Below are 68,884 nucleotides of genomic sequence, written 5' to 3'. Positions count from 1 at the left end.
CTCCTCTCCCTGAGCCCCATCCTCCAGCTCTCGGGTTACAAGCTCTTGCAGCTTTTTCCATGGACACTGGAGATCCAAACTCAGGTCCTCAAGCTTGTACAGCCAACACTCATACCCACTGAGCTTCCCAGCTCTGAGTGCCTATTCTGTATGCCAGGTACCTGCGCTAGATTAGGGCTAGTGTGGGGAATGGGAGACACTCCAGCTCTGCTCTCCTGGAATTTAGAGTCTAGAGGAGAGACAGATAAACAGAAAACAAGTCAGCTAGTCATGGATTTCACAGAGTTCTCAGAATGTTACGAAGAGGTATGATTAAGAGAAACAGAAAGCAGAGAAAATCATCCATTGAACAGTCCTTTTAATTCACAGACCCCACCCGGGCTGTCAGTGTGCAGGGCTCACCCAGACTCCTTCTTCTCCCTCAAGTACCTCTCTCCCTGGTGACCAGTGCTTCTTCCTCCCGACTGGTGACTGGACCCTGCTCCCACTTCACCTCCTGGCCCCACGTCCTTCCCATCACCCCCATAGGGACTCATCTGCCCATTTATCAAAGGGACCATGCTCTCTAATCAGGTTAGTTTTGAGATACTGCTTCACACTCAACGCCTGCAACAGCAGGGAGACCTAATAAAGAAGTGGTGCCCTGCTGAACTTGGACCCCTCCCAACCCTACCTGCTGTTTCTTCCCCTCCTCTCCCACTTACCTATCTGTTCATCGTCAATCATTTTAAAGACTTATTTTTGTTTCATGTGTATGAGTGTTGTACTTGCATGTACGTGCACCACATGCATGCCTGGTGCCCAAAGGAGGCCAGATCCTCTGGAACTGGAGTTACAGATGGTTGTGATCCATGTAGGTGCTGGGAACTGAACCCAGGTCCTCTGCAAGAACAAGTGCTCTTAACCAATAATAAGCCACCTCTCTAGCCCCCTATCTACCTGTCTACCTTTTCTGAGATGGGCTCTCTCTCTCTCTCTCTCTTCTCTCTCTCTCTTCTCTCTCTCTCTCTCTTTAAAAGTATTTATTTATTATGTATACTGTGTTCTACCTGCGTGTATGACTTTATGCCAGAAGAGGGCACCAGATCTCATTATAAATGGTTGTGAGCCACCATGTGGTGTGGTTGCTGGGAGACAGGATCTTGTTATATAGCTCAAGCTGGGATGGAACTCTCTATATGTGCAGGCTAGCCTCAAACTTGAAATTCTCCAGGCAGATCTCTGTGTGTTCGAGACCAGCCTGGGCTACAGAGTGAGTTCCAGGAAAGGCGCAAAGCTACACACAGAGAAACCCTGTCTCAAACTTGAAATTCTCCTGCCTCATCTTTCTAGTGCTGGGGTTACAGGTCTTGGTCTCTGTTCTGTTGCTGTGAAGAGACACCGTGACCAAGGCAACTCTTACAAAAGAAAACATTTAACTGGAGGCTTGCAGAGGTTCAGTCCATTATCATCAAGGTAGGAAGCAGATAGATATGGCATGGGAGCAGTAGCTGAGGGCTTTGAAGCTTTACACTCTAATACACACACAGAGAGAGGTGAGGGGCTGGGGTCCTGGTATGGGCTTTTGTGTCCCAGTGACACACCTCCTTCAACAAGGCCACACCTCCAGTCTTTCCCAAATAGTTCACCAACTATTTGTGACCAAGCACTCGAACATTTGAGCCCACTGCGGGGCATTCTCATTGACAGCACCACAAGGCATGTGCCACTACCGGGGGTTAACCCCAAGACAGTTCTACAAAGCCTTTGAGAGTGGATCGGCCAGGGTCACTACAGAGAAGATGGAAATTGTAAGGTTGTCCTTTTATTATGGTTAGAGCCCCCAGCCAGCTTGGATTGTGTGGATTTCGTGTTGTTTTAAATCTCCTGCCTCTAAATTATCTTTCAATCATTCATCCCTCAACAAACATTTATTGAGTATTATGACAGACATTTGGGACCCAGCAGGAAACGAAGAGGCTAGATCTCTGCTGTCTTAGGGATCGTGTGTCAGGAGGTGCTACAAACAATAAACCGTGAGCAGAAGCCCAGGGGCTCAGCTCAGTGGCAGACACCTGTAAGCAATCCTAGCTCGCCAGAGGCAGAGACAGGAAAATCAAAAGTTTAAGAACAGCCTGGCCTGCGATTGACACCTGTCTCCAAGAAAACTAAAACAAAGAGATAGGGAGGGGGGAAAAGCCAGAGTGGACCAGAGTGCTGCAGAGGACACAGTAGGGGAGGCTCGGGGAGTTGTGTGACTCTTCCTGCGGAGGTGAGAACAAACGCCTCTTCACCCCAGATATGGCTCCAAAGACAAGTGATTCCACTCAAGTTCAACTTACTGAACCAGTGAGTTTACTAGGGACCATAAGAAGTTATTGGCAGGGCTGGAGAGATGGCTCAGGGGTAAGGAGCACTGGCTGTTCTTCCAGAGGACCTGGGTTCAGTTCCCAGCACCCACATGGCAGCTCACAACTGTCTGTAACTCCAGTTCCAGGGGATCTGACACCTTCACACCATTGTACATAAAATAAAGTTAAATAAGTTATAAAAAAAAAAGAAGTTATTGGCAAAACCAGTAATGTACAGTGTTAGTGGCACATACCTTAATCCCAGCACTCAAGAGGCAGAGGCAGGACCTCTGGAAAAGCAAAACAGTACTCTTAAACTGCTGATCCATCTCACCAATGCCCCTCAAACTTTTGATCCTCCTGCCTCAACTTTGCAAGGAGTTGGGGTAACAGACCACCATTCCCCACTGTATACATGTTTTCATTGTCAGCCAAAAGCTTGAAGGTGACACAGTCCCAGTGTTTGAGGAAGAAGAGGAGGTGACTCTTTTCGTCAAAAAAAAAAAAAAAAAAAAAAAAAAGGCTAGCCCTCTTGAGGCCACAGCTCCAGGACTCAGTCAAGTGCCTCCTTCCCAGGCACGTCTCTCTATGCCTGGACACTTGCAGCTTACACCGAACACAGGACAGGGCACACAGTAGGAGTTCATTAAATTCCTGTGAACTAGACATCCCCTTGCTGGTGTAGAAGCGGCCTTGAGCCCCTGGGATGTCTGAGTAGGGAGGGACATGGAACAGAAAGGTGAAATTGGAGAACCCTCTAGGTCAGAGCATCGGAATCAGGCAATTCTGGCTGTGGCCTCCAGAGGGCAGTGTCAGCCCACACTCGACTCATTCACCCAGAGGAGACTGATCCTGCTCACTGTCTGCTACAGAGACGTCTTGAGTAGCTGAGACCTTGTTCCATTTTTCCCAGTGTGTCCTCTCCGACCCCTGATGGGCCGAAGAGGCAGTGGAGAGGTATAAACCCTCCCTCACACCATGAACTTGGGGACACAGCTCCCCTAATTCCCAGCCTTGGGTAGCCCACACCTAGCTCAGTCCCCTCTCCCTGCCTTCTTCCTGGTCTGTCCCTGAAGAAAGTCCCCAGTAGGGTTGCCAAGGGTCGATGCCATAGCCGCCCGGATCAAGGCCCCAGGATTCCTTTCCCAATGTCCAAGGACTGGGCTTGGAGGAGACCTCCTCCTGGCTATCACCTGCTCGCTTTCCTGCATCCTGTCACCCAGGCAGAGCCAGGCAACAACAACCACTGTAGTCCCTGTTCCAACCCAGCACCAGCACAAAACCTCCTCATACGCTCCGTACCGGATGGGATTCCCAAGGACCAGGCCTTTTCCATCCTCTCAGCGCCTCTCCCCTTTCCTTTACCCCTCCTCTCAGAATGCAGCCAAACTCTTGGGGCTCATAGGCCCTCGGTTCCCCCAGCAGGAGCTCAGGCGGTGCTTGCTGGAGCACCAACTCGAGCAGCTGGCTGTATCTCGCGCCCCCTGCCGGCTACATTCCGGAAGGCGGAGATACCCGGTCCAGGAGAGCAAGCTCTAGGGAGCCGAGGGGTGTGGGGTGCTGGGCTGCAGGACCAGGCTTCCGGACACCTCGCTGGCTTGCGCACTGGGACCTCCGCCGCCGAGCCGGATGGGGGAAGAGGGTGTGTGTGTGTGGGGGGTGCTCTCCCTACTCCCGCTCTGAGCTGATTCTAGGAAGCTCTCGATCCCCACCTCCACTCCTTGTTCATGTCCTGATGCTCACTATCCGTGGGGCAAGATAATCCAGTTTCCTCATTTCACCAGCGAGGATGGCAGCGTCTGTTTTGTTCATTTTTATATGCTTTGGACCATAATGAGCTGTCCAATAAATATTTATTGAATGAATACAAGGCTAGACACTGGGTGTGGGTGCGTATTGTGCATGTTGTGCCAGAGGGCCTCAGAACTCTGGTTACAGAAAGCTGTGAGCTGCTCTGTAGGTGCTGGGAATCGAACCTGGGTCTTCTGGAAAGCCACCCATTGCTTTTTGGGGTGGTGTGGTCAAGCCACTTTATTCTGAAGCTTGAGGAAGGCCTGAAGAGGTCCAAGGCATCTGATGTTCTCCACAGGGCAGATCTTCATAGCCCTCCCCGTTCCCTAAAAGCAGCCAGTGCTCTGAGCTTCTGAGCCAGCTCCCCAGTCCCTTCCTTTCTATTTTGAGGTAACTAAGCTGTCCAGGCAGGTCTTGAACTCGCTATACTCCTGCCTCCGTTCCCTAAGTAGCTGAGATTACAGGAATGTTGGTAGGTAGTTCTGCCTTTGGGGACGGGGTCCCAGGATAGGCATGTACCTCTCGGCTCTGGGGATGTGTGGCAGGCTGCCTTGGGCTTCTCCTTCCTGGTTTGAGCTGGCAGTGTAGACTACCCAGCCCACATTCAGACCCACTGGACCAGAGCATCAGTGGAGGCCTGGACCCAGTCCCATTTGGGGAGGACCCAGGAAGCTGCTTGGGAGAGAGTCTGGCTCTGGGATTCAAAGGCCAGCTCTGGGGCGCTCACGAGCTGTCAATCTCAAGAGCATTTCCTAACCTCTCCGAGTACCGTCGCCCTGCCTTCCACATGCTGGGCAGAACTGTGGCCACTGGCTGATGTGTGGTAGAGCCCTTAGCATTCATCGGGACTCCACAAATAACTATTGTCAGTACTGTGAGCAAATCAAGTTCCAGGCAGGCTCCCTGGACTTCGGTAGCCTCAAAAGGAGGAAGAATTTCCAGCCTTGCTCATGGGACAGCATGGTGCAAACCTTAAGACCCAGCTGAAGAAAGGAGAGGTGAGGTGGTGCCTTTTATCCCAGCACAAAGGGAGACAGAAACAGGTGGATCTCTGTGAGTTCAAGGACAGCCTGCTGAGTTCCAGGACAGCCAAGGCTATGTAGGGAGAGACCCTGTAGACGACAAACGGGAGAGGGGTGGTAGAAAAAAGGAGAAAGGGAAAGAAAAGGGATGGAGATGGAGGGGGAGTAAGAAGAGGGAAGGTGTGTGTGGCGGCACGTTTATGATCACAGCATTTAAGAGATCGTAGGAAGTTTGAGGCTAGCCTCGGCTACATAGTAACTTCTGAGCTAACCTAGACTATATTAGACCCTACCTCAAAACACAAGAGAGAGGGCAAGCAGGAGGAAAAGAGAAGACTCGAGGCTGCTCCAGATGATCACAGAGCACAGGCTGAAAAGAGCCTGAGGTAGGGATGAGGCCTTCTTACTGGTTCGCCAAGCGTGGTTCCAGGACAGAGTCACCCTCAGGGGGTCGCTGTGCCTTCTAGTAACCACACAAGCAGTAGCTCCCACTACCAAGGTCTCCGGGATCACAATGCACCACCAGCTTTGGCTATTACACCATTGACATCTGGTGGCTGCTGCTGTCCCAGCTGGACATCGCACACCACTGTCCCTTCCGACTGTCCCCACTCTTCCGGCTCTGAGTCTTTGCCACTTGGGTCACAGTATGTCAATGTTCTCCCTAGAGCCCTGCTTGGATATGGACGGCATCATTACTCTCCTGGCTTGGAATGACCCCAGGTCCCAAAGCATAATACTGCTAACAACAAAAAGGACAATGGGTATCAAGATTCTCAGAGCCTTGAAGAAAGCCTGGCAAAGAGCAGACCTCCAGGGGACCCTTGAAAGGATGAGAGACTGAGGGACGAGCGTTCCAGTCTAGGGACTCTGTTAAGGATCGTGCTGTACTCTTTGTAGGTGGCCATCTTCCAGTTGGACCCAAATAGAACCAAAGGGAGAGGAAGGAACTTGTCCTTCCTAGCCTTATTGTTAGAGCAGGGACATTTGAGCTCATCTCCTCCTGACCCCAGATGGCACTTCCAAGCCAGGCTCTCCCAGTTAGTTTCCGGGCCTTCTAGAACCTGGACAGAAAGACACCACTTGGGGTCACAGTCTCTGGCACATCCTGGGGCTTCTCAGCCTCCATCATCAATTTCATGGGCCAACGGTCCGTGGTAAAAAAAAAATCTTATATATTAATATGTATGTATGACTGGTATGTGCATCTGTGTGTATCTCTCTTCCCATCCCCTGCCCCTCTTGCTGAGAGACCAGAGTCTCTCGCGTAACCCAGGCTGGCCTTGAACTTGTCCTATATCCAAGAATGACCTCAAACTCCTGGTCCTCCAGCCTCCAACTTTTGTTCCAGTGCCGGGATTACAGGTGGATAAACCAGTCTGTACATATATCTTAAACTCCTGATCCTCCTGCCTCAGCTTCCTAAGTGTTGTGATTACAGAGGTCTGACACCACACCTAGATATATGAGTTTTTGTGAACATGAGATTCAACTACGTTTCTCAAATGGTCCCCGTGTCTTGTGTATGGCATAGCTTTGTATTCCATATGTATAGATGTTTCTAGGGTAACTAACTCCTAACTAAAGGATTTAGGGTTCCAGATAATTATTTCCTAGATTTTTGATTGTCCTTTAAGTGAAGCTATATACCTTAAAAAAAAAAAAAAAAAAAAACCTTCGTGTGACGTGTGTGCACACATGTGTGTGTACATGCCATGGCACACGTATGGAGGTCAGAGGACAGCTGGACAGCTTGCAGGAGGAGTCAGTTCTTTTTTTTTTTTTTTTTTTTTGGTTTTTCGAGACAGGGTTTCTCTGTGTAGCTTTGTGTCTTTCCTGGAACTCGCTTTGGAGACCAGGCTGACCTCGAACTCACAGAGATCCACCTGCCTCTGCCTCCCGAGTGCTGGGATTAAAGGTGTGCGCCACCACCGCCCGGCCTTTTTTTTTTTTTAAACCAAGTGGGTCCAGGGCTCAAACTCAGATTGTTGGCTCGGCAGCAAGAGCTTCTACCCACTGAATCACTTCGCCAGCCTGAGTCACACACTTTCTGGGATGAGGTCTTGTAGGTGTGATTTAGATTTTTTTTTTTCAGTGTAAGACTCCCTTAACTTAAAAAAAAAAAAAGTTGTAGCTTATTTTTATCACGTGTGTCTGTCTATGATATGAGCACACGTGGGCACGTGGGGTTGCTTGCAAACTCCAGAAGAGTGTGTCGGATCTCGGGGCGATGGAGTCCCATGAGAGCCAAGCTCCAGTTTGCGACAAGTGGCAGGTGCTCTTCACCACTGGGCCATCCCTCCAGCGCCATGGCTTTTAATAATTTCACTTGGGAAAGTGCTCGCTATAGTGGCCCAAGTTGTAAAAAGCAGGGCACAGTGGTACACGCCTACTGTTCCCGTGCCAGGAAGCCGAGACAGGAGAACCCCTGGGACTTACAGGCCAGCCAGTCTAGCCAAATTGATAGCTCCAGGTTCAGCGAGACACTAATCTCAAAACGTAAGAACAGAATGAGTGTGCTGGGGAGACGGCTCAGCAGGGAAAGGCACCTGTCACCAAGCCCGGCCACCTGAGTCCCATCCCATCACACACATAAAATAATGATAAATGTAAAATTTAAGAGAAAAGAAGAAGAAGAGGAGGAGGAGGAGGAGAAGGAGAAGAAGAAGAAGAAGAAGAAGAAGAAGAAGAAGAAGAAGAAGAAGAAGAAGAAGAAGAAGAAGAAGAAGAAAGCTAGGTGTGGGTGGTGCATGCCTTTAATCCCAGCACTCGGCAGAGGCAGATGGGTCTCTGTGAGTTCGAGGTCAGCCTGGGCTACAGAGTGAGTTCCAGGACAGCCAGAGCTACATAGTGAGACCCTGTCTTGAAAAACGAAAAACACAACCCCTGTCTTGAAAAACAAAAACAAACAAAAAAGGAGAGACCGCCTCATTGTAGAAATCTGTCTGGATTCTGCCCATCCCCTCACCATTTCTGAGAGCACCAGGCTTGTCATTTAGCTGACTCTCGTCCCCCCTCTTGGAGCAGCACGTGCCGATTTGTTAGCTGTGTCTCTGCTCTTGCGGCTTACTTGGTATAAAAACGTTGGCTGTGGTGGGTGACAGGCTGACCTTTCCTCCACACTCACAGCACAAGGGTTCCTGTTCCTTGGCCACAGCTGTTCCAACATATCTGCCATATGACTCAAGCCTAAGTGTCGCCTTCTGGCTTGGGGACACCCACTCAGCCGGTTCTACTGCCGCTTCCCGGGCCAAGCCACCAGCAAAGGAAGCGGCCCTTTTTGTGGTGAACCATGGTGGTGATCTACCCAATGTTTTCCACATCCCATGTCACTGCCATAGCCTTGATGTTCACCAGGGGCTGCCAGGTAGAGCTGGGATAGTCCCCACTTCCCAACTTCCTTGGCAGAAAGGCTGGTCACGTGGTGTCGTCCCAATAAACAGCAGTTATGCCCCTGGAGTAAATGTGTCCTCTGAATCAAGGAAGTAAAACCTGTGGAAATCAAGCCTGGCCTCCCCCACCCCATCTGTCTGTTCTTAAGTGTACGACTATCTTGTCTACACACATACTCATACACCATGTGCATTGCATGCCTGCTGCTCACGGAGGCCAGTTCCCTTGAACCGCAGTTACAGTTGTGAGCTGCCATGGAGTGCTGAGAACTGAATTTCTCAGGTCTGATGAAGAGCAGCCAGTGCTCGGAGCCATCTCTCCAGCCCCCTTGACCCTTCTTCTTGCTGGAATCCTTGTGTCTTCTTTCATCCTGGACCCTTGGCAGATGGGCCAGGCATGGTTCCTCCTGAGCGTGGGGACTCCCGAGCCTGGCATAAGCTCACATTCTACACCGAGCTACAACACAGTTCTATTTTATAGATAAGGAAATCTAAGGTTCCAAGAATTGGCTTCCTTGGGGTTGTGAGAAAGCTTACATGGACATTTCTCCTTCATGAAAATGGGCCATGGATGCTACAAAGATTATTGTGCCCTTTTTGACCAGGCTGCTGGGAAGCTCAGAGCTCCAACTCAATCACGGCTAGAATTAACCTCCAATCTTTCTTCGAAGGTGTTGCTGCCTCTTCCTCTCCCTTGTCCTCGCTACCTGTTATGGGGCTGGAGACTGATTCTTCCTTGATAGACACCTCACATCCTCTTTGGGGGTGGGTAGTCCTCTTGGTGTCTTTCTTAGCATCTCTAGATCATTCTGCTCTGTGCTGGGCAGCTAGAGAAAACATGAGCATCCTCTCTGGTTTCTACCTGAGCTCAGCCAACAGGGAGCATCAGTCACTGGGTGTGAGATTCCAGCTCACCTGTCTGGGAGCATCAGCCACAGATGCAGGATCCTACTGCATCCACCAGGCCTAGCTAACATCATCTCACCCCACCTCAGGCTCAGGTCTTGTCCTCTCTCTTGCTGTTTCCCACACCAGAGGGACAATCTGAGAAAAGCACAGGAGACACAAAAGTATGAAGAGCGTGCTGGTGTTACCAAGGATTGAGAATAGTAAGGAATCATGGGGAGAGGTAGGTGGGAGCTGGGGTGGGCCCAGGACTGGCCATCAAGAGTCTGGATTAGCAAGCCTTAGGCTGCAGAGAGCTGGGTATAGGAGACATCTGTCCCAACCACATTATACAGGGCCGCAGAGGCTGAGGCCAGCAAGGAGCTTGCCTGCGGAGCAAAACAGCCTGGTGTCAATTAAGCAGAAGCTCCTCGGTCCCCTATCCTGTGTCCTGGACTCCTGAAGTGCGATGTGAATACGGAATCAAATCATTAAATCGACCCCGGCTCTTCCAACACTCCCTTCTCCCATTTGCCTCGCCCAGCCCTGAGGACATACAAGGCTCGGCCAAGGACTATGCCAGGCTGCTAGGAGAGGCCCCTCACGCCTGCCGTACACCCCTTCCTTCCCCTACACCAAAATGCTTGAACAGCCTCCATTGGATCTGTGTGTTATTTTATTTTCTTTGCTTTGGTCTATACAAAAACAAAAAGAAAAGAAAAACCAATAACCAAAAACATAAAGCAATCATAATAAAACTCTCTGATGGAACTCCCCTTTCTGTCCCGCCCCCCAAAACCCATGTGCAGGAGGTGGTGGTGGGAGTCAGCCAGGAAGGGGAGGAGAAAGCCCCTCACCACACACCAGAGGGGTGAACTAGAGCACTTCTGCGGGGGGCCAGTGTGGGGCAAGGTGAGAAGGGGGTTCACCAAGAGCTCCCCTGGAGAGGGGCAAAGCAGACAGCATCCTGGAGAGAAGGGCAGGTCCTGGAGGGGGCACTTAGGGTCCCCACTCTCTCTCCCTGGAAGGTCCCTGACCTTTTCAAAACAAGCTTTGGGTGTCAGGGTTTGGGGCTTTGAACCTGTGTCTTGGATATCCCAGGAAGTCAGGGCAGTTGGATGCTGAAGTTCAGTGAGAAAATTGGCCCCGGGTTGGGGAGTTGTGGGGGGTGGGTGGTGGGGTGGGAAGGAAGCCCTTGGGGGGCCCAGGCAACTGGAGCAGAGCGGAGAGGGTTGCTGTGTAGGGGACACAGGCTGAGTCTAAAGCTTTCGTGGCCATAGCCATAGTGGGGATGGGGAGAAAGTGCTGGGCCTGGATCCACAGCCCAGGACAGAAAAGCAGGAGCAGACACCATCCCAAGAAACCCTACGGAGGAACTCTCTGGAGCATGGGTTCAGCAGGAAGTCCAGGCTGGCTCCCGGGGCTCGGGTACTTCTCTCTCATCCCACAGTCCGCTCGAGAGCTTCCCAGGTGAGAATCAGCTCCTGTGGGGCACGGAGACACAGGGATCAGGTGCCTGGCAGGCCCATGTCCCCTAGAAGCTGAGGGTGCTCTTACGACACCTGCCTACCACCCCCGGAAAACCGGCCTTTTTCCTTATTTCCTTAGAAGCAGCTGGAGGAGCTGGGTGCCAAGCGAGGGACAAGGACAAAGGAGTGAGGGGCCAGAGCTGCAGCTCCTTAGGGGGCTGAGGCAGGAAGATCCTAAGTTCAAGGCATGCCTGGGCTCCAGGCCGAGTTAAAGGCTAGCCTGGACTGTTTAACGAGACTATTTTAATACAATGGAAGGCAAAACCAGGGCTAGGAATGCAGTCCAGTGGTAAAGCATCTGCCTAGCACACAAAAAACTCTAGGTTCAATCCCCAATTAGAAAAAAAAAAAAAAAGGCATGGTGATGTCACTTAGGCTGGGAAAAGCCACATATCTGAGGCCAGCCTGGGCTACATAGTGAATTTTGGGCTAGCCTGAAACAGAATAAAATGTTGCCAATAATCATCATCATCATCATCATCATCATCATCATCAAGGCAGGCAGGCCAGAGCACAACAGATCAAAAAGCACAGGACTCCCAAACTCTTCTCCGCCCTACATGAGCCAGGATTTACAGCCCGGAATGGAAAGGGCCCCACCAGACCACTCAGAGCTATAGGCAGAGGGCAAGGCTGCAAGACAGGAAGGGGTCATACTGAGACGGAGCCAGCTAGGCCAGCATGTGGTCCGCAGTGGGGTAGGGAGGCCTCAGGCCGTCGCTATAGGTGTCCATAGGGTAGTCCCCATCCATGTCCATATGCATATCCAGGGGGTCCAGAGGCACATCGCTGGAGTACATGGGACGGTAGGTGGCGTCCATGTCTGGGGACGAAAAGGAAAGGCTTGTCCAAGGACCGGCAGGCCACACATGGTAGTAGAGTCGCTGGGGCCTAACTCCCTCCCCACCCCCACCTCACCCCCGTTGCAGGGATCTAGACTGGAACACACTGGCTACCGTGATCTTCCACTCTCACCCACAGGCTCTGGGGCGGGGCTCCACACACTTACCATCCGCGTAGGGTTCGTTGATTGGGATCATACTCTGGGCCTGCGGAAGGACAGAAAGACATGGGAGCTGTGGCAAAGTATCCTCTGGGCTGCCTTTCCACCAAAGGACAGAGAGGTGCTCCCAGCAGACCCCTCAAAGGAGGAGGAAAAAGCACCGGTGTCCCCCGGCACCACCCTGGGTAGAGGTCTCACCACTAACGCCTTGGGCTCCCACAGGCCAGAGCAGCTGTGAGAAGAGGAGGGAAGAGATGCGGGGACAGGGCGCAGCTGGCTACACAGCAGCAAATTAAAGCCAGGCAAGCCTGGACGTGGGTGTATATCGACGGCAGAGTACTTGTCTATCTAATAAGGCATATCCAAGGCCCTGGTGTTCCATTCCTCACACACACACACACACACACACAAGCACAGACACACACACACACACACACACACACACACACACAGCCCATTTTCAAATCCTTTATGTGGGTCAAAGAGATAGCTGGAAATAGTGGGTGGCTCAGCACTTGGGAGGCTGAGGCAGGAGGATTGCTGCAAATTCCAAGCTAGCCTGGAGTACAGAGCGAGACTGTCCCATGCCTGTAATTCCAGCATTCATTGGTCAAGGCAAGAGGATCATCATACATCCAAGGTGTGCCTGGGCTCCAGCAAGACTATCTCAAAACCCCATCCAGGACTAGAGTTACAGCTTAGTGGTAGAGTCCCTCCCTGCAGGGCATGCACAAGACCCTGGTATGCCCCCAGTACTGAAAAAAAGCCAAGCAAACAAACAAAACCATACACACAAACTAAACACAAAAATACAAAAACCAGACATGGTTCAATCTACTATCGCTGCGTCATAAAGGACCTCATTGCAAAATAAAACAAAAATCTAGCCAGGCAGGCCACCCATGTCCTTAAGTCACAGCACTTGAGAGGTGCAGACAGGTAAAATCAAGGGGCTGGAGAGATGGCTCAGAGGTTAAGAGCACTGGCTGCTCTTCCAGAGGTCCTGAGTTCAATTCTCAGCAACCACATAGTGGCTCACAACCATTTATAATGAAATCTGATGCCCTCTTCTGTCATGTAGGCATACATGCAAATAGATACAAATAAACACCTTTAGTCCCAGCACTAGGGAGGCAGAGGCAGGTGGATCTCTCTGAGTTTGCAGCCAGCCTGGTCTACAGAGCTAGTTCTAGATAGCCAGGGATACACAAAGAAACCCTGTCTGGAAAAACAAATAAACTGAATTCAAAATCAGCCTTGACAGATCTTTGTAAGGCCAGCCTGGTCTACAGAGCGAGTTCCAGGACAGGCGCCAATGCTACACAGAGAAACCCTGTCTTGAAAAAACCAAAACCAAATAAAAAATACAAAAACAAAAAAATCAGCCTTGAGATGAATATTGAGTTGGAGTCTATCCTGGGCTACATATGACTCTATAGAAATAAAAAACACTTGAAAACTAAACTAAAAACTAAAATCTCTGAGGTCAGCTAAGCCTCCTCAGAGAGCCATGAGCTGCCCCCACGCAGGATATAGCTTGCACAATCAGCTGTTCGAGCCCAGTCAGTTACTCACAGCCTCCCAGGCAGCTGGGTCATGCTTGAAGAGGGAGTTGGTGAGCTCCACAGACACCCGTTTACGGTAATCTGGGTTCTTGTCCTCCGAGATGCGGAACAGGACAGCGGCAGCATAGGTGGCTGAGCGGAGAGAGAAGTTAGGTCCAGGTCAGGGCCCTGCCCCTACCGTGGCTGGAGGAACAGAGCCCCGCCTCCTCCCTTTGGCGCCAGGCGCAGGCGCAGCCCCTCACCGGTGCCCTCGTTGCGGCAATGGAGGAGCTCCATGAGAGGGGCAGAGGCGCCCTCGGCATCGATGGCATCGGCAGCCTCCTTGTCCTGGGCCAGCTCACACAGCACTCCGGCAGCCACACGCTGGATGTTCTCCACGGAGGAATACAGGAGCTAGGAGAGGAGAGAGGTGGAGGTGAGAACGGAGATAAGCTATCCTGCGAACCCACAGCTCCGCCCACCTGCTCCCGGTCCAGCCATCCTAGAAGATGGAAAACCTGGGAGAGCATAAAGGGGAAAAAAAACAACAGACCAGCGCTGTTCCCCAGCCAGACAGCCTCTGCCGACAGACACATCAGCACATTACCAGTGTATTTTTATTACAGTCTATTATTACACCCTACAGAAGGTTTTGTGTGTGTATCTGTGTGTATCGTGGTGATTGTGTTTTGGGGGCACATGTGCATGTGGGTGTATGTACTTGTATGAATGTCAGAGGTTGAAGTCACATGTCCCCTACAGTTGATTCTCCAACTTTCAGACAGGGGATCGGAACTCAGGTCCTCATGATTGCACAGCAAACCCCTCACTGACTGAGCCATTTCCCCAGCCCCACTAATAATTTTGATTCCCCGACACCCCCCCTTTTTTTTTTTTTTTGCCTTCTCCTGTGTATTATTTCAAAACCTGCCCTACAAACCTATGAGTTCATATGGATGAGAGAGAGAAAAAACGTTAACAACTGAAACAATCCGTTACCTCTGAAGGTAGGGTGGGATAAGTCCTTCACTCTAAAAACTAATAAATATTTTCAAAGACAAAAAACCCAACTCTTCCTGGGCTGGGGATGTAGCTCAGGGGACAGTGTTTGTCTCTAAGCTTGCATGTAGGCCTGGGTCCAACCCCTAATACCACACAACGCAACAAACACATCCCTAAACAAACACACCCCACTGCATAAGGTTGTACGACTATTCTGTTTATTTAGCTTTGCATCTAAAAGATAAGGTCTGGCTATTAGCCCAGGCTGCCCTAGAACTGTCAGTACCCCCATCTCAGCCTCCCCAGAGCAACACCACACCCTAACATTCTTCTTCTTTTTTTTTTTGGTTTAGATGAAGATTCATGTAACCCAGGTTAGCCTCAGGCTCACTCTGTGTCCGAGGCTGGCCTTGCACTGCGGATCCCCCTGCCTCTGCTCCTGAGTGCTGGCATGACAGGCATGTGCCACCACACCCAGTGGTTTCCTTTGAGGCCACCTCCTCGCCATGAGACAAAGAGTTTGTTTTTAACAGCTGGGTCTGCAATTGTTACTTATCTCTCTGTATAAACCTCTGTCCACTTAAGTCATGTTAAATGATTTCCTCAAGACCGAGTCAGATTTGAATTCCAGGTCACAGGATATGAATATTTCCGAGACTCTCTTCCCCCTGCAACAGCGGTTCCCAGGGTGCCCATCCCCCCCTCCCAAGCAGGGCACAAGATGCTCAGTTCATCCAGCCCTCAAGGATCTTTCTCGTTGGCCAGTGTGACAGTGGAAAATGGACTCTCACTGGGGGCTAAATTCCATTTCTGCAAATTCCTGGGCTGAACCCTGTGTGCTCAGGAGTCCCCTGGGAGTTACTTGTTGACTCTGCCCACACACCACCACCACTGGGACCGCGCTAATGAGCTCCTGTTCTGCCGAGACACTTGCTCCTGTCTCCCAAGTCTGTGCTTTTCAGGTTGTTTTGAACGTGCAGGTGCTATTAATGCCTGTGTGGCTACCTCTCACCTCCCTTGCTTCTGAGCTTGGAAAGGCACTCATCCCCTCTTCGGCACAGTCCTAGACAAGCCTGGTCCAGACATCCCCAAACCCTCAGCAGTGTCCGGGGACACACCTCCCGCCCGTCTGTACCAGACTCACCTGGACAAACAGGGGAATGGTGTTGAGCCGGAAGATCTCCATGCGGTTCATGGGATCCCGGGCGAGGATGTGCAGGGCTCCAGTGCAGCCCTCCACGATCTCCTCCATCCTCACACCATCCTGCACGAGAAGAGCCATGAAGCATGAGGATGGGGACAAGGGGACCCTGGACAAAGCCACACCCTCCCCCACCATGACCCTGACACAGTTCACCCGTCCCTGGAGTTGGCCTGGATGTCAACTCACCTCTTCTTTCATACATATAAACTCTGAGGACACTCCCCTGACCCCCAACTCCCTCAAGGAGGCTATCTCAGTTGCCACTAAGTTCATTTACCGTGTAGGGCTGCTGGGTGCCTGCGGCCACATGTCGCTGGGCATCCTGGTGGGCCTTGACCAACAGCTGAACAAGGCGGGGAATGACGGCAGCCTCCTGCAGTGGGGCATGGTTGGCCGGGCACAGGGCCAGATTCCGGATCAGGCCGATGGTTGCCTGGCAAGAAAGGAGGCCGTGAGCAAGGGTCTTCCAAGAACATCTGGAGGATCCCAACTCCCCAGCTGCAGGTATTTTGTCCCTCCTGTCATCCCTTAGGAATCCCAGTCCCAGCACAGGACAACCCCGGTCTAAGAAGAGTCCTGGCTACTCACTAGCTGGAATTTTGAGAAGCCCCGCTGGGGGCGCGGAGAGGCGAGTGTAGGCACAAGACAGAAAGAATCTAGCTCTAAGGTTGGGGCTTTAGCTCAGGTGGTAGAGTATTTGCCCAGGATGCACAAAGCCCTGGGTTTGAGTCCCAGCACTACACAGACCAGGTGTGGTGGCACATGGCTCTAATCCCAGCCCTGAGAGAGGCTGAGGCAGGAGGATCGAGGTGATCTTCAGCTACAATTTAAGCCTTGAGACTTGACTTTTTAAAAATTTTTATTTTTATTTATTTTTTTTCAGAGCTGAGGACCGAACCCAGGGCCTTGCCCTTGCTAGGCAAGTGCTCTACCACTGAGCTAATCAAATCCCCAAACCCATGAGAGTTGACTTTTTAAAATAATTGGATCTAGCTTGCTGAGGTGGAACATGCCTAGAGTATTCCCAGCAGTCAGGAGCCTGAGGCAGGAGAATTGCAAGTCTAAGGCTAGCCTGGGCTACAACTAAGAGACCTTGTCTCAAAAGCCATCCAGACCCAAGCATGGTGGCAAACACCTTTAATCCAGCACATGGGAGGTAGAGGCAGAAGGAGCTACGTGAGTCTGAGTCCAGCCTGGGCTACATAGTGAGTTCCAGGACAGCGAAGGCTACATAGAGAAACCCTGTCTCAAAAAACCAAAATAAATAAATAAAATTAATAACCCTAATATTTTTTTTTTACATTTTTTAATACATATGTGTGACCACAGGTCAACCTTGAGTGTTGTTCCCTTGTTTTTTTACAGATGGTTGTGAGCTACCCTGTGGTTGGTGGGAATTGAACTCAGAACCTCTGAAAGAGCAGCTAGTACTCTTAACCACTGAGCCATCTCGAAGTCCTCAAAAAATTTTAAAAACAAAGAATAAAATAATAAAATAAAATATTTAATAATTAGTTTACATGCATCTTCATGTTGCCACCTGGTAGGACTCTATGCTTTTCCAAGATAGAATGAGATAGTGAAAATGTGACCAAGATTGAATATCTAGTCTTGGTTCTGGATCAGATACTATTATTTGCCCTTAGCTTCTGCAATAATATATATGGCAAATAAATAACTTGATGGGTGTGGTGGCATGTGCCTATGTCTTTAATCCCAGCACTGAGGAGGCAGACACAGGTAGATCTCTGAGAGTTCAAGACAAGCCTGGTCCACATATTGAGTTCCAGGACAGCCAGAGTTATGTAGATAGATGATGTCTCAAAAAAAAAAAAAAAAAAAAAAAAAAAAGTAACATAACTACAGTTGGTTTTATTTATAAATTGTACTGTTAATAACTGGCTTGATATGAAGAACTAATAAAAAATATGTGCAATTGTGGAAAAAAAAGAACAGAAAAGAATAAAATAAACAGAACAACAAAAAATAAATATTAATTAATAAAAAAAAACCCAGAAAAGCAAAAAGACATTATTATCCTGGAGCAGAGAGAACGTTGAAGTAGAGACGGCTGGGAGTGTATTTCCCGGTGTCTGAACTAGGGGATCCAGGTCCCCTGTGCTGCTCCTCCTGCGCCCATCCTTCCTATCTCCCTGCAGCCCTGCACAGGGGGAACCTCCTCTCCAACCCCCCAGCAGCGGCTGTGGCGTTAGTGGGTACCTTGACCAGTGGCCACTGGTTGGGCTGGTTAAGCAGCTTCACAATGGCCGGGATGCCATAGTTGAGGCGCACAGAGTTCTGGGCCATCTCAGCCTCGGGGTGGCGGCTGGTAAGGTGCCGCAGGGCGCAGACAGCAGGCTCTGTGATGTCATCCTTGTCGCCGGCTCTCAGGATGGCGTGGATGAGTGCCTCCACACCGCTGTTCTGTGTCACCAGCGTCTTGTTTTTGCTGTTGTTGCAGGTCAGGTTGGAGAGGGTGCCGGTGGCGCAGGTGAGGACGTTGACGTCATCCACACTCAGCTGGTTGACCAGGATCTTCAGCACGCTCTCCAGGCCCTCCTGAGACAGGAAGAGCATGAAGGGTAAGGGACACACCCTCTCTACACAGCCTCCCCAGGAGGTCCGAGGCCGGAGCCGAGAGGCTGGAGGAGGGCTTGGTCTTGCTTTTACGTGGCCGGGGACCTTTACCCTTCCATGCCCTGGGGAAAGCTGTTAGCAGCTCCTGGAGCTCTAGAGACCAGGAGGCCGAGGAAGGCTGGAGGGCTTCCCACAGATCCACAGCCGGCAGACCTGCCTCTAAGCCCATGGTCTTTCCTGTATCCCATAGGTTTCATCCCTGCTGGCTACAGGCCTTTGGTCAACAGGAAGTCAACAAGGAGGTCATAGGCTTCAGTGGTCAGCTGATCCCCTGTCACACACTTCCTACCTTGCTGGGCCTTCTCTGTCACACCAGAGGTCTCCAAGCTAAATCCACTACCAAGAAAAATCCCTAACTCAGAAACCTCTCTTCTTCCAAGGGGCGCTGTGTGGATCACAAGACTACAGGCCTTGGAGATACACAATCGTGGGTCAGAACCCAGCTCTGCCATCTACTAGCTCTGAACATAGGTCTACTCTTCCCTGAGCCTCAGTTTCTCCCACAACCAATAGGGTTGCAGGATCCTCCTCTAGGCGGCTGAGAGGGTTAAAATCAGCTCATGTCTACGGAAGCCCTGAGGAATGGAGGGTTCTTTCCGGGCAGTGGTGATGGGTAAACACAGGGACAAATGTCTGCTTAGAAGGAGGTGCCAGGGACTTGCCCCAAAGCAACAATGTTCTGTGGTTTGTATGTCACTTAGTGTATGGGTGTTTGGCCCGCCTGCATATCTGTGCACCACGTGTGCGCCTGGCACCTTCAGAGGCTAGAAGAGGACGTCAGATGTCTTGGAACTAGAGGTACCGGCCAATGCTCCTAACCACCGAGCCATCTCTCCAGCCCCTGTCGCTGGGATTTACAGAACGGTACTGCTCCTGTCCCTAATTGTCCCATCACCATCACCTGAACCCCAACTTAAAGATGCCAGCCCCCTTCTTCTTCCCTTCCCAAACCCTAACTAGGATGGAATCCCCCCACTAAAGGCGTGATGGTCTTTTGGGCCTTTCCAGCCTCAGCCATGAGGGAGGAGGACTCATAGGTCCCCAAGGTCATATGCCCAGGTGGGAGGCTGACAACATGGTTTAAGAGACTTACCTGCTTGGTGGCCACATCCGAGAGGTTGCGCAGAGTCCACAGGCAGTTCTGCACCAGGCGGGGGCTGTTGCTCGTCAGGTGCTTGCCCAGAGCCTGCATCCCACCTGGGAACGGGGCAGAGATCCTGTCAGTCTTAGGGGAGCCAGAACTGATGGGCAAGGCCCAGACCCTGATCCTCCTGACCCCACACATGTCACTCTTTTATAAATTTATTTTTAAAGATTAATTGTTGTTATTTGTGTGCGAGTATGTGTATGTGTGTGCTCCTGCATGTATGTGTGTGTGATGTGATGTGCAGTGCCCATGGAGGCCAGAAGAGGGCATCAGATCCCCTGAATTTGAGCTACAGGCAGTTGTGAGTCACCGGACTCTGGGAACCAAACTTAGGTCCTCTGGAAAAGTAGCAAGAGCTCTTAAGGTCTGCGTCACTTCTACAGTTCCCCCACGGCCACCTTGAGGGTCTCACACTCACCGGCCTCCACAATGGCGGGCTTGTTGCTGGGACACACGGAGAGCACCTTGAGCACACGGCTGGTGGTCCAGAGGAGCTTCTCATAGCTGTAGTTCCTCATGATCTGCACCAGCCCCTGGGGTCCCCCATTGGCCAGGATGATCAGCTGTGAGGGAGGGAAAGGCTGAGCATGAGACAACAGTGTGTGTGTGTGTGTGTGTGTGTGTGTGTGTGTGTGTGTGTTGTGGGGGTGATGGAGCTGTCGTTATTAAGCTCCAACTGAAGTCTAAATGGCCTTTTTGTCTTGTTTTGTTTTTCGAAACAGGGTTTCTCTCTGTAGTTTTGGTGCCTGTCCTAGATCTCACTCTGCAGACCAGGCTGGCCTCGAACTCACAGAGATCCATCTGACTCTGCCTTCAGAGTGCTGCGTGCGCCGCCACCACCACCTGGCTTCTTCTTCTTCTTCTTTTTTTTTTTTTTTTTTTTTTTTTTGGTTTTTCGAGACAGGGTTTCTCTGTGTAGCTTTGGTGCCTGTCCTGGATCTCACTCTGTAGACCAGGCTGGCCTCGAACTCACAGAGATCTGCCTGCCTTTGCCTCCCAAGTGCTGGGGTTAAAGGCGTGTGCCACCACCACCCGGCAACCACCCAGCTTCTAAATGGCTTTTGTGACTATCAAATCAGCCAATATCTTGAAAAAAAAAAATGTTACTATCGTATGCTGGCAAGGGTGTGGCAGAGGGAGCCTAGTCACAGCCATCACCACTGACGGTAGTGTAACATGCTGTGATCCTTTTGGAAAGAGAGGAAACCTACTGAGTAAAAGTCTAGAAGTGTTTAAAAACAAATAAAAAGAGAAAGGCTTTTAGCCCTGCGGGGTCTGGTGCTCCACACCTCTAATCCAGCAGTTAGGAGACTGGGGAAAGATCTAGGGTTCCAGTCAGCCTGGGTTAGTTAGTGAGACCTTGTCTAAAACACACAGGGAGGGCTGGGGAGATGGCTCAGCAGTTAGGGGCACTGGCTGCTTCTCCAGAGAACCTAGGTTCCATTCCCAGCACCCGCAAGGCGACTTACAACCATCTGTGATTCCAGTTCTAGGGATCCAGCACCCTCCTCTGGCCTCCACGGGTACTGCAAGCCATCTCTCCACCCTGCCTCCTTTTCAATTCTAGGGATTGAACCCAAGATCATTCAGCATGCTAGGCAGCATTCTATCACTGGGTTATAGCCCTGGCCAAATTTTTTTCTCAAACCTTAAAATACTAGTTCTGAAGAACTCAGAAATAGGATAAGAGACACATTCATCTGTATACACATTAATGTGCCTTCCAGGAAGTGGCTTTAGTGGAAGGACCCACCTTGCTCTCCTGGTTGCCATAGGCCAGGAGCTGCAGGCAGTCAGTGGTGATGGCCAGGAACTTAGGGTTGTTCTTGTTGAGCAGGGGCACCATCTTCTGCAGCCCATCCGCCAGGCGCACCGCCATCTTGGCGCCCTCCTGGTACAGCAGCAGGTTGTGCAGCGTGGTAATGGCGTAGAACAGGACAGACTCTACGGGAGAACTGAGGAGCAGGCAAGAACCCATGTGAGTCAGCGCCCGGAGCCCGGCCTGAAAGCTCGCCCCCGATCAACACCCCCATGCAAACATCCCTTTACCAAATGCCATCCTTCCTTGAGCATAGCCCCTCATAGCCCCTCTTTTTTTTTTTAATGTGTGTGTGTGTGTGTGTGTGTGTGTGTGTGTGTGTGTGTGTGTGTATTGGTGTGTTGGTGTGCATGAACGTGTATGGAGGCCAGAAGACAACCTCAGGTGTCGATCTCAGGAACACAATCCCCCTCCTTAGATACGAGGTCTCTTACTGGCCCAGAGTTCACCAGTTAGGCTAAATTGGCCGGCCAGCAAGCTCCATGAGTTCCTCCAGTCTCTGCTCCCCCAGTGCGGGGGCTGCAAATGCGCTCTACCACATCTAACATGTTTGCATGGGGGCTGGAGATTGAACTTGGGTCCTCATGCTTGAGAGGTCACACTTTATTGACTCAGCTATTCCCCCCACCCCACCCGCCAGACCCAGTCCCACTCCCCCTGCCCCTTTTTTTTAAGACAGATTTTCACTATGTATACCTGGCTAGCCTAGAACTCTCTGTATAGATCAGGTTAGCCTGGAATGCATAGAGATCTGCACATCTCTACCTCTTGAGGACTGGGATTAAAGGAGAGCACCTCCATGCCCAGCCAAGCTCACTCTTAGAGACATCGGCACACTGTGTATCTTCACTCCCGCCTCTGAGGTCCTGCATGGTACTAATTACATGCTAGGTCCCTGAACAGCTGAGTCACTACTGTGTGTAAGGTCACATAGGAGAAGCCCTGCGACAGCTTCAGAGGGGAGTGAAACCAGCCTCTCTACCTTCTAAGGACTCCCACTCAACATCAGTACAAGGCCAGGAAAGAGGGGGAAAAAGCTCATGGTCGGGTAGGGCTCAGACATGCTGTTCTCTGGTAGCATAGCCTCCCCCTTATCAACTCTGACCAAATCCACTCATTTGTCAAAGCCTCGCCCTCAGCGCCATTCTGCCTCTGGGCAATCTCAACCATTCTGTTGCTACAACTTACACTATATCCTAACAGTCGGCCTGTTGTTTATATGACTGTCTCTGGGTTGGGCTATGAGCAGCGGAGAGCCAGGATGGGTGTGGTGCTTAACATGTGTGTATGGAAGCCCAGGAAAGGGGTGCTGGGAGGCCCCTGGTTCCTGTGTTACCTGAGCATTCGGACTAGGGCAGGGATGCCTCCAGACTTGAAGATAGCGAGCAACCCCTCCCGGTGATGGGAGAGGTTGTGTAGGATACTGGTGGTGCATCGGGCTGTATCCAGGTCACTGGTGTTCTGCATGGTACGCACCACAGCCGCCACCAGCTGGGGCGAGCCCATTAGGGCACGGCGGGATGCCTCCTTCTTGGACAGCTGGTTCACAATCATAGCCGCCTTGGTCACCACTACCTGGAGGAAGTGTGTGAGACCTTGAGCATATGGTCCAGGCTCCTCCTCCACAGAGGGAAGGAAGGCACAGGACATGATATCCTCCACAGAGCCTAGAGGACCTGAGTCAGACTCCAGATGCTTTGTGGGGAGCCAGACTCATGGCTTCCTTCCCTCTGGGGAGAGCTAGCTTTATCCACCCCACCCCACCCCCACCTCCAGTCCCTTCACAGACCGGGTCCTCATCGTTGAGCAGCTTGGTGAGCTCAGGCAGAGCCCGGGTGGCCAACTCTGCATCATCTTGGTAGTTGATGAGATGTACGATGGCCGACTTGAGCAGCTGGGACGGCTCCGCCAGTCGCTGCAGATTGGTGGTCTGCCCCTCCACCTGGGTGGCCAGCAGTAGAGAACTGTCCTCCCCTGACACACCGGGACACATGGCCTCCCGAACCCGCTTGGCTCTGGCTGTCGTGGACATCTGGTACTCCAGGTCACCTGGAAGACAAATGGCACAAGGACTGAGCTACAAGAGATTTAGGGGGACCCTGAAGAGCAAGGTAAGCCATACAGACATGGCTCCAAGCTGCCTCATGCTCCACCAAAGTACAGGACATCACTCAGGAGTCTGTACCTAACAGGATTCTGGGAAATCATCAGTGCCATTGCTTTTATCACCCATCTAGCCCACCCGGCCCAGGGAACTCTATGACCACTAAGATCACAGCTATGACTGACTTGCTTTGAAAAGACTTGTCTGACACCTATCATTACAAAAGTGTCTATAGCGATTTATTTACTTACTGCAGAACAGTTCTAGGAAGTAAAAGAAGGGCCTCGCATTTGCTCAGCAAGCCACCCTACCGCTAAGCTCTATTCCCAGCCTTAAACAAGCAAACAAAAACAAACACTAGGGGCTGGAGAAATGGTTTTTCAGTGAAGAGCACTTACTGCTCTTGCAGAGGAACCAGGTTCCATTCCCAGCACCTATATGGTGGCTCACAGCCATAGCTAACTCCAGTTCCAGGAGGTTCAGGCACCCCCTCTGGCCACCATAAGTACTTCACCCGTTTGGTGCATATACGCACATACATACATGCAGGCATACACTCACACACTTAAAATATTAAAAATGTTTTAAGTTTCCCAAGCTGACTTTGAACTTACTCTGTACTCAGGTAGCCTTTGTACTTGTAATCCTCCTGCCTCAGCCTGCCAAGTAGCTGGGACATCATATACCTTTGCTACCATGGCCAACTCAGCAATAATTATTAACAGCTGTGGCTGGAGATGTAGCTCAGTTAGTAGAATGCTTCCCTAACAAGGTACCACTCAACACTGAATAAAAGGAGGCATGGTGGCACACTCATGGAATTACAGTACTCTAGAAGTAGCAGCAAGAGGATCAGAAGTTCAAGGTCATCTGTAGCTACATAATGAGTTTAAGACAGCTGAGGCTACGTGAGACTTTGTCTCAAAAACAAAGCCAAGGGCTGGACAGTGGCTCAGTAGTCAAGGATACTTGCTGTTTTATCACAAGGATCAGAGCTCAGATCCCAGCACCCACCCACATCAGGCAGCTCACAAACAATATACTCCAGCTCTAAAAGGATCCAAAAAGGGCGCCCTCTTCTGGCCTCCAACGGTACCCTCGCGCACACACGTGTATACATTCACATAGACACACGCACACACACAAATATGACAAACAAAAAAGCATAGCTAATGGTGGAGTACTTATGTTCATGTTTCCTTACAATGGGGTTAAGTTTCTCTGTGTCTTTCTTTCTAACTCACTTGTATCATCTTCTACAAATCTCTGCTCTAGTGCTAAAGTGACCTCATGTAATCTTACAACTAGGCAAGTGTAACACTAGCTCCATTATACGGTGGACACTGGACACGAAGGTCAGTGGACTCAGGAGTCCAAAGCCCCGCCCTCCTTCGCCTGTAAGCATCAGGGCAGTCATGGGACTAGACAAGCTAACTTCATTCTAATTACACTCTCACCCTCTGCAGAGTAGCAACTCTCTCCCTACATAGGAGGCCATATGAGTCCCAGAGCACCAGCCAAGATCACATGGCCAGTGGAGAGACAGAACAGGACTGTGGCTTTGAGAAGGTAGGAGCAATGGTCCTCAAGAGAAATACTGGGTTCTACCCCTGGGGAGGCTGGGGTTATTAGAAAAAGTCCCAGGTAGCCCTGCCATGGCAAATGTCCCAGTGCCCTAGTAGAGAGGCAGGCAGAAGGTTATTCTCTAACTAATGGGGAAGGAGAGGCTGCCCTCAGGGTTCTCCCACCTACATGCTTTACTTTAGCTCCCAACATGCACCTGGCCCTGCCAGGCCTACAGGCTCCTGCCTGGGGGTCAGGAAGGAGACACCTGGGACATGCTCATAGAGCCCCAATCAGCCACTGCGCTCACCCTGCAACTGTCCAGGCCCCAAAGCTCAACCCCTGGAATGTTTAGGACCCTGGGGGCATCTATGAGCGACAGTCCTAGAGACACACGCACCTCTGTCCCAGAGAGGAAGGAGCACCGGGACTGGTAGAGTATTTGCCTTTGTGACTAAATTGATTCAGCCACTCTGTGCCCCGTCCTTGGTACATCTGCATGCCTTGTGCTAGCCCAGTCTGGCTTGAACACTGTGACACTTCCACCAGACTGGGACTTGTTCCCAGCTTCTCTCATCAGACGTGTGTCTTCCCAGTAATCCCCAGGTTCCCACTGAGGGTAGCAATAAAGTCTCTCTGTGACATCCCTAGGATCCCAGAAGTCAAGAACTGTGGGCTCACTCTTCCAACCGCCGGCACCGCTGGGCAGAGTCTGTGCTTCCCTACACATTCAGAGTTCATGGAAATGATATCTGTGTCTGTCTCTGGGCAGCCACATGTTCCCCTTCAGACTTCCTATGTCTCCAAGAGTAGGAACTTCTTTCAAACCAGGGACCCCACCCCCTTGGTCTACCCCCCACCAGGATCCAGCCAGAGATTCTGCCCCCCTGAAAAAAAAACCCTGGAGTCCAGACCTTGGTTCTGGGGCACCCCCTGTGTATAGGTGGTGGTCTTCTTGAGTGTGTACTGCCTGCCGCAGGCATCCTCCTCGTCCATGATGCCCTTGCTGCTGACGGAGGGCACACAGGTATTGACACCTGAGTGGATGCCTGAGTCGTAGGTGTATGTCTGCTGCCACTCAGTCACCTTGATGGGCTGTTCAATCAGGTTCATCACCTCCATGGCGGCTGCTAGGGGTGAAAAACAAGAGCATACTGTTAGCTGGCTGGAAGAACAGAGCCACCTCTGGTTTCAACTGGGCTGCAGCCCTCTTCCCTGAAATCTGCCCTTCTCCTGATAGCCCACCTCAAGGGCCTCAGAAGATTGCAGACAGTGGGGTCCAGGCCAGGGGTAAAGGAGGAAGGGCACCCAGCCCAGAAAGAGAGGGGCCATTGTGGCTAAGCCCTGGGTGTGCATCCCCAGCTCTGGTGTGGAGACAGGAACCAGCCAGATGCCTCCAGCCCGGCCCCAAGCTCACTCACCAGCCTGACCTAACCCAGCATTTCCAGGGTCAAAGGAACTGAGGGCTTCAGGCAGCGGCTGGGGCCCGGCAGCCCAGCCCTCGCTCGGCTGCAGCTCCCCGGGGAAGGTTGCAGACGCTGCAGCACCCAGCCAGCCATTGGATGAGAGACTGGGTGGGGCAGGGAAGCTGCTAGACAGGTTTCTCTAGCACACCAGGCTCCCTCCGAGTTCCTGAATCTCACTTTCCCAGGTCCAGCCTAACCAGGCCCCCAGCTTTCCCAGCACTCTGAGCTCTACAGACCAGTTCAAAGCTTGGCTACTTACGCCCTAGCCAGCCCATCTCTCGGTTGGATGCCAGTGGCTTCAAACTCAGGTCCCACCACTCTCATAGACGGCTTGCTTCGAGGATAGCGCTTGGGAGGGACCCACTATGGATGGCACTTAGTAGGTGCTCAGTGTTGGGGGCCAGGGTGTTGCCGTCCCCCACTGCCTCCCCCCCTAGCATGTTTGCTCAGCTCCCCACTTGCTGGAACCCAGGCTAGCAGCATGGAGTGAGGCAGGCCCCTGGGGTGGTCACTGCTGATGAGGGCTCTCACCCCACTGAGGACTTGGACCCGCTTGAGGGCTCGTGAGCATCTGCATCCACTCGATGTGGGTTTCCCATTTGGTCTGTTTGGCCCCACGGCCGTGGGCACTGACCCCATCACCACCACTACCACCACCCAGACACAGGCAGCCAGAGAGAGAGGCAAGGGACTACTGTCTATGAGGGCCTACTACGTGCCCACATCTCTCACACATGCCTCCAGACTCAGAATGTCATCGTTCTCACAACACGGGGTTCAAGGCTTTGTCCCCCGATTCATCGAGGTAGCAACTGGCTAGAAATGGGACCAGAGAAAGGGCCAGCAAGCTTGATGGCGAGATCTTTTACCCTCTGCACTCCAATATGGCCTCAGAGAATGAGCAGAGCCCAGGCTAGTCCACTCATAAAATGGGGCGGTGCCCGGGCAACTCTCCAACAGGGTGTTCCACCATGATGGGGAACCTGGGAGAATGAGGGTGGGGCCCAGAGGCACCACCCCGGGAACAAAGAGAATCGGTGGGGGCCCCTTCCCAGAGCATGACGACAGAGGGGCATGGTAGAACACGCCTGTCATGCCAGTCCCGGGAGACCGGGATAGAGGGATCACCAGTGGGAGGCCGGTTACAGAAGGAGACACTGTTTCAAAGGAAGAGGGAAAGCTTGATGAATGTTCTCCCTGCCTTTCCCGGGCCATGCGGCCCCTCCCCTGCCACAAGCCGTCCTAAAACAGGTAGGAGCGGCACCAGCTCCCCGCTGCGACGCCGCCTCCCTCTATTCCCGCCACCCTGGGTGACTCAGAGTTTCATCTGGGGTTGACAAACAGCAGCGGGCCCAGGCCACCGACAGCAGGATCTGTGCCACCAGATGTGCACAGCTGCTCCCAGACACTTGCCAGGAGTAGCTATTTTAGAATACCCCCACCTTCTCATGCTCCCCTCCTCCCAGATCCAGCAGCAGCAAAAAGGCCAATGGCAGGAAATCAGGAGCTCCGAGGAGGCCAGCTCAGGCAAACCCTTAGCCTTCCCCTAGCCTGCCCTCCGCCCCAGGGTGGGTCCCAAGAGAGAAACGGAGGGGCTTGGGAGGAATGGGTGGGTCCCAGAAGTCACCCTTGGGAGAGGGCAAAACAACCAAACTCCAAGCTCTTGAGAAGGTGAAACCCATTGGCAATGACCCTCCAGTGCCCTTATGGAAGCGAAGTCAAGAGAGTTGCAGGACAGTAGCCCCTGTAGGCACGAACTCCCCAGTCTGACCACAAAGCTGACTTCCACAGAGATAGCCATCTAACCCTAGGAACCCAGAGAGACAGGAGAAGGCTCGTCCCAAACCACAGGACCCAGCTTCAGGGTAGAAGGGAACACTGTAGTCAAGGCTAGCCGCAGGAGAGGGGTTTGCTCACAGGCTGGTCCTCAGGCCCAGCTGGCCAGGCCTGGAGCCAAGGGAAGCCAAGGACTGGAGAGCTGCCCAGGGCCAGGCACGGGTCAAAGGACACCAGAGGGCAAGCATCCAGCTCTCTAATATCCAGTGAATTTCCGCCAGGCCTTTGCTGATTCCCAATTTCTAGGTGGGGAAACTGAGGCCCCACATTGCAGAAAAGGTGGTACTCTGCTCGATGCTGGGTCTGCCTTACTTTCAGGACCGGGATTTAGTCCACCTCTTAGAGACTGGAGGAAGCTGAGTCCTCTGCCCAAGGGGAGGAGGGGGAGAATAAGAATGAAGGTGCTCCCAGGTGGAGGACCTCCCACCTAAGCACCGGTCATGTCAGGGTCTGGTCTCAGCTCTACCACATGTGCCGGGGACCTTTGGGTGTTTTTTTTAACCGCTCTGGGTTTCGCCTACAGAAAGGCTGGCCCCGTGATCTCAGAAAAAACACTGGTGCCTCGGATTCGTAGGCAGTAGGGTTACCGCGTCAATGAAGGGAAGGTTGAGAGTGGAACAGAGAGAGAACACACCAGAACGCCTCACAGAGACAGCTATTGTGGTAACAGGAAGGCTGGTAGTCCAGCGTCAGACTGCACCCTCAATCAGCTTCCCCTTTCTCCCTACCAGCTCCTCAAGAGAGCCTGGGAAATTCTTCCACAACAAACGAAAGTACAGGTTTGTTCATTCCTGGGGTGGAGAAACCGCACCCTGCTTGGTCTCAGTATTCTCCACCCTGGATCCACAGGTCAGACCGTCTGCAGTGCCCCTGGACAGAGCCAGGGGTGGAAGTGTGGGAGACAGTGGCCGGGGCCCTGCCCAGGCACCGGGCCAGAGATGGGTCGGGACAGAGACAGACACAGGGCGGGTTTCCTAGTTGAATGGGGGAAGCTTTGTTTCGCAGTGGGACTCTGCTTCATGGCTGGCAGCAGGGAGGAAGAAGTTAGCTTAGAGATCACAGGGTGGAGCTGAGGGGCAGCTCAAAGGCAGGAAGAGAGAAGACACAGGCCCGTAAAGGGTATGCCAAGGGCCCTTCCCCCACTGGCTCCAGACTGGGGAAGAGCCCCGCCCTTCATGCCTGTTCTTCTGTAGAGCCAGCTGGGGTGCTGGCACCAGGCACCCTCCATCCAAGCTGTCCTGCAGAATGACGCCCAGTCCTGAATTTAAAAATAACCCTACCGGAGTGACAGCAGCCTCCGGCCTGGCCGGCACCTGTAGGGGACAGTCAGCACCAGGCACAGCGAGGCTGAGCTGCTACATGACAGTAAGACACATAGAAATACGCTCAGGAACAGGTTGCCGAGACCTCGGTACAGAAACAAAGCATGGGGTCACTGCATGGGGGGGCGGCAGGCAAGGCTGGGCTCCCCTACAGGTCCTTTGGGCCAGAGACTGGCACCCTAAACATACTCAGACCCACAGGCTTCTATCAAAGCAGGAGGGGAGTGGTGGGGGGGCATCTTTGCAGAGGGTCTCCATCAGAACCGACCCCTAACTGGCTCTGGACCGTTTTGGCAAGTCAAACCATTTACTTAGTCACGTGACCCCTTTCCTCAGCCTGTGAGTGGCCTGGACACAGCTGCTGCCTCCCTGCCTTCTTTCATTCAACCAGGAGCAGTAGCCAGTCCGGACACAACAGTCCTCCTCACCTCAGGAAGACTTAGAGGGGCCACCAGGCCCAACCTCCCCTCCTCACTGCCTCTGGACCCGGCTGGGATGTAGCCAGCAGACCTGCAGGCAGAAACACACTCTGTTATGATACAGACCGCCAGACAGACATAGGAACGTCTGTCCGTCCCCTGGCACCACATTCTACCATGGTGAGAGGCTCCTAGGCAGACACCATGACCCCCATCTGCAGAACAGGAGCCGTGCACGGCCAATGCTCAGAACAAGAGAAGACAAGGGAAGTTTTCTTTCCTTTTTTAAAGATTTATTTATTATGTATACAGTGTTCTGCCTGCATGTATGACTTTATGCCAGAGGAGAGCACCAGATCTCATTACAGATGGTTGTGAGCCACCATGTGGTTACTAAGAATTGAACTCAGGACCTCTGGAAGAGCAGCCAGTGCTCTTAACCTCTGCGCCATCTCTCAGAAAGGAACAAGGGAAGTTTTTTGAGGGGAAACCCTCACTTCCAGCCTGGCAGCCCAGGCCGGGTCATGGCTGAGAAGGGGTCTGGAGTAGAAGAGGCTCAGGCCATGACCCAGCTGCTGTTTGTTCTTTTCTGGGCTGCGTCCCAAAGCAAACAGAGCAGGGTGGGAAAATGAAGGGGATGTGTAGCCGAGGGAAGCTGCCCGGCCAAGTGGCCTGACCTGGGGAACCTCGGGGCTCCCCTGCAGAGGGCTCCAGCTGCAGCTGCATCCCTGCTGAGGACACTTTTTTTTGGGGACAGCATCCCAAGCCAGCAGATGAGTCCAAACCAGGACTCCTGGGAATGGAAAATCACTCCAGCTGTGACGAACCACTCGCTAGCACCACTGGAGCTTCGGCAGCCCCATTAGCAACAGCTGGATCCCAGCCAGTTAGGATATGATGTTGCATGGATAGAGCTGGACAGAAAGGACCTGGACACTTCGTCCCGTCCCTAAACAACACAGGCAGCAGAAAGTAAAAACTTTGCAAGAAGGCTTCAGGAAAACGCCTTGGTTGGGGCCGCTGAGATGGCTCAGCAGGTAAGGGCGTTTGCTGCTTAGCCTGATGACTTGACTTTAATCCACACCGTAGAAGGAGGGAACTGACTCTTGCAAGCTGCCCTTTGACTCCCACCTGTATACAGTGGCACACATGCCGCCCCCCCAAAAAAAAATGTTAGAAAAATAAAAAGTTGCCATGGTGAGGGTATGGGAGGGCTTCTCGGATAAGGAGCTTAAGAGTCAAGTGCTAAACCTGGCGGTGGTGGTGGCGGTGGTGGTGGCGGTGGTGGTGGCGGCGGCGGCGGCGGCGGCGGCGGCGGCACACACCTTTGATCCCAGGCAGAGGCAGGCAGATCTCTGAGTTCGAGGCCAACCTGGTCTACAGAGTGAGTTCCAAGACAGCCAGGGCTACACAGAGAAACCCTGTCTTGACACCCACCCCACCCCACCCCACCCAAAAAGGGTGAAGTGCTTGAATGGCATGCAGGAACACACACACAACCCGCTCCCCCCCATTGTAATCCCTGTACTGGGGAGGAATAAAATCAACCCCCCATTGTATACAGTGCACCCTTGGAAGGTAAGAAGCAGAGGGTTGGAGAATGGGGGAGGGGAAGGAAGGGTCAAGGTGGCTGCTTCACAAAGCTCAGATTAAGGACAACTTTTTATGCTCGCAAACTTTGGTGCACTTCTCGGTTTAAAAAAATGATGATCAGGGGCTGCAGAGATGGCTCAGCCGTTAAAAAGCACTGGCTGCTCTTTCAGAGGACCCGGGTTCAATTCCCAGCACCCACATGGCAGCTCACACCTCTCTGTAATTCCAGTTCCCGGGCTTGACACCCTCACACGCACATACTTGCAAGCAAAACACCAATGCATAAAAAATAAAAATAAATTTTAAAAAATGACGATCAACTGAGCGTGGCGGCACACGCCTTTGATTCCAATACTCAGGAGACAGAGGCAAATGGAGCTCTGTGAGTTCCTGGACAGCCAGGGATGCTAAGAGAGACTTTGTCTTTCTCAGGGAAGGGAGGTAGAGACTCCCCATAATGAGGTGGCTCATTGATTTATCAGCCTCTTCCCACCAAAGATAGACATAAGACTCTGTCTCCACCTTGGGGAAAGGCAGAGAAAGGTGAGCATCCTCCTCTGGGGCCTTCAAAAGGTTAGGAGGTCAGGAGGCTAGCACAGCAGACAAAGAGCTATATCTCTCTTCAAACCTAGCCCAGGAAGCTGCTGGAAAATGGGACAGTCCATCAGATTCCACCAGACATCCATCAGATTCCACCATGTCCCAGGAGAAAGGCCTCAGGGTGTCTATCATCTGCAGAGACACAAATCCCAGTGACCTGTCCTGACCAATCTCACCACCTTTTTTATCAGAGAGTTATGGGGCCAGCCAGCTACTGGATGCTGGTTCCCCTACAGCCATGTGGTTCTTCTCCCCAGAGTCCCCAAACAAAAAGTTTCCTCCAAGGACTCAATAGATCTCAGACGACTATTCACCCACAGGAAGTACCTCAGGGCAGGATGGCCCTCCTTAGAGGAGATTCAACTATGAGCCTCCACCTGCTCCTCCTGTTCAAGTGAAGACCTCCTCCCCAGAGCTGGAGAGACGGCACAGCAGTTAAGAGCACTTACTGCTCTTGGAGAGGACCCAGACTAGTTCCCGGAACCATATGGCGGCTCACAGTCCTCTGTAACTCAGGTTGCAGGGGATCCAACTCTCTTCTGGATAGGAAGTCTTTTCTTCGGTCTAGCCTCTATGCTTTCCTTAAGGACATCTATCCCCGCCTTGTTCCTGTGGCCTTAGGATGCTAGAAAGCCACAAGCCCATCACCCTGGGTGGCAGTCAGCCAGAATGACTTCATTCTCCCTCTGTGCTTTTCAATCAAGGCTCCTCGCTTAGCGGTCTCTTCTCTAGGATCAGTAATCATTACGCTGTGGTTCCCTCCTGATTTTGTTTTGTTTTTCGCGACAGGGTTTCTTTGTGTAGCCTTGGCTGTCCTGGATCTCACTCTGTAGATCAGGCTAGCCTTGAACTCACAGAGATCCACCTGCCTCTGCCTCCGGAGTGCTGGGATTAATGGCATGCACCACCACCACCACCGGGCCTCTGCTCCTGATCTTAAGAATAGGACAGTTTTTAGGCCATACCAGTACACAGGCTGAACCTAGCCCCCAGATCCTACTTCCAAGCCCATCCTGGTACCAGGAACTGGCAGAGGGGCCTAAATCAGTCAGACCTAAGACCACCATGTGCCACCAAATCCTCCCTCAGGGCTAGGGCTCTGGATGACAGGCAGCACCCACAACCTCTCACCCTACTCCCAAAGGAAGGCCCTCCTGGGCACTTACCACAGTCCAGATGCTAGGGTCTCCAGCCAGGACAGCCAGTTCTCCAAGCAGCCTGGCTGTGCTAACTGGCATGATCTAGCAGGACACTCACCCAGACCTAAATCTGACTCATGTGTCTCTATTCTCCAGAGAGCACCCCCCACCCCCTCTAACTTGGCACACTTGGTGAACACTAGTGAAGCCAGTAACTCCCACTTCCTATCCAGGGTCCAGCTCAGAGAGTTCTGACCCATGCTCTCCTCTCTGGTCTCCACTCACTCCCACCCTCACGGCTCCTGGTCCCGAGGAGCAGCTGCCTCACCGCCAAGCACTGGGGAGGTTTCAGAGCGCTGGCAGTCAGGATGGTGAGTCACCCCCACCTGACAAACCTGTCCTGCCTTCACCACCCCCACCCGTCTAGCAGGGCTTTTCTGAATTCCCTTCTATCTGTGGAGCTGAGGTCCTCACAAGGGGCAGTAGACAACTTCCAGTGAGGGCTACAGATGTAACCTACTTGGTAGAAGGCTTGATCTAGTGTGTATGAAGCCCTGGGTTCGATCCCCAGCACTGTACAAAGCAGCTACAATGCCGCACGCCTGTAATTCCAGCACTTGGGAGGTAGAGGCAGGAGGATCACACGTTCAAAGTCTGGACTGGTGAGCTGGTTGGTTGGGTTCAGGCTAAATTCGATCCACCGGACCACAAGGTGCAAGGGAAAAACTAACCCCTGAGAAATGGTTCTCTGATCTCCACAGATGTGGAGCCTGTGCATGCTCAAACACACAGGCACACATGCAAAATAAATCTAATGATAATAATAATGATGATGATGATAAATGGTTTAAAAAGTTTGCTAGGCATGGTGGCACACCTTTTATCCCAGCACTCAGGAGGCAGAGGCAGGTGGATCTCTGTGAGTTTGAGACCACCCCAGTCCATATAGCAAGTTCTAGGCCAGCCAGGGCTGCATGTTGAGACCCTGTCTCAAAAAGAAAGAGAGAGAGAGAGAGAGAGAGAGAGAGAGAGAGAGGAAGAAAGGAAGAAAGAAAGAAAGAAAGAAAGAAAGAAAGAAAGAAAGAAAGAAAGAAAGAAAGAAAGAAAGAAAGAGCTCAAGGGCAACCTCAGAGGCTAGCCTGGGCTACATGAGACTCTGTCAAGAAAGGAAAATGGGGAGGGGAGAGCTGGTCCCATCCAGAGGCTGAGGATGGGGCTCCATGGGAAAGAGTTTGCCTAGTTTGGATTTGATCCTTAGAAAAGAAAGATGAGAAAGAAAAAGGAAATCCTTCCCCAGTTGTAGTGGCGCCAAACAGCAGAACAAGTCTGAGCTTAGAGAAGAAGGCTCCCTTGAGTCTGGCTGTGCAACACTGGGCAGCTTCCTACCCTTCTCCGAGTTTCTACGGACGGAATTAACCGCACCTGCTGTAAGGCGAGCATGATTCGTGAGAACCCCAGTGAAAGGGCTTGGTACCATACAGTCGTCCGGCTTGGCGTTACCATCAGTCAAGTACCTACTGGGTAGACGGATTTATTGTTCCTGTTTGCCAAAGAGGTCGCTGAGCCTCAAAAAGGCAAGGTACCTTAACCCAGGTAAGGAGACACTGCTCAGGGACACAGGCCAGGTCAGTGCAAGTCCATGCCCCAGTGCTCAGACTGTCCCATCAGACTGTCTCTCTGGATCACTGTTCTCCTGGGCACCAGCCAAATGTGTCACCTGGTTCTAAAGTAGCTGTGCATGGGGACAGACCTTCCTCTCCCGGGTGCAATGGCCCGTGGGCCCCCAGGAAGGGAAACAGCCCACCAGGCTCCCTCCGCTTGGCCTTCCGTTCCCACAGGCTGCATTCTCCAAGCTCAACCCTAGCAGGCCAGACGGCAGCGGCTCCAGAGGGAACGGGGTGGAGCCCGGGTGCGGGGGAGGCTCCCGTCACCCAAGCCCAGACTTGATCTGGCAAGAAATGACTAATCGGATCCCTACCTTCGCTTCCCTCCCTCCTGTCCAGTCAGAAGCCAGCTTGGGCCAGGCACCTCCTAGCCATACTTCCTCAGTATTGTCTTTTCATCACAGCCACAAACCAGATTAGCTAAACTAATCATTTAGCTCACGTAATTACAATACCTTCCCCTCCTCCACCTTGGCACAGAGAGGGGGAAAGACAGGTTGCCTGCACCTAAACTCCATGCCCCTGGTGCTCCCTAGAGGTGGTCACACATGCTTTACCACCCACAGGACTGAGTCTGATCCCCACTTAAGGGCTTACTCCAGGGGAGAGGGTCTGATCTCCACTCTCCCTTCCACAACCAAGTGTCAAGGCTTCCCAGGTGAGTCAGAGCCCGGATGACCCTCCCTCGCACCCCATCTTCCCCCTGCCCCAGGCTAGCCCTGGCATTCCTGCTCTGTCCCCCAAGGAGGCTGAGCTCCAAATACCTCTATGTAAAGACCACACTTCAGATTTGTATAAAACCAGTGCAAGAAGCCTACTAGAAGTTGGCAATTCCAGCCAGAGACGAGCTCTGAGCTCTGAGCGCACCGGGGACAAGGAGAGGGAGGCCGCTCACACTGTTCAGCCTGAGGGTGCCTGGCACGGAAGAAGCCTTCCACAGTAAAGACTTCCTCCTGTCCCACTTTCCTCGCCAAACACGCAGGAAAAGGGTGGGTGGAGAAGGGACTTCAGGCCATACTCTGCACCTTCATAATTTAGAAACCCAGCGAATGGCAAGCAACATTCCGGCCCTATGCACTCCCGCCTCAATTGTCAGCCAGCTAAATAAAATGGGGAATGGAATGGGGGGGGGAGGAAAGACTAACACCCTCCCAATCTTTCAGTTTGGCTCAGCCCTGCCCCACCCCCCATTCCTGGGGAAGGGGCAGAGAGCTCAGGAGGGAGAGGCACTTAGCAGGCCTCATATAAGGGGGTGTGGTGGTCCCCGGAGGAGGTGAAAGGGAAGGAAGAAGATACTTCCCCTTTCTGCATCCCCCCCGCCCCCCACCCCACACATTGGTCTCCACCTCGGGCCTTAGGGGCCTAGGAAACAGGATGGAGGTGGGGGCAGGGAGAACAGGGTCAAAGCGCAGGCACTGGCCCATGCTCAGCCGGGCTGGGGGAAGGGGCTTTCCTCCGAGAGGCATCCATCCCCAAGCCTGGACTCAGCTCTGAGCAAGAGCACAGGAAAACCCCAGAGAAGGCTACCATGGCTACTTTCTCCTGGAAAGTTTGTTGCGAGGGATTTCTCAACAGTAATGGTTGCCGAAGTAAAAAGGTATCGCTGTTTCCCTATCAACACTCTGGAAAACACGGCTACTGAAAACGGGGCGAACGCTTCTTAATTCTCTCTACTGGCCCAGACTCCAGGCCAAGCCACCAGTGTCTGACATCGGTAGGGCACCGAGCCCAGACTCTTGACCAGTTTCTCCGTCACCCCATCCCACCTCGGTAGGAGAAGGCACGGCTATGTGCGGAGGGAGGCGCCACAGGTACAGCCCCGAGCTGAAGGCCAGGGCCTCAGTCCTCCAAGAGCTCACCTGCTCTGTTCAGCAGGTGGGGACCGCGTCTCTGGGAAAATGTGCACTCGGCCCCCACAGTTGGGTAAGCTGGGCGCAGACAATAGGGCCCCACCCAGGCCTGGGGGAGTGGGGAGGGAGGGAGAGCGAGGATGACGCGTGGGGTGGGGTGAGGGTGGCCCCAAAGAGACTAGGCAGCAAGTTTCCCGAGCGGTAAAATCCTGTCACCCTGAGCTCCAGGACCAGGTGGAGCGGGTCAAAGTCTGCCCCGTCAGCTCGGGCCGAGAGTCTGGGACGCCGCGTCGGGCAAGCTCCTCGGGCCCTGGGGGAGGCGCGAACTCCGAAGCACCTGCCCTAGTTCCTCCCCGCCCTTCTCAGACCAGCGGTTCATGGAGCCTGGTGGGGCGCTCCAACCCGGATCGCTTGTCCCAAGGGTAACGCGCCCAGGACCCCAGCGCGCCCCCTGTCGCCGGTGCAGGGTGCGCTCCCTAGCACCCGCCCTCACCTGCCCTGAGACGTCTGGAACCCGCCTCTGCCGCTGACTGTCCCTTCTCTGCCCACAGTGATACATACGTACCCCGATCGGATGTACCTGAGCGCGGAGCCGGGCCGGGCCGAGTCGGGTCGGGGTTGGGCCGGGAGGGAGCCGGCGCGGGTAGCGAACTGAGCTCGGCGCGCTCGGGCGGCGGCTGCTCCGGACTCTGGCCAAGGCAGCAACTCAGTAACCGAACAAAAGGCAAAGGGACCTGACAGCCAAGCCACACCTCTCGCCCCCTCGAAGCTCCGCCCCCTAGGGAGACTCCCACCCGCGGAGGCGAGCTCACTGGCTGCCCCGCCTGACTATCCCATCGAGGGGCGGAGCCTCGCGCACGGACCTTTACCACGGCCGCCTCTGTTTATGCGCTCACCATTGGCCCCAGGGACTGCCAGTCGGCTCTGGGGTGGACGCCAACTTGAGGTCTCATCCTCACTCTGCATCTATTGGCAAACAGAAAGTTTCTTCCTTATGATTGGACAGGGGGCTGTCAGTAAGACTGAGGAAAAAGCCAATGGAACAGGTGGGGCGTGCCTTGCCCCACCCTAGCCCTGAGCAGGTAAGACTCATTACTCTCCCCTTCCCCCTACCTGTCCAACAGGTGAGTCAGGGGGCGGCATGGGAAAGGACTGACGCCTTCACTGGCCAGCCAACTCAGCGTCAGGCTTATTCATTCTTGCCCTAACGTAGTAATAAGATGTTTGTAAAGCATTTCATAGGCTTTGTGCTAGGTTGGGATTCCTCCCCTCTACAAAAAAGAGTGTTCCTTCTGTTTAGAATTAGCCTGGGTTTGGGTTCTCCCCTTAATCTTTGTATGACCTCAGGCCAATTAGTTCACCTTTCACCCTGTTTCTTCTCATCTGTAAAGTGGGTTCATTAGCTTTATCTATCTTAGGTTGGAGATTAAATGAAGTAAGCTTTGTGGTGTACTTAAACAGCTGAGCAATATCAGAATTTAAACCAATGATCTGGTCAGTTCGAGACAGTTCTTAAAAACTGTTGGAGGCAGGGATTTAGCTCAATGGTAGAGCGCTTGCCCAGCAAGTGCAAGGCCTTGGGTTCGTGCCTCAGCTCCGGGGATAAAATAAAAAAAAAGAAAACTGTTGGAGGGAGGTAGTATTGCATACCTTTAATCCCAGCACTCAGGAGGCAGAGGCAGGAGGATCTCTGAGTTCGAGGCCAGCCTGGTCTACAGAGCGAGTTCCAGGACATCCAAGGCTGTTGCACAGAGAAACCCTGTCTCAAAAAACAACAAACAAACAAACAAACTAAAAACAAAACTAAACAACTAAACAAAAAAAAAACTGTTGGAGCAACAAAATGATCTGCATTAAGAGAATATTTTTAATGGACTTGAGTGACAGTTCAGCTGTACAAGCCTGACAACCTGAGTTTGATACCTGGAGGAGGGAGACAATGGAGTCCCACAGGTTGTCCTCTGACCTCCATTTTCCTGCCTTGGTACAGGTGCCACACAGATAAAAGAAAATAAAATGTAATGAATTTAAAAACGAAGCTTCAAAGAGGTCACAAGTCTAGGAAATATGGTGCACTCCAAACTAGAACGCCTTCTTATTTCAAGTCCTACCAAATCCCAGAAAAATAGTTTGGCTCCTAAGCAGCAGAACAGGAGAAGGGTCAACGTGTGTGAGTGTGGGGTGGATAACACCCCAGGGAGAAACAGACTAAAGAGCAGCGATTCCATCAAAGATTAAATGACGGTATCAGGAAGCTTTGGGGGAGCTTGGGAGGAAAGTTGGACATTAGATGGAAAGAAAGTACGCACAGGCCTAAACAAAAGGGGGCAGCAAGCCCCTCCATAGTGGGCAAGGCTGGTTAGCTATCCGAAAGAACTCCAAACAGACAACTTAGGAAGACGTGGGTATTCCCTCCTGTGGTTGATGAGATAAGTGCTGTTGTAGCTGCACCATGAACCCAGGGTCCTACATGGGGTCCATTCATTCAACACAAGTACTGAGCACCAACTGTATGCTATGCTAGGGGCCAGTTTAGACCCTGGCTGCACAGAAATTTAAAAGTATCCTAACTCTCAGAAAGCTTATAGAGTGACAAGACTAAACAGCCTGTGTGGGTGGGAGTCGGGAGAGTGGCTGTTTAGAAAAGGATTTCCTGAACACACACACACACACACACACACACACACACACACACACACACACACACGAGAGCTTATGGGCTAAAATAACTCCAGATGAAGGTATCCTAACAGTCTCTTTGACTACAGTTCCCCAACAGGGAAAGGAATGAGGTTTAACTTGTTCTCTTCCATCCAATAAGTCTTCCTGGAAGGGTCAGAAAGATAGCAACATCCCAGATCCAGTTGCAGCTACACATGCCAGGTTGCCAGGACCACTCCCCTACGCTGTTTCCCTGACCCCCGCCCCTTCCAGTTTACCTGGGGATCTTTATCTCCACCTAATCCCTGCCCCCACCTGCCTACTTGCCACCCTCCCCGTATAAAGCAGTGATCAGCCCAGGGCTCAGGAAGCGATAGCTCACCATCTCAAGCTGCTGCCTCTGCCAGGTTCCACCCTCCTCCCAGTCCGCCCACCCAGTCACACACCACTTCTAAACCCCTCGCAGGTTTCTCTGCTCCGCTGAGCCCTTCAGCCAACCGGCAGCAGGGGAGGGGTGTGGGGAGGGCTGTAGCAAGCCTAGGTGGAATTGGGGGGAGGGATTGGGGCTTCTGAATAAGCTCTGTGTACCTCCAGAACGCACCCCTGCTTGACTTAGTATGTAACAAGCCACAGCACGTCTTGGAGGCCGCGGGTGGAGGCTCCAATGTGAAAAGCAGGGCCAGCTCCTCCCAGATGGATGGATTTCCTGTGTGTTTCCTAATCTCCTACTATGTGCCTGCCAAGCACCGGGGCTTCGTCTGCATCTGAGGATACAGAAGGGAATCAGAAAACACTCTTTCCTGGAATCAGCCATCTGCATATGGGATTTGGTCTCCTGGTGGGGAGGGATGTACTTTGGAATAGAGCCGAGTACCACTGTGACCATGGCCTCCTTTGCAGCTTGAACTTGAAGGAGAGGCCACAAGGCCATCTTACCCAATCTTCTGCTTCCCAGCCTTTAAAGGCAAGAATTTTAGTATTTGACAGATCTCCAAAAAAGGGAAATTTTCCAGTCTCCCTTATAGCAAATGCCCTTGTCTCCTTTTTCTGACAGTGGTGCATTTCTTCTGATGTCTAGCTCCAACTCATGGCCCTGCAGTTTAACCTCATTTCTCTTGCCTGGAGCTCAGTAGGAGTGAAATCCTTGGACCACCAAGACGTAACCGATTAACTCAACCTTGCAGCTTTCTGGAGCTTCAGAGTCCGGAGTAACAGGGCAACGACTGGCCCATCCCGCGCTCCCCTGGAGACAGAAACCAACGATAAAGAGGAGGGACTGTGCACCTGGGAGCCTCTTCAAGGCAAAGGTGAACATTAATCAGACAGTGTCCAGAACAGCCCGGCCACCTCCCTGGCTGATGTCATTTCTCTCTCGTGTTCCATAGACCTCTGGGCCATATAAGGAGAGTTTCTGTTCTTTCTTCTTCTTCTTTTCTAATTATTATTGTAGTATACATGATGGGTGGGTGTGTCGCAGCATGCCCTTGAAGGTTGGACAACTTTGTGGAGTTGGTTCGACAATTCCTATTATTTTTATGTGGGTTCTGGAGACTCAACTCAGGTTGTCAGGTTGTCTACACAGAAACACCTTTACCCACTGAGCCATCCCACCAGCCTGGGTTTCTGTTCTTCATTTGAACTTAATCCTTATGCTGTGGACAGCCTCCTGATGGATGGCAGTCATTTGGAACTATAGAATACACACACACACACACACACACACACACACACACACATGGGTATGTACACACACACACACACACACATACACAGAGACCTTTTCTTCAGCCTCAGGTAGCCTAAGAGATGGCCACTGGTAGAAAGGATAAGGCAGGCTTACCTTTGAATCAAGCAGGGACCTCCACCCTGGCTTTTCTAACAGTAACAAAGAGAACCAGCTACCAACAGCTGAAGCTTTTCTGGGCAGATCTGAATCAAAGGCAGCGTTAAAATCTAAAGGCATCATGGGCATGTGTATCTATCACTCCGGGTGCAGAGCCATCCTTAGGCCTAGGGAAGAGGCCTTCTGTCCTGGGTCCTACCCTTTAAAAGCCCAGACTTTTCATCCTTGTCCTGGCCTTCCTAGGGTTATGAGTCTCCACCCAGAGCCAAGGAGGAGAGAAGGCTGCACAGAACTCACAACTCCACACCGGGTACCAAAAACCCTGGCCCCTGGCGTTCCTTGTCTAGCATGGACTCTGCTTCTAAACCTACAACTCTTTTTCTTTCTTTCTTCCTTCCTTCCTTCCTTCCTTCCTTCCTTCCTTCCTTCCTTCCTTCCTTTCTTTTTCCAAATTTGAAGCAAGCTTTAATCAAATACTGGCTAGGTGGATGGGCTCTGGCCTGGTCTATACCCAGGTTCCTGGGAAATGGTCCTAAGCCTATGAATCTTTCACGATGTCTCTTGTCCCGAAGGTCCTGGCACTTGTGGGTGGTAAGCCAAAGACATTACAAGTTCAGTTGTGGCAAGGTGGAAAGAAGGATACAGCCCGGGATACACACACTAGTGCCTCCTGGGATACACACATTAGTGCCTCCTCATGCACGTGTAGGGCTGAGGCAGCTTTGTGTTGTGGCCAAAGGCAGAAAGAGCAAGGAAGATGTCCCAGGGGCTGGGGACAATTCTCCCTGGGGCTATCATGTTCTGACAGAGGGAGAATTCTAAAGTCCTTCCTGGCCTTCACTGGCTATTGTGGGCCATTGTGGGGTTCTCTTGTGCTGGGTTGCTTATTTCACAGATTGCTCTCTTGCTCGGAAACTCATTATCGATCTTCGAGCCTCCGCAGGTCCTCTGGCCCATGCCCACGGAAGTTGGGGGTGGGGCTTGTTCAGCATGACCCCTTCAGGGCTAGACAGGGGCACTGACTGCAGAAGACTTTGGAAGTCTCTGAACTCCCTGCTGGAGGGATCCCCACTCCAGCTGGAGCTGGAGCAGTCTGGAGGTGGGGTGGGCCCACTCCCGGCCATCCTTGTGGCACTTCGTTCTGGGGAGCAGCCTTGAGGCCAGATGCTGCCCACAGCTGGTCCTGTGGGTGTGCTCCCAGCCAAGGAAGGCTCCTAATTACAGAGGTAGCTCCAGCGACAGGCATGACACTTCACAGCGAGGCATGTGGGCGGGATGGAATGCCAGAAAGAAAACAGGGAGACAAGAAAACAGAGATAGAGGAAACAGAAATAGTACCGGCCAGGGCCAGATACCAGAGGTCGGGGGTGGGGGAGGGGAGCCCAGAGGAGCTCTGGACCTCTTTAGAGAACGTCTGTCCTGGGCTGTCCCTCTTAACCACTACAGCCCCTCCAGAATGAAGTCCTAGGACACTGCTCCCCTTTAGCCCCAAGCCCCACCAGTGAAGTCTCAGGACAGGCTTGTGACATGGGCGTGCTCTGAAGTGGGTCTTGTGGGAGCTCCTGGGCAACCGCCAGCAGGTCCCAGCCGAGCAGTTTTTTGGGGAAGGGAGGGTCCAGTGAGCCAATGCCACCTGAGTCACTCGGCTTCCTGCTCCTGGCTTGGGCGACTCCATGAGCAGACTGATACAGGTGGAGCGCCACCTGCTCCGCCAGCCTGCCTGCCCCTCCCTCCCTCCCTCCCTCCCTCTCCCCTCCACAAGCCCTGGGAAATGCCTGCACTAACCTGGAACCCTTCCCACAGAGAAGCCATTGCTCCTGAGCAAGCTTGCACCTGTGCAGGTGGTCACACCTGCTCTGGGACACACACCACACACACACACACACACACACACACACACATACACACACATATACATACACACACATACACACACATATACACACATACACACACATATACACACACATACACACATACACATACACACACATACATATACACACACACACACACACACACACACATACACACACACATACATACACACACATACACACACATATACACACATACACACACATATACACACACATACACACATACACATACACACACATACATATACACACACACACACATACACACACACACATACACACACACATACACACACACACATACACACACACATACACACACACATACACACACATACACACACATACACACACATACATACATACACACACATACACACACACATACACACACATATACATACACACATACATACACACACATACACACACACATACACACACACACACACACACACACACACACACACACACACACTTCTCGCCTACCTTGCAGTTGGTGGGAAGAAATGCATCCCCATGCCCACGCACACACAAGAAAACTGAGGCTGGAGCCAGGAGAGTGACTTGTCTATGGCAGATGAACCGCAAATGTATAGAAGGGCTGGAACCAGAACCTTTGTCTCCTGTCCACTGGGCCATCTCCCAAACGACCTCTGTTTCCAACCCAGGACAAGTGGGGTTCTGGGGGAAGAGGAAGCAAGGACTGATGCTTCAGGCTTGATCTCTGTCATCTGAAGTTAGTCTTTAGGAACACTTTGGGTTAGACAGCCAGGGTAGAAGGTGGCGGATGGGCGCAGATGCTGAGGCCACTCTCTCCCGAGGCTCTAAACCAGCAACCTAGACCTTATTTCCTCTAAGTCAATGGTGCCCAACAAGCAGGGCCACCTCGATAGATGAAGCGAAGAGGCCACCAGACACACCTCCTAGGTCTCCATGACTCCGTAAGAATTGGGGCAGGACTGAAAATCCAGGGCCAGGACCCCAGGGAATGGGAGAGTTGAGATCCTTGAATATTTCATCAGCACTTCAGCTCCAAGTGAAGCAGCAGCCAACTTACAGCTCATGGATAATTTATGATCCCAACAGAGAACCTGGAAGTAGCGAGGGGGAGGGGCACTGAGGGGGAGGCAGGACCAGGCTGTGGACAGGACAAGTGATGGAGAGAGACGCCATGGGGATGGGAGTGTGTATGAGAGGTCGGGGGCAGGGTCTCCCGGCACCAGAGACTTTTCCAAGTTTGAGGATACCAATATATTAAAAATAAATAAACAACTCCGAGATGCTGGAAATAACTGCTAAAGGTTAGAGTCACAGGACAAGCATTTTCTGACTCCCAGGCCTGACCCTGCGACTGTGACGGAGTGTATAATCTCCTCCTGAGATAACAAAAAAATGTAATGGTTCTGTGTGACTGTGAGGCCCTCAAATAACCTACTCCACACTTGGGCAGGCCAGGGAGAAAAACTAGACTTCCCACTTGGACTGGCTGAGCCATCTCTTGTCAGCCTCCTCCTCCAGGAGGACCTTAAAAATTTAGCCAAGTAGTTAAGGGCAAAGGAGGCAATCAGGTATGGCCACCTCTGACTTCATCCAAGGAACATGATATTACACCCTCTTCCTCCTTTTTTTCCGGATAGAGTTTCACAAAACCTAGGCTGGCCTCAGAGCTGCTATGTCGTTGAGGATGATCTTGAACTTTTGTTTTGTTTTTTTGAGACAGGGTTTCTCTGTGTAGCTTTGCGCCTTTCCTGGATCTCAATCTGTAGACCAGGCTGGCCTCGAACTCACAGAGATCAGCCTGCCTCTGCCTCCCAAGTGCTGGGATTAAAGGTGTGCGCCATCACCGCCCAGCGATCTTGAATTTTTAATCCCCCTGCCTCCATCCCTGGAGTGCTAGGATTACAGTTCTGTACCATCCTACCTGGTTTATGTAATACTGAAAATGGAACCCGAGAGCTCCATGCATGCTAGGCAAAATCTCTGAGCTACACCCCCAGCCTCACAAATTTCTTTCTTTTTAAAGGAAAGCTGGTGAAGGTGACTCCCAATGGAAAACGTTAAGTTCTCTTGGCCTCCGCTTTCCTCATGACCTTAGAGAATCCTTCCAGGTCGTGTAGAGGTCAAGCATATGTATGTGGGGAGAGGGCAAACAAGCACACCCTCCCCCCTGCCTCAGTTTCCCCACCTGAGTCATGGGCAGAAAAGGCACTCCTATACCAAGGGCTGTTTCAGGGGACAGAAGAGATGCTATCCAGGAGCCTTGGCGCCGGCTGAGACCCAGGGAGGTAGTGATTATGAGGTGATGGGCCCACAGGCTGGGCCTGGGATTTCAGTTTCTGCTAGGGCTGTTTGCTGGGCTCCCAGCAAACTCCCATCCAATCCCTTCATCTTGGAACTTGATTGTAAAAGGAGCCAACTAGAGCTGTGTGTTAGCCCAGATCAGAGTTGGCCCCAACTCTGGAGCCCCTGGAGTCTGACCCAGACTCTTGGGGGCTCAGTTTCCCCATCCATGAAATCAGGGCCATCTTCCAGGGCTGACCTTGGAGAGATACTATAAAAGAGGGCCTGGAGGAAGGCCAGAGTGGGGAGACAAGGATGATGGCCCCCGAGGCCCTGTGGGCTTTGTTAGTCTAGTAAAGTTATTAGCTCCGGAGCCAGCTTGACATGGAGAAGGGCCCCTTCTTTGTCCCCAGAAAAGACTCTATTCTCAAACACAGGCAACATCGGATAAGAGTTCTTCCTTTTCTTAATTTTTAACTTTAAAAATTGTATGATGGGCTGGAGAGATGGCTCAGGGGTTAAGAGCACTGGCTGCTCTTCCAGAGGTCCTGAGTTCAATTCCCAGCAACCATATGGTGGCTTACAACCATCTATAATGAGGTCTGGTGACCTCTTCTGGCATGCAGACAGAACACTGTATACATAATAAAAAATATTTTTAAAACATAAATAAAAATTGGCCGGGCGGTGGTGGCGCACGCCTTTAATCCCAGCATTCGGGAGGCAGAGCCAGGCGGATCTCTGTGAGTTCGAGGCCAGCCTGGGCTACCAAGTGAGTCCCAGGAAAGGCGCAAAGCTACACAGAGAAACCCTGTCTTGAAAAAAAAAAAAAAACCAAAAAAATAAATAAATAAATAAAAGAAAATAAAAATTGTATTATATGTATGGGTGTTTTGTCTCCAAGTATGACTGTGCACCACACATGTGCAGTGCCCCCAAAGGACAGAAGGGGGCAGCAGATCCTCTGGAACTGGAGTTACAGGCAGTTGTACAGAGTTGCCATGTGGGTGCTGGGAATCAAACCCAGGTCCTCTGGAAGACCAGCCAGTGCTCTTAACTGTTGAACCATCTCTTGAGCCTCTTTAAGTATTCTTTTCAAGGCTGATCCCATCATAGTAGGTTGTCAGTACTGACATTAGCGCCATGAAAGTTGTAAGCAGTACCCCACTGCTAAATTTGGCTGAAAAAAATATATTTTCAGGCTAAGAAGGGAATTTATTCCTTTGGAATAAATTTATTCCTTTGGAATAAATTTACTGGAATTTGGGGTGGGGGGGGTGCTAATGGAACTCTCTTTCTTCCTCTGATCATAACTCTCAGGATTCAGGAAGCAACTATCCTGTGTCCCCAACAACTCTGTCCCAGGCCACCCAACATAAGACTTAAATCCCATGGGGCTGACATCAGGACTCTATTCCCCAACTCCTTCATTTTGTATTCCCACCTTCTTTTCTTCCCCTCTTCTCTTCCCCACTCTCCCTTTGTAATTCCTTATAGGCTAAACATAGTAGGCGCTCTATAGCCCACCGTCCTCCCTGGCCCCAGCTGACAGCCCAAAGCCCAGGGCCTCTCCCTTCCTTCAGACCATACCACTTCACTTCCCCTTCTCCGAGCATCACGTGGACTAGAGGGGGCAGTTTTGAGGGTGGTAACAATTATCAAGTACCTGGTACTTGGGAGGCACTTCGCATTACAGAGTTCTGCTTTCATATGGATGGATCCAGAACATTTCTGTAGCTTCTCTTGAGTTTGGTCTGATTGTGTGAGGTCACATCCTGGTGTTTTCTGCCCATCCCACACCTCCACCCAGCATACTGTTGAGAATGGCAGAGCTGGTGGGGTGTTGTAGGAAGGGTGAGTGGAGGTGAGAACATCTGGACTGGGTGGGGCTGGGAGAGTGGGCTGGAGGGCCCACGCGGAGACTGGCTGGGACTCTGTCTCACCGGTTTGGGGAGCCAGCTGGCTGGGCAATGGGAGAGGCTCACATTAGGGAGAGATGGGAGGGGCTGGCAGCTCCCTGAGAAAGGGGAGCTGAGTGAGGCATGCTGGACTGGCTGAGCACCTGGATGGGATTCCTAGGGGGTAGCCAACTAATACACACACACACACACACACACACACACACCACAAATACATTCAGATGCATACTCAAACACAGTCACACATGTAAACTGAAACCCTTCAGCATTCTGGGTCCCTCTTACCTGGCTCTATTTTCCTATCTTATATATCTAGCATAACTCAATTTTTGTTTTTAGATAGGGTCTTCCTGTGTAGCCCTGGCCAGTCTGGAACTTCTGCCTCCTGAGTCCTGGAATACCAACAATTTATATAAGATCTATTGGTTACCACCTGCCTCCCGTGGAACAGCAGCTCCAAGAGGGCGAGGTGATGGGCCTGTTTTGCTCATGATCATGTGCCTAGCACTTGCAGCATGCCAGGTACATAAAAGGCACTCAATGTGTGGATGAATGAAGCCTTTCCAAAACACACGTAGTCACACATACATATATGGACAGGTACATACACACTGAAAGACACCTGGGTGCCACAGGCTCACAGCTGCCACAGATAACCTCGGACCTCTGCATGCAAGTGCACACACACACACACACACACACACACACACACACCCCTCTTTGCACTCTGACCCACAAGCACTTTCCATACCCACACCCAGCAGTCCAGATTCCAGAGCTGGTGCTCACAGCAGCACACATCTGTGCAGACATGCTCAAGCTCATCTTGCTCCCTGCACCAGACCTGGAGGGCAGCCCCTCCCTGGAGCAGGGGGTGGGCCATCAGATGCTGACGGCAGCGTAACAGCCTGGGAGGGTGAGGATGGACAGAGCCATCCTGGTACCCGGGAGTTGTCAGGAAACCACTCTCCTATGATAGAGATGGAGATTGGAGAGAGGCTACCAGTTCCCTACCCTGAACCCAGTTCTACCTCTAAAGGCCAACAGACTTGGACCAGAGCCTAGGGGAGAGGTAGATGGGATATCAGTCCTCTAGGCAACAGAGGGGTGTGGGTCTCAGGATAGGTCATCTGGCACCTGGGAGCAGGGGTGTGGCAGTGAGAACTGTATGCCCTTCCCTGGGTCAACTCCACCCTCCATTTTAGAGGCCTCTGCCCCTTGGGAGTTTGGCGAGATGTAGAGTAAGACAGACTGTCACCTTCTTGACCTTGACGCTGTGCTCCTTTTGAAAGTGCCCCCTTTTGCAAACCCTAACTCCCTCAATGGAACGGCAGTAGGAGTCCTGTTATAGGACAACATCTTTGCCCCTGCTCCTCCAGACTCCTGCCCGCAGAGCCAATGCAAGGTTGGACAAGCGAACTCTGACGGTCCCACTGCATTTCAAGAAGTCTGAAGTCTTCAAACCATTTTCCTAGGGTTCTTCTGGCTACTGAGCTGGGGTTCCAGCAACAGCCAGACTGGGCATGCTCTAATTCTAGGGAAATTCCAGGAAAGAAAAACATGTAGTGAATGTCTTTAGATCCCCTCTTCATATCGCTATAAGCCCCTGGAACTAGAAAAATACAGACATCCCTGGTGAGAAATCTGAAACCACGGTCTTCCCAAGGCTGCAGGGAATACTGTGTCTTCACGCCCCCTGGTGGCATGTCTGAGGTTGCACACAGCTAAGAGGGATCCCCTGCTCTCAATCAGATGTCAGGGTTGTCGAGAGTGCCAAAGGCCACAGGGTACACCGACTGGCATTAGACAGATAAGGGATGATGGGCGGACGGAGGGAGGGAGACAAGGACCTAAACCCACACAGCTCAACCTTGGAGACTGGCCTCAGGTGCAGTGATTCATTCAACAATAAACGTTTATTGAGCACCAGAACTCCAAGTTCTTCCCAAACCCCTCTGCAGCTCAGACAGAGCTGTTACCAGGCTGGCTTGGTCCTGTGAGATGCAAGCCATAAGCTTACAACTTCCTCAGGAGGATGTCCACCTTAGGGGAGCAGAAAGGGGGAGGAGGGACCCCCAACAGCTCACCTGCCAACCAGCCACATGGTCACCCTTCTGCAGGACACAGAGAGGTAGGGTGGAGTCTGGGCCAACTGTGTCCCTTTTAAGGTTTTTCTTCTTGTTTCATTTTGAGACAGGGTCTCACTATGTAGCTTCGACTGGCCCCTGGAACTCACTATGTGGGCCAGGCTGGCCTCGAACTCAGAGATCTGCCTGCCTCTGCATCTCAAGTGCTGAGATTAAAGGCGAGCGCCTCCACCGCACGCAGCTGTGTTTGTTTTGAAACAAGACCTCACTATGTAGCCTCAGCTGGCCTGGATTCGTAGGCCAGGCTGTCCCGGAACTGAGATCTGACTGCTTCGGCCTCCCCTGGGTGCTGGTGTCAATGGCGTGCACCGCCATACCCAGCCATTTTAAGTTTTAATAAATAGTTCTTGCTCCTAGTCCAGTATCCTGAGTTTGAGGGGTACACTAGGTCACCACTCTCTCTCTCTCTTTTTTTCTTTCTTTTTTCTTTTTTTTTTTTTTTTTTTTTTTTTTTTTTTGGTTTTTCGAGACAGGATTTCTCTGTGTAGTTTTGCGCCTTTTCTGGAACTCACTTTGTAGACCAGGCTGGCCTCGAACTCACAGAGATCCGCCTGCCTCTGCCTCCCCAGTGCTGGGATTAAAGGCATGGCCACCACTGCTGCCGGGCTCTTTTTGGTTTTTCAAGACAGGATTTCCCTGTATAACAGTCCTGGCTGTCCCTGATCTCGCTCTGTAGACCAGGCTGGCCTCAAATTCAGAGATCCACCTGGCTCTGCCTCCCGAGTACTGGGATTAAAGGCGTGCGCCACCACTCTTATGCCAGTTCAGGCTCTGGTTCTGAAAAGGAAGGAGAGAGCAAGGGGTTAGTCCTGCCCACTCCAGCAAGTGTCTTGAGTACTGACCTAGCAGGAGGGTAGATCACCAACAGGCTGGAACACCCTAGAGCAGGGTGGCAGCACCCACCCACACTCCAGATTGGCACCATAGCCCGGGGAGAACTCTGTCCCTAGCCCTTCATCACAGTCCATTACTGACCAGCCTCAGCCTCATCGCCCTTGGCATCTGGCTCCTGCCACCAGTCGGCATAGAGGCCCTCTTCATAGTCTCCCTCCCCTTCAAACTCGGCATCAGACGGGGGTTCTTCTGCCTCCCCTGGTTCATCCGGGGGCGATTCTGTCTCCTCCAGCTCCATCTAGAGCAGCCCAGGGTTGTGGGGGGAGAAACTGAGTCACAGCAGGCCCACATCCATATATAGGCTCCCCTTCAGATCAGAACACTCCCCCTACCCCATCTTTCAGTCCCCACCCACTTCAGCAGGTTTCCTGATGTCGTCCTGGCAGGAGGTGAGCAGGCAGGCCCGAAAACCCCTCCCCAGTGCCAGCATCTAATATGAGGGCAATGTCAGGGTTTGTCCTGTTGGGTTCCATTCTGAAACTGCTTCCCAGAGTAACAGCGCGGGGAAGGCGGGGTGCTAGCGTCAGCATGGCAGGCTTGCACCACAGCCCCACCTCTGGCTCCACACCCGGTGAGAACACTGCTAGTCTGTGCATTTTGTCTCCTGGCGCTGTGGCCCTGCCAGGAATACCTTTGCAACCCTGACCTGGATGGGCCTGTGCATTCCTCCAAAGTCACATGTCCACTCCAGGCTGAGGCCTTCAAGCCTCACCCTGGCCGGTACCCACACTGGCCTCTGAAGCTGCACAGTCGGTCTATACCTCCCTCACGAGAACCGCTGGGAGACAGACTGTTCCTCTCAGCCACTTCCTGCCACCCAAGCCTGACGTCTGTCAGACCGAAAGTGGCAGTCGTCGAAACTGCTGCACATCCTCCCTGAGCATCTACCGGGTGCCAGTTGCGTGCCTGGTGCTTTAAATGATCTCATTTAATTGGCACCACCATGAAAGTCAAAGGGCATGCTCCTCATCTCATGGATGAAGGTGTGGGAGTTTGCTAAGTGACTTCCAGACCGATGCTAAGGCCACCCGGCTGGTAAAGGACAGAGCAGGGGTGAAGAGCACATGTCACAATGCAGACCCTGCTGCTGAGTTCACTGAAGGTGGGGTACAGTGAATGTACTGAGGGGTGAATGAACAGGCTGCACAGCAACCCCCCAAGAAACCCAGGCCGCCAAACCCTCACATGAACTGGTGCATACTAAGGCTCTTCCCAGCATCATTCACTCATTCATTCTGCCCTTTATCCACAGGCTCAAACTCCTGTGAATGAGCATAATGCCAGGTGCAGTAGCAGAGCTGGGGGATAATTTAGTCTCCTGTCCTGGGATGCAGTGGTGGAGGAAGCCATCTGGCCGTGGTGAGATGGGTGAGGACTATGAAGTTACTCCAGGTCTCAGGCCAGGTGGCCAGGCAGGTGGCGAGGCCAGTGTTACTCTGGAAGAAAGCCAGGACATCCAGCAAGGGCTCCCTAGAGGAGCTACCATTTGAGCTGGGCCCAGGAGGCATAGGGTCCCCATCATGGTCCAGCCTCTCACGGGGAGCCACTCACCTCATCATCTGACTGAAGGTACATGTGTGTGAAGTCCAGCAACTCCCGAAGCTCAGAGGTCTGGTTGTGGTAGAGCATGGCCTCCTAGGAGGAGGGAGGGAAGGGCAGAGTGAGGTGGACCCTGCTGCCAGAAGGCAGAAAGACATGGCTTAGGGATCAGGGGAAAACGGATCAGCTCATAGAATAATCCTAGTTACTTGGAACACTGGATTAAGAAGGATTCTGAGGATTCCAGGAAGAAGAGTGCCTCGATCCATTAGTAATGTCTGCCCAGGCATGGAAAGTGGGGATGGCACCATGGGGCTCATAGTTGCCAGCCTTGCCCTAAACTCCCAAGGGGTTTTCTCATTGGTTCAGACTAACAGGCCCCTGGGGGAAAAAGCTCAAAAGACAGCAGTGAGGTGAAGGCAGGCATGTGTGGGCACCTATCTGCATTCCTCCCACATCCCAGACGCTATGCTGAAGCCTAGACTCTAACCACAGCCCATATTCATCTTTTCCCCTTCCTCTCCAGACTTCCAAGGAAGCCAAGAGGTTTTTTTGGTTTTATTTTCTAAACCAGGCCACAAAACTGCACGTTAGGCCAGTGCCTCACTAGAGGCAGTTCCCACCTCCCGGGGCTGGAAATCCTCTTCTTCAAGTCCCCAGCGAGCCCGATGGAAGCGGTAATACACCAGGTTCTGCTGCATGACACTGTCCTTGGGGTCAAAGAGCATGTAGCTAGCAGCACTGCGGGCAGCCTGGCGCACGTCGTTCACTGCGGGCAGGATAGAGTAAGGGGGTAACCCTCGTGGTTTCCTTTAAAGGCAATCCCCACTCATCCCATCTCACACCCACCTTCCAACCTAGCCCCGCTGCCTCTACCCCCAGACTCCTCCTGCTGGCTCCTCACCCCGCCCAAAAGAACACCACCCAACAGGCCCTGGGTGTGGCCCTCTCGCCAGGCAGTGTGAGTCACTCCCTGACACCTCAATCCTGTCATTGCGTTTTATAGACAAAGGATGGGAGGCACAGGGAGATTAGATAAACTGCTTGTACTGGTACTGCTGAAGACTGACAGCAACTGAGGGGATTAGAGATCCTCAGGGCTCGTGGCCACAGCCCTCAGGAGGTCTCCTGGCCCCTGACCTCAGCCCCCCCCCCTCACAGCTCTAGCCCCTGAAGCGGGCATCCCTGAGTTGTAGGAGCCCTGGACTGTCCCACTCCAGCCCCAGCTGATGGCACAACCTCTCTGTGACTCCCTAGTCATGGGGCTAATGGTCTCTTGCCCTTTAGAAACCTCAGTTTAATCTGGAGAATGGGTCCAGGGATGCCAGTAGCATGGTGTTGGTGAGAGGAGACAGATGGGGGCTACAGAAACTCTTCAGTGCTGGGCAGTGTCGGTGACCACCCCTGAGAGGGCCTCTCACCTTCCCCACATCCCCTGCCTGGGTCCCTGCCCATGTCTCCACCACCCCTACCTAGCCTTTCATCCCCTCTCCAGAGTCTTCAGTCTGAGAGACACCTTCCCACATTTCTGGGAGACCCCGTGTATTGCCCCTCCCCACGCCCTTACCCCACTTTACCCAGCCCATCCAGGGAGCTCACATTTGTAGTAGGCAAACTGCAGGTAGTGATACATGGTGGCCACAAACTTCTCCACGAAGTAGCCGCCGACGTTGGGGGTGAGATTGGTTTCGCAGTCCACCTTGCACTGGAGGGACTCTGCAAAGAGATCTAGGCAGGATGCAGCCGTTAGGATCCACTGTGTGCTAACCCTGATCTAGGCAGGATGCAGCCGTTAGGATCCACTGTGTGCTAACCCTGATCTAGGAAGGATGCAGCCGTTAGGATCCACTGTGTGCTAACCCCGATCTAGGCAGGATGCAGCCGTTAGAATCCACTGTGTGCTAACCCTGATCTAGGCAGGATGCAGCCATTAAGAGCCACTGTGTGCTAACTCTGATCCCCCGTAAAGACCACGATCTGCCTGTGGAGGCTGTTCCCCTGTGCAAGAGGTTCGTCCTCGTCAGGATTTCATAGGTTAGCGTGTATGAAATGCTTGGCACATAGTACTTGAAGTGGGCTGAGAAGTACTTGCTGCCCGTGACGCCTGTTGCTCAACCCCTATCTGACACCAGAGGGCATTCTGGGAGAAGAGCAGCTGAAAACAGCAGATTAGTTTTAGGTGGAATGGGACTGAGACCATACAGGACCTAAGATAGCCCTTTCTGCTTCACCTTTACCCTCTTTTTAAAAGTATTATTATCTTTTAATAATCTGTTTCTATTTTGAGTGCATTGGTATTTTGCCTGCATGTATGTCTGTGTGAGGGTGTCAGATCCTGGAGTTAAGACAGTTGTGAGCTGCCATGTGGGTGCTGGAAATTGAGCCCAGGTCCTCTGGAAGAGCAGCCATTGCTCTTAACCGCTGAGCCATCTCTCCAGCCCCCACCTTTACCCTCGATGAGGGGCCTTGTGGCTAGGGATCCAAAGACTAGTAGTGATTTCATTTCGTCCACAACTGTGTTTCTCTGTGTAGTTTTGGTGTCTGTCCTGGAGCTCGCTCTGTAGACCAGGCCTGCCTCGAACTCACAGAAATCGGCCTGGCTTTGCCTCCCGAGTACTGGGACTAAAGGCGTACACCACCACGGCCTCTGCCACCGGGCTGTGTTACACTTGTTTATGCTGCATTTACTTAATTATGTAAAGGTGTGCTACTGTTCCACTTTGCCTGCCTAAGGCACCTGATTGGTCTAATAAAAAGCTGGATGGCCAGTAGCTAGGCAGTCGAGGGACAGGTGGTGCTGGTGAGCAGAGAGAATGAGTAGGAGAAGAAAATAAGAGAGGAGAGAGAGGGAGACATCTGGGGCCAGTCAGCCACCAGCCAGCCAGACTCGGAGTAGGACAGAATGAAAGAATGGTTAAAAAAGGTTTAAAAGCCCCAAGGCAAAGCCCAGATGAAAAGAAACAGGTTAATTTAAGCTATAAGAGCTAGTGGGTCAAGCGTAAGATAAGGCCAAGCATTCATAACTAGTAAGTCTAGTTATAGACTAACGTGTCATGATTTGGGAACAGGTTGGTGGCCCAAAGACCAGACTGTCCTTGAACTCATAGAGATCCACCTGCCTCTGCCTCCCAAGTGCTGGGGGATTCAAGTCGTGGAACATCATCTCTCCCTGCTTTTTTTGAGACAAGATTTCTCCATATAGCCCTAACTGTCCCATAATCGGCTATGGATACCAGCATTCCTCTCATTTGACTGGAGACAGAGAAGATACAGCTTCAGAGCACTTTGCTGTGTCTGCCGAATGCTGTTGCTGGTCATAGCCGTGTGTTCCGAGGCCTCGGGAGGCCTGGAAGCAGGGGCTCTATGGGGGAGGGATACGCATGGTGGTCTGAATGGGAGATACCTGCTATGGCTGGGTAGAAGTCCTTGAAGTCTACCTGCTCATGGGCCCCCTCACAGCCAGCTAGACACCGAGCGAAGACCAGCATGTACTCAGCCAGGGCCCGCTCCATGTCTTCTGCGCTGCTGCGGAAGTCCCCACTGTTGTAGAGTTTCACAGCCCGGAGGAACACAGCCTGGAGAGGAACACGGCAAGGGGGCATCAAGGGAACCCCGACGGCTAGTGAAGTGTGCATGGAGGGTGTGTGTGTATGTAGGAAGGCGCGCCAAAGCCAGTCCACCCTCCCACTCTCTGCACACCTCGTAGGGCTGGGCCTCTAGGTCCGTAAGGGACTCATCTCCGATATCCAGCATCCCCCTGTAGTAGCTGAGATACTTGGCGGTCAGCTCGTGCTTGGGGTTCCTCTGGAGGAAGGTGTAGGCCGCAGCCACTGCCTTCTCCAGTCGGTTCGCCTGGTGTGGGGGGGGCGTGGGGAGTGGGTCAGTGGGGCGCCGGACGCGCCGCGGGGCCTCACGTTCTAGGGACCCTCGACGGCGGTCGGGGCCGCGCCCACCTTGAAGTGCGCGTAGTGCAGGTACTGGTAGGGCAGGCGGCTCTGGAAGTCGCGCAGCAGCTGCCGCGGCGGGTAGGGGACCTGGAAGGCGGGCAGCGTCCGCTTGCAGCGCCGCAGGCAGGCGGCGCGCTCCAGGACGTGGCCGAAGAGCCGCAGCTCGCGCGCCCAGTCCTCGCCGCCGCCGCCGCCGTCGCGATCATCGTCCGGGCCGGGCGCGGGCCGGGGCTGCGAGGCGGCGGCGGCGGCGGGGCCGCTGCAGTTGGCGTGGCAGAAGGCCTCGCTGTCGCGCAGCAGCCGGTGCAGCCGCAGCGCCGCCTCCAGGTAGCGCGCGCTCTCGCGCCAGCTCTCGCCCTCGTACTGCTCCAGAGCGTGGCCGTAGGCCGTGGCCAGGGGCATCAGGTCCTCCGGCGGGAAGCCTCGGAAGCTGTACTTCTCGTACTGCGCGCCGGCGCTGCCCAGCAGCAGCCACAGCAACCCCCACGCCGGGCGAGCCATGCCCACGCCGCACCCCGAGGCTCCCGGAGCAGCGGGAGGACCGATGGCTCCGGCCCCCCACCCCCCACCCCTCCCGGAGCTCCTGCTGGGTCTTAGCGCCGGGCCTCGGGCTAGAGCAGGGACGTTGGGACACCCGTCTCTTTCCGAGGGTCAGTTGTAGCTCTAGTCCGCTACGTGGGCTGGCCTTTCCACCCTTGCAAGGCTTACCCCGCCCCGCCCTCTCCCCCGGACCCGGGTGGGTGGGGCTATATTTTCCGGTCAGAAAGCCCCTCCCCACCGGCAATGTCCCCCACCTTAAGTGCCACCTCTCTTCACTTTGCCTACGCTCCTGGTGAAGAAGCCTCAGAATCTGGTCTTTTCTTGAGTGCCCCCTTTGCACCCTCTAGGTGGCCCCGCAAACACTCGCGCCGGAGTCTAGGGGCAACACAACTCGGGTTACCCCGCACACCTGGCACTGTCACCTCCAGCCTCCCGACTGAGCTCGATCCCGCTGTCGTCTAGCAGCCTGGCTTTTGCAGGACAAAGCTGCCTTTCACTGAGACTGCACTCTCCCTCCTCCAGCCTCCCCTCTCCTCCCCTCTTGGGAAGAGAGTTGGGGCAGGGGAAGGACTGAAATGTCCAGATTACGGCCTCACCTGCCACCAGAAGGGGCCTAGACTTGGGGAGCCAGGAAAAGCTAGAGATGCCTCCAACCAGCTTTAGGACCCAGAGGCTCAAGGGGAAAAAAAAAAAAACTTTTTCTTTGGAAGTCCATTCTGACTTCTCATCTTTCCCGAACCTCCCTCTGGGCCAGGCCCGAAGTTTTGGGGGAGGGAGACTCAGAGATCTTTGTGGCAAATTCCTGGACTCTAGAGACTCCCAACCTGGCCCCCTCCTCCTAGTCCACCACAAACTTCACCCCACCCGGCCAGCTCAGTCTCCCCAGCCCCCATTCCACGTGGACCCGCCAGGGCGGGGTGGGGAAAGAGGACAGGAAGGGGGGGAGTCAGCTCTGAGGAGGGGGAAGGAGGCTGGCGGCTGGCGTCCGCCCTCATTGCCAGCGTCTTCCATCTGGGCACCATGTTCCTAGCGGGGTCCCCCAGCCACACCCTCCGCCGGATCCCCATGCTGCAGTGGCTGCTGCTTTTACAGACCTTGGAGAGGGGGCTGGGCCGTGCCAGCCCAGCCGGAGCCCCCTTGGAAGATGTGGTCATCGAGAGGTATCATATCCCCCGGGCCTGTCCCCGGGAAGTGCAGATGGGAGATTTTGTGCGTTACCACTACAATGGCACTTTCGAAGATGGGAAGAAGTTTGACTCCAGGTAAGACGTTGGGCACCCCCAGACTCACCACCACGTTCCCGAGCTTCCAGGGAATGTAGCCCCTTTCAAGCTTTTCATTCCTGTATTCCATCCATAACTCCTAACCCCAAACAGCACCCTGGGAAGGGCTCCTCAAAGGATGTTCCCTATTTTCAATACCAAATCTTCAACTCCTGAAAGACCACCCCCCAAACACACACACACACACACACACACACACACACACACACACACACACACACACACCCTCCCAATCCCCCAGAATACTTAATGCTTCGGTGGTGAAGTGCCGTGTTTATTTACCATTTCCTTGTTTAAAGACATGAGCAGTACCCCGGTACACAGTCTTAGGGGAAAAGAGACTCTGCATACTATACGTGAACCCTGGGCTGAGTGGATGGATCTGCCTTTCCACACACCCTGGCTCCCTGTCTACTTCGACCTCCATTTTTCTATGCCTTGATGTTTGGAGACTAGAAGAAGCAACATTTTCTTTAGGGTATAGGGCCCTAGAGCAGCCAGGGAGGGCCTTAAGCAGAGTGGGTGTTATAATTTTGGGGTAGGCCATAGCTGGTGCTGTGACCAACTGTCCACGTGTCACAAGGTCTGACATGCCACCCCGGGGACCTCCCTGCCACCTTCTCCAAGCCTCTGGGAACTCTGTTCCTCCATCTTTGATTTAGCAGCCCACACCGGGCTGCATGGCCAGTCTTGGCTTGATGGACAGGCTTCCATTCTGACCCAAGCCTTTGGTCAGCCAGGCAGATCCCCTTTGGTTGTTGGGGAAGAGCAGGACTGTGTGGCAGCCTCTTTCCAGGCTGTAAGGTAAACTTCAAGCCCTATCACACTTGAAACTCTACACCACAAAGAAGAGTCACCCTTCAGCCGCTTCTCTGAAATATACAACTCAGCCCATAAGCAATTAGTGGTCATGACTCGAGGGAGATTGTATATTGGATGAGAATACTATCTCCATAGTGTAAGACCCTGGGTTCAAATCCAGGCAGTGACAGAAGAGGAGTTTTGCCTCTTGAGTCTTCACTTTCTCTGTCTGAAACATGGTAAGGGACCAACACCTACTTCCTAAGGGTACAAATGAGGAAGGTGGATGCAGACCTCCACAGGGTTCGGGACTTATTTGCCTGGTCTCTGGGGAGAACCCTCATGGTGTTTATTGATGTTTTTTTTTGTTTAAAGATGTATGTATTTAAAAGATGTGTATACAGTGTCCTGTCTGCACACATGCCCGCATGCCAGAAGCGGGCACCAGATCTCACTACAGATGGTTGTGAGCCACCATGTGGATGCTGGGAATTGAACTCAGGACCTCTAGAAGGGCCACCAGTGCTCTTAACCTTTGAGTTCTCTCCAGCCCTGACCAATGGCGTTTAACTCACAGACACTTTGTGCACTGCCCTGGCCTTTATACAGCACTGTAAAGGAAATAGACCAGACAGAAAATCTGCACTGTGGGCAAAGCGAGGAATAGAGCTGCAAGCACAGCCTGGTATCCTTAAAAAAAATAAAAATAAAACATAAAAAAGTTACCATTGCCCTGCGTGGCACATGCCTTTAATCGCGGCACTCGGGAGGCAGAGGCAGGCACATCTCTGAATTCGAGGCCAGCCTGATCTACAGAGACAGCCACAGCTACACAGAGAAACCTATCTCAGAAACAGAAAACAAAACAAAAAATATGTATTTATTTTATGAGTATCAGTCTTTTGCCCAAATGTATGTATGTGCACTGGGTGCATGCCTGGTGTCAGAGGAAGTCAGAGAGGGGTGGATGGCTGTGAACCACCACATAGGTACTAGGACTTGAACCCATATACTTGGCAAGGGCAACAAGTACTCTAAACCGTGAGACATCCTCCAGACTCCTTATTTTGAGACAAAATCTCACAATGTAGCCCTGGCTGGCCTGAGATTACTAAGTAGAGTAGGTTGGCCTCAAATTACAGATCTGCATGCTTCTGTCTCCCAAGTATTAGAATTAAAAGTGTGTACCACCATGCTCAGCTCTCTGGCAATAGTGATGGGCTGAGGGCTGAGGGTATCTTCCCTGGTGGGGACTGCTTTTTGTTTTGTTTTGTTGAGACAAGAGTTTCTCTGTGTAGCCTTGGTTGTCCTAGAACTAACTTTCTAGACCAGGCTGGCCTCTAACTCACAGAGATCCTCCCACCTCTGCCTTCCGAGTGCTGGGATTAAAGGCCCAGCTTGGTGGGGATTGTTTTTGAAAAAAGATTTATTTATTATGTATACAGTGTTCTCCTGCATGTAGTATACCTACATGCCAGAAGAGGGCAATGGATCTAGGTTATAGATGGTTGTGAGCCACCATATCGTTGCTGAGAATTGAACTCAGGTCCTCTGGAAGAGCAGCCAGTGCTCTTAACCACTGAGCCATCCCTCTAGCCCATGGTGGGTACTTCTTAAGCCTGTCTTGGGCCCAGGTTTGTTTGTTTTTTTTTGGGGGGTGTTTGTTCGTTTTGGTTTTTTTTTGTTTTGTTTTGTTTTGTTTTGTTGTTGTTGTTTTTGTCTTTCAAGACAGGGTCTCTCTATGTAGCCCTGCTGTCCTGGAACTCACTCTGTAGACCAGGCTGGTCTCAAACTCAAGAGGTCCTGCCTGCTTCTGCCTCTCTAATGCTGGGATTAAAGGTGTACGCCACCACCTCTTGGCTGGGCCCAGCTTTTAAATGTTGAAATTTGCAAACATTTTCACCCCTTGGCTCCTTTCAACCAAAATAGAATATCCTGGGGCTGGAGAGATGGCTCAGCGATTAAAAACACTTGTTCTTGCAGAGGACCCGGGTTTGGTTCCCAGAACTCTCATGGTGGCTCATAACCATCTGTAACTCCAGTGGGATCTTTGACCTCCATAGACACCAGACATGGCATGCACATGGTGCATAGACACACAGACAAAACACTTAAATACATAAAATAAATCTTTAAAAAATTAACATCGGGGCCTGGAGAGATGGCTCAGAGGTTAAGAGCACTGACTGCTCTTCCAGAGGTCCTGAGTTCAATTCCCAGCAACCACATGGTGGCTCACAACCATCTATAATAAGATCTGGTGCCCTCTTCTGGCATGTAGGCAGAACACTGTATACATAATAAACAAACAAACAAACAAATAAGCAAACCTTAAAAAAAATAGCCCATTCTTGGGGCTGGGAGTATAGTTCAGTTATTAGAGTGCTTGCCCAGCATGCATGAAGTCCTGGGTTTGATCTCCAGAACCATATAAACTGGGTATGGTGGTATACACCTGTAATCCCAACATTCAGGAGGCAAAGGTAGGAAGAACATAAGTTCAATTCATCCTTGACTACATAGAGAGCTCCAGACCAGCCAGGGCTACAAATGACACCTGTCTCAAAGAGCAGGGGGGACTGGAGAGATGGCTCAATGGTTAAGGGCACTTGCTATTCAGTCACTACAAGGATTAGCATCCATATGAGAAACTGGGCATCCTGTGCATACCTGGGGTCAGGAAGAGAACCTCAAAAGGCTAGCCATAGAGTGGTAGACGAGGGCACCCAGTGCCTGCTGGGGGCCTCTGCAGGCATGCACAGGTGCACACATCGGTGTGCACACACTCACAGTTATACATGCATATACACATCTCTCTCCTCCTCCTTTAAAGGAAAGAACTCTCTTTTTACTTGTGAAAACAAATACAAGTCAGGGTAATTTTAGAATGGGCCTTCTTCCAAGGAAGGCTGCTTCCCAGCTCGCCTCTGGTCACTCCTGCTTGGAGAATGGAAGCTTAGGAGCAGGAACTGGGAGCTGTGACTTTAGGGAGGATAATGAATCTGTCAGGCCTCAGTTTCTCTCTTCAAAAACAGAACAAGCCGGGTGTGGTGGCGCAGGCCTTTAATCCCAGCACTCGGGAGGCAGAGGCAGGCAGAGCTCTGAGTTCAAGGCCAGCCTGGTCTACAAAGGGAGTTCCAGGACAGTCAGGGCTACACACAGAAACACTGTTTAAAACCAACAAAAAGTGAGAACGGTTGGGATGTAGCTCAGCAGCAGGGTGCTTGCCTAGCATATGTGAGGCCCTGGATTTTGTTCCCAGTATCAGAACAAAGAAAAAGAAAAACTGAAAGCAATAATGTCCTCATGGGGAGAAAATTCAGTGAAATAACGAATGTAAAGTGCCAAGCACTTAATCTCGTAGCGCCCTGACTCACTTGTAGACAGCTGCTCAAACTCACAGAGATGCTCTACTCAGTTATGCGCCCTCTGGCATATTGACTATTAATGCTCATTATCGTCCCTCTGAGCTATGCTATCTGAAGTAGCAATACGCAGCAGACAGGCTTATCTGCTCCACCCGCTCTCCTCTCAGGGTAGTAAAAGCTTCTGGCCTCCATTATTATTATTATTAGACAAGGTTTCTCTATTTAATTCAGGCTATCCAGGATCTCCTTATCTAGACCAGGTTGGCCTTGAACTCACAGAGATCCACCTGCCTCTGCTTCCAGGGTACTGAGCCTAAAGGGGTGCACCACCACACCCATCCAACCTGTTATCCCAAGGGGCGGAAGGGCTAGCCCAGGAGAGGAAGTGAAGAGTGTGTGTGCCTGCACCGTGTCCTGTGACACGAGACTGTAGGCAGAGGGTATTGTGTGGCTGTAAGCACGCTCATCTGTCCCTTTATTCCCCCAGCTATGACCGCAGCACCCTGGCGGCCATCGTTGTGGGCGTAGGCCGCCTCATCACTGGCATGGACAGAGGTCTCCTGGGCATGTGTGTCAACGAGCGCCGTCGCCTCATTGTGCCTCCCCACCTGGGCTACGGCAGCATCGGTGTGGGTAAGGAGGCCAGGGTATGGGCATAGGGGGCAGGAGGCAGGAATAGACAGAATGCAAGAGCTCAAAGGTGCTTGGCCAAGGTCACACTGCACACAATCTGATCGGTAGGGGATGTGACCCTGGAATGAGAGGAGTTGGACATAGAGCCCTGTGTGGAGTCACAGCTTGGCTAGGAAGGAGGGTGGCTGGAGCCAGAGGTACAGCAGGCAGGGGTAGGCGGTGTAAAACTGAGTAGTGGGCCTCGCACACCTCCATCTGGGCTGGGGACTTCGGTAAACCTGGCCCTCGCTGCTTCCCTACAGCGGGCCTCATTCCCCCTGATGCCACCCTCTATTTCGACGTGGTCCTGCTGGATGTGTGGAACAAGGCGGACACGGTGCAGATGAGCATCCTCCTGCGCCCTCCTCACTGCCCCCGCATGGTGCAGAACAGCGACTTTGTGCGCTATCACTACAACGGCACTCTGCTGGATGGCACCGCCTTTGACAACAGGTAGAGGCGGGCGGGGCGGGGGGGGGGGGGAGCAGCGGGGGGGAGTCCTAAAGACTGGGGCCTGTGACCGAGAGAAGGGAGCCCTGCTCTGCTCTGCCTCTCTCAGCTCCAACCACGGGGTCTCTGCCTCCTCCTTCTCCGCAGCTACAGTAGGGGAGGCACGTACGACACTTATATCGGCTCTGGTTGGCTGATTAAAGGCATGGACCAAGGGCTGCTGGGCATGTGTCCTGGAGAGAAAAGGAAGATCATCATTCCTCCCTTCCTGGCTTACGGGGAGAAAGGCTATGGTAAGGCAAGGGCACGGGGGAATTCTCCAGAAGAGGGAAAACTAGGACTCCGTATAGTTGTTCAGATTGTATACTGTCCAAGGGCACCCAGCCAAGGAGGCAAGTGGAGATAAAATCTCCCCCGCTCCCCGAGACAGAATTGCTTGTTCTGATTCACACAATGGCTCGGTGTGGGTTGGTGATGGCTCCGGTATGGGTTGGTGATGCCTCCGGTGTGGGTTGGTGATGGCTCTGCAGACAGCCAAGGAGGAAGACATAGGAGGGCAGAGTATAGGGCTTTTTGCATGAGGCCCCTTGTGGAGCCTGGGCTCGCTCTCCACTTGTATGGTTCAAGCCCTGTGCCCTCCCCAGGGACTGTGATACCCCCTCAGGCCTCCCTGGTCTTCTATGTCCTGCTGATTGATGTCCACAATCCGAAGGACACGGTCCAGCTGGAGACGCTGGAGCTGCCCCAGGACTGTGTCCGGCGAGCGGTGGCGGGGGACTTCATGCGTTACCACTACAATGGTTCTTTAATGGACGGTACCCTCTTTGATTCCAGGTCAGAGGATGTCCTGAGCTGGGAGGGTGGAGGCTTAGGGGCACTCGGAAGGGGTGGGGCTCCTTTGACTCCCTCCCCATCCCTTCCCCTCTGTTGCAGCTACTCCCGAAACCACACCTACAATACCTATGTTGGGCAGGGTTACATCATCCCTGGGATGGACCAGGGGCTGCAAGGCGCATGCATAGGGGAGCGAAGGAGGATTATTGTGCCCCCTCACCTTGCCTACGGGGAGAATGGGACAGGTAGGATTTGGCTTCCCAGACCACCCCTCAGCTCCTCTGAAGTGTGCCCCTAAGATTGCTCTCCCTCCCATTGCCCAAGCATGTACAGTTTATACTTGGTCACCCATTGGATCTCTGTGAGGCGGAATCTATCCTGTTCCTCCAAAGCAGGCCTCATTCCCCCTCCTGTAGGGGAGAAAGGCAGCCAACCCCCAAGTTTGGGGACAGAGGATGGTTAAGAATAAACAGCACCAAGCAGGGTGGCGGTGGCGCACGCCTTTAATTCCAGCACTCGGGAGGCAGAGCCAGGTGGATCTCTGTGAGTTCGAGGCCAGCCTGGTCTACAGAGCAAGATCCAGGACAGGCACCAAAACTACACAGAAAAACCCTGTCTCAAACAAACAAACAAAAAAAGAGAATAAACAGCACCACTGAGCAACGAGCCTATACTAGAGATTCTGGGAGCCTCAGGCTCCTCACTGATGCGCTGGGTACCACTCATTGCAGGATGATACTGGGTACCACTCATTGCAGGATGATACTGGGAGCTTGTTTGCAAGGTGTTGGGTGGAAAAGGGTTTCCCTGCCTCTCTATCCCATCACTCACTCCAACAGCAAGATGTAGGAAGCACTCATTCCGGAACACGTCATCTGGCCTCCTAGGACTCCCTGACATTGGGAAGGGGTGTCCAGCCTGGGCCCCGTGGAGATAGTGAGCAGGCCTCCCCCAGAGCCCTGAGCTGACCATGCCCCATCTGGCCTCAGGAGACAAGATCCCTGGCTCAGCCGTGCTCATCTTCGACGTGCACGTCATTGACTTCCACAACCCTGCGGACCCTGTGGAAATCAAGACGCTGTTCTGGCCGCCTGAGAACTGCAATGAGACATCCAAGACTGGGGACTTCATTCGCTACCATTACAACTGTTCTCTGCTGGATGGCACCAGGCTCTTCTCTTCGTGGGTTCTTGGGCAGGGCCAGGGCTGGGCAGGTGGTGGGCTCAAGTGTGGGTGGGCTTCTAATAGCTTGCAGGCTCTTTCTCCCTCTCTGGGTCTCACCGTCTCTCGATTCCTCCACAAGTCTCCATCTGAGTGAGCCTCAGAGAGCCGTGGATATGAATATGGGGACGGGGTAGGGGAGTGAACCTAGAGAACCGCCATTCTAGTATGATGGAGAAACTGGACACGATGAGCCCTCAGACACCCCTGGTGCTGACCTGGGAATCCACTCTCCCCACAGCCACGACTATGAGGCCCCGCAAGAGGCCACCCTTGGCGCCAACAGAGTGATCGAAGGTCTGGACAGGGGCTTGCAGGGCATGTGCGTGGGAGAGAGGAGGCAGCTCATTGTGCCCCCGCACCTGGCCCATGGGGAGAGTGGAGGTGAGGGACAGCGGCCCGGATCTCATGTCTATTCCCAGTTTACCCTACACCTCTCAGACCTTGGTGGCTAGGGGCGTGGGGGGTGGGATCAGGGAAACTTTTAGGGTAGTTCCTAAACATCCCATGTCCCTTCCAAGGGAGAAAACTAAGGCCTGTGTTAAGGCTTCAGGCCTCACTGGAACCCTATTCTCCTCTTCTCCCTCCCTCTCTCTAGCCCGGGGTGTCCCTGGTAGCGCTGTCCTGATGTTTGAGGTGGAGCTGGTATCCCGAGAGGATGGCCTGCCCGCAGGCTACCTGTTTGTGTGGCACCAGGACCCTCCCGCCAGCCTGTTTGAAGACATGGATCTCAATAAAGATGGAGAGGTGCCCCCAGAAGAGGTGGGCTAGGAACGTAGTCAGAACCCCAACCCGGAAGCCAGCATGCTCACTTGCGCTCTGGCCACCCAGCCTGCTCCCCTCCTGCTGAGCTTCGGGCTTGCCTCTCCTGCCCACGTCCTGCCCTTCCCACCCGGCTGTCACTTACCCCATCTGGCCCCTAAGCTCTACTTACCAACCATCTCGGGCCTGAATTCCCTGGGAACCAGGCCTGGGGAAACAATGTTGGGGTCCCTTCTCAAGGCAACCCACAGATGTTGACCCCGTTCCTCACGGCCTTGTCCTCTGCTCTCCCCTCTCCCCTAGTTCTCCTCCTTCATCAAGGCTCAAGTGAATGAAGGCAAAGGACGCCTCATGCCTGGGCAAGACCCTGACAAAACCATAAGAGACATGTTTCAGAACCAGGACCGAAACCAGGATGGCCAGATCACAGCCGAGGAACTCAAGCTGAAGTCAGATGAGGACCAGGAGCGGATCCACGAGGAGCTCTGAGGGCCAGAGTCTCAGGTCTGACCTCAGATGCAAAGGCACTGCACTGGGGGACGGTGGCCGTGGACCTGGCCTGTCGACAGCTGCCCTCCCTCAGTGGGGATAACTCTGGGAGTCACTGAATGTCATCGGAGACAGCTGTGACCTTCCCACTGGCCGTGGCTTCCAGTCCACAGCACAGACCTCTTGACCTTTTTCTCTTCCAACCCTATGCCTCTTCCTTAAGGTTCTTGGCATGATAAATGCAGTTCAAGGAGGGGGCATCGGCGTTTGGTTAGAGCTGTTGCTGACCCCACACACCCATACCTCCCGTCCTCGTCACTAGAGTCAGCAAGGGTCAGCTCCTTGCTCCTTCACTTTCCCAAATGTGCCTTTTATTTGTGTTGTCCTGCCCCATCTCCCTGTCCGTGTCTGTCCCCATTCCCTCTGTCATGGCAGCTCCCCAGGGGCATGAGTGAGGAGACCCTGCATTCTCTCTGCCCTGCTCCTCAGGAAGAGGTGGCTCCCAGAACACAGTCCTGCCAGCCACTCTTCTCACTCCGGCCTCCTCCCTGACCACTGGGGTGAGGTCTTTCATCTTAAAGCTTTCTCTGAAGGGAAAGGTGTGAGAGGAAGTCTGCTCAGGCTTCAGGGCTGTGAAAACCTGCACTTGGTGCTAATTTGATGGGAAGGAGGGAGGCAGAGTTCTGGACTCTAAAGATGAAACTGATCCAATCCTTCTCCTTTTGTGTCAATAAAAGGTTAAACTGAAGGCCTCCAGAGGTGGTTTTTCAGCGGGCCCTGTGGAGAGAGGGTATTTATGTATTGTATGATGTATATTATATATGTGTATATGTGCAAGTTCACATGTATGTGGAGGCCAGAGATTGACATCTGGTGTGTTTGGCAGTCTCTCCCTACCTGATTATTACTTTTAGTGTATGTGTGTGTGCATGCATGGATGGATGTTTTGCCTGCATGGATGTCTTTTGTACTACATGTGTGCCTGGCACCCACTGAAGCCAGAAGAGGGTGTCAGATCCCCTGGGACCAGAGTGACAACCACTTCTTACCTGCTCTGTGTATGCTGCAAACTGAATGTGTCCTTCTCCCTTGAAGAGCAGTATGTGCTCCCTCACTTCTCTCTCTCTCTCTCTCTTCATTTCTTTGTATTTTATGTGTGAGTGTTTAACCTGCAGATAGGTCTGTGCACCACACACCACATATGTGCCTGGTGCCCTCAGAGGCCAAGAGGGCATTGGATCTCCTGGGACTGGAGTTGGAGGCGATTGTGAACTGCCATGTGGGTGCTGGGAATCAAGCCTCAGTCCTTTGGAGGAGCAATAGTTTTTTTTTTAATTTTTTTTTTTAAGCATTTTTTACAGCCAGGCAGTGGTGGCACTCACCTTTAATCCCAGCACTCGGGAGGCAGAGGCAGGCAGCCTTCTGAGTTGGAGGCCAGCCTGATCTACAGAGCGAGGTCCCGGACAGCCAGGGATACACAGAGAAACCATCTCAAAAAAATTAAACAAACAAAACCCTTTTTTATTCAGAAAAACAAAAACATACAAAAAGCCGAAGTTTTTTCCCAAGCACACATAGGAGGGGATGTGGGTGTGGAGGAGACATCTGTCCATCCAGCCCCAGCCCCCAGCCCACGTGTCTCTGTAGCCAGTGCTCTTAACCACAGCCATCTCTCCTCTGCCTCTTTTTTGAGACAGGTACGGTTTTTGTAGCTGTCCTAGAACTTGCTAAGTAGATCAGGTTGGCCTTGAGAGAGCTGCCTGCCCCTCACTCCTGAATGCTAGGGTTCAAGGCATGCAGTGCTGCAAGCTGCAGGATATATTATAGAGATTCAGCTGTGATAATAAAGCTGTACCTAGAAAGGTCGAGGAATCTTTCTAGAGGGAAGCCATATATCAGGGAATATTGGGTGTTATTCAGCTTTTAATATATCAGCTGTCTTCTGCTATGAATTTATGTGCTCATATACTACTAGGCCATATGGGGAACAGTATAAGCTTCTCAGGCCTACTGCTGATCTGAACTAGGTAACACTCCTACAGAGCCTAGAAGACAGGTGGACTGTAGATCTATGCATAGCTTTGTTTCTTGTGCAAATGAAGCTCAGACCATCCCTTTCCTTCAGGCCTAGTGGCATTCCAGAGCTATTGACTCAGGACAAAAGGGCTTTTTCATAACCAGGTGGAGTGAAGGCTGACGCAGAATTTCCTGGTCTGGGTGGGAGAAGTGAGAACAGGGCAGAGTTTTTGGATGAGTAGTGATTGGGTCAGAGCAGGAGAAGAGGAAGGAAAGATGGAGGATGAAGGAATGGAGGATGAGGGTGAGGTCGAGAACATGAGAGCTTGGTTATTACTAGGGCTATGAGAGGACAGGAAGAGAAGGGACAGAGAGGAACTGAGAGAACGGAACTGAAGGTATGTAGACAGAATCTTGTCTTAGAGAAATAAAGTGGATGGACAAAAGAGCCCAGTGTACTTAGATTCTTCTCCC

The 68,884-nt window shown here is 52.5% G+C and overlaps 3 protein-coding genes across 8 annotated transcripts; 1 reads left to right on the top strand and 2 right to left on the bottom strand.

Moving 5' to 3' along the window:
• Nucleotides 1-10,162: 10,162 nt before the first annotated feature.
• On the bottom strand, nt 10,163-37,587 carry LOC114687697 (junction plakoglobin). 6 transcript variants are annotated; one of them, XM_028862293.2, is made up of 15 exons: nt 37,427-37,587; nt 25,887-26,102; nt 23,095-23,354; nt 22,642-22,880; nt 21,240-21,441; nt 19,905-20,049; nt 19,433-19,536; nt 17,923-18,261; nt 15,980-16,135; nt 15,643-15,762; nt 13,760-13,910; nt 13,528-13,649; nt 11,959-11,998; nt 11,607-11,772; nt 10,163-10,904 (listed from the first exon to the last, which is right to left on the bottom strand). In XM_028862293.2, exons 2-14 carry the CDS (start codon nt 26,092-26,094, stop codon nt 11,621-11,623), a joined length of 2,238 nt encoding a protein of 745 aa, XP_028718126.1. In that variant the 5' UTR covers nt 26,095-26,102; nt 37,427-37,587; the 3' UTR covers nt 10,163-10,904; nt 11,607-11,620. The 6 variants fall into 6 exon arrangements, with proteins under 6 accessions (XP_028718126.1, XP_028718128.1, XP_028718127.1 ...); XM_028862295.2 differs by having other exon boundaries at nt 25,887-26,099; XM_028862294.2 differs by having other exon boundaries at nt 37,442-37,587.
• A 12,744-nt stretch (nt 37,588-50,331) lies between these two features.
• P3h4 (prolyl 3-hydroxylase family member 4 (inactive)) lies at nt 50,332-56,574 on the bottom strand. Its single transcript, XM_028862301.2, has 8 exons — nt 55,981-56,574; nt 55,727-55,879; nt 55,431-55,602; nt 53,627-53,755; nt 52,651-52,796; nt 52,040-52,123; nt 50,570-50,726; nt 50,332-50,371 (listed from the first exon to the last, which is right to left on the bottom strand). The coding sequence occupies exons 1-8, from the start codon at nt 56,473-56,475 to the stop codon at nt 50,349-50,351; spliced, it is 1,359 nt and encodes a 452-aa protein (XP_028718134.1). The 5' UTR covers nt 56,476-56,574; the 3' UTR covers nt 50,332-50,348.
• Nucleotides 56,575-56,703: 129 nt separating this feature from the next.
• On the top strand, nt 56,704-67,142 carry Fkbp10 (FKBP prolyl isomerase 10). The gene is made up of 10 exons (XM_028862300.2): nt 56,704-57,776; nt 62,454-62,599; nt 62,902-63,091; nt 63,236-63,381; nt 63,733-63,922; nt 64,022-64,167; nt 64,912-65,104; nt 65,385-65,527; nt 65,742-65,905; nt 66,209-67,142. The coding sequence occupies exons 1-10, from the start codon at nt 57,535-57,537 to the stop codon at nt 66,392-66,394; spliced, it is 1,746 nt and encodes a 581-aa protein (XP_028718133.1). The 5' UTR covers nt 56,704-57,534; the 3' UTR covers nt 66,395-67,142.
• Nucleotides 67,143-68,884: the final 1,742 nt, after the last annotated feature.

This window comes from Peromyscus leucopus, chromosome 8b, assembly GCF_004664715.2.
Source record: "Peromyscus leucopus breed LL Stock chromosome 8b, UCI_PerLeu_2.1, whole genome shotgun sequence".
NCBI classification, from domain to species: domain Eukaryota; kingdom Metazoa; phylum Chordata; class Mammalia; order Rodentia; family Cricetidae; genus Peromyscus; species Peromyscus leucopus.
This window is presented reverse-complemented; position numbering and strand designations above follow the sequence as displayed.

Excerpts from the sequence above, each read along its gene's own strand:
- LOC114687697 (XM_028862293.2), bottom strand. The coding sequence starts at position 26,094 with ATGGAGGTGATGAACCTGATTGAACAGCCCATCAAGGTGACTGAGTGG. Across the intron at positions 19,537-19,904 it reads GCCCGCCATTGTGGAGGCCG|GTGGGATGCAGGCTCTGGGC; the intron begins GTGAGTGTGAGA and ends CCCCGTTCCCAG. Across the intron at positions 16,136-17,922 it reads ACCAGTGGCCACTGGTCAAG|GCAACCATCGGCCTGATCCG; the intron begins GTACCCACTAAC and ends CTTTCTTGCCAG.
- P3h4 (XM_028862301.2), bottom strand. The coding sequence starts at position 56,475 with ATGGCTCGCCCGGCGTGGGGGTTGCTGTGGCTGCTGCTGGGCAGCGCC. Across the intron at positions 55,603-55,726 it reads TAGAGGCCCAGCCCTACGAG|GCTGTGTTCCTCCGGGCTGT; the intron begins GTGTGCAGAGAG and ends GTTCCTCTCCAG. Across the intron at positions 52,124-52,650 it reads AGGATTTCCAGCCCCGGGAG|GAGGCCATGCTCTACCACAA; the intron begins GTGGGAACTGCC and ends CCCTCCTCCTAG.
- Fkbp10 (XM_028862300.2), top strand. The coding sequence starts at position 57,535 with ATGTTCCTAGCGGGGTCCCCCAGCCACACCCTCCGCCGGATCCCCATG. Across the intron at positions 57,777-62,453 it reads GGGAAGAAGTTTGACTCCAG|CTATGACCGCAGCACCCTGG; the intron begins GTAAGACGTTGG and ends TTATTCCCCCAG. Across the intron at positions 64,168-64,911 it reads CTACGGGGAGAATGGGACAG|GAGACAAGATCCCTGGCTCA; the intron begins GTAGGATTTGGC and ends ATCTGGCCTCAG.